Genomic DNA, 72,089 nt, shown 5'->3' on the forward strand with positions numbered 1-72,089 from the left:
GTAGTTGGATACACAACCTACGTTGAAATCTAAATCATTTTATCTTTTGGGGAGATGAAGATAAAGATGATTATCTAAAACTGCCTTGAATAAGACTCCTAGAGAAATTATTAATAGCAAAGTACTTGTTTATCATTCCTTGTATAAAGCATTACCTTCTGTAACTGAATTCTCTGTTTATTGTTGAAATACATTCAGCATATTTTAAAAAAATCTCTTTCTTTGTGTTTTAGGTTGGATTACTTTTTTCACAGTGTCTTCACTATCTTCAGTGACCTGTTATTTATTTTCATGATCCTACTTGATATATCCAAACAGTAATTCTTTGTTGCTTTTACAGATGCTTAAGTATGTCTGTGTGTGCAAGCTGGGAAACTTAGTCCCAGACACCTGAGGCTGTAATTATGTCTGACTGCCATAATACTGCTGAAAGGCCACAGATTTAGTAGTTATCATGCAATATATATTAATACACTATGATAAAAGACTTTTAACTATGTGTGCAATGATGACTGAATCGATGTTATATCATGACTCAAAATTGAAAACTTATCCAATAAGAACAATGTTGGTATTTAATTTCTGTATCTATTGTTCAATGCTTGTAATTACCATATCTTGTACTTTACTGACCAATAAACCATCAATAAAACTGAACTCTCCTTATGTATGGAGCAAAATTCTATTTCAAATACACAGAGGAAAAGGAACAATAACTAAAAGAACATCACAGTGCTGTCAATTAATGCACTGTATTCTAGGAATCATTTAAAGGATTACCCTAGGCTATTTAATTAGTCCATTAATAACTAGTGATTTATCTGTTATTAACTGGTTTCTCCCCTCCACACTTATCTGATCTTGCCATTGATCTGTCATTCTGCCCTTAAACGATTTCAAATTGTTTTCATTGCTTAGGAGTCCTAGTACAGAATTTCAAGACCCTTAACCTAACAAAAGTGTCCTAGGATTCACTGCACCTAAGTTTCTGAATGAAGGAATACTAGTAACAAGGAAAATACAAAGCAAATATGAGATCTGTATCATAATACATGAGCTCTCTTCCTTTGATGACCAATTTGAATTGTGTAACAAAACAGCAGGCTTTGTTAACTATGGATAATCTTAAGATTCTCTGTGCTGCTTTACCTGAGTTTCTGTACTTGCTCTACTTACAAGAACACAGCAGTAAGAACATTTTCGGTAGTAAATACTGTCTTATGTTCTGCAGTAGTCAGTGAGCAGACAAAACAATCCATCTCCATTGAATGCCATGACTTTTTTTTTTAAGTCTAATATGAACCATCAGGAAAACTGAGTAGGATTTCAGTTCTGTAATGTGCTAGACTAAACCCCAAACTGCTGGGAACTCTCAAAAGCCATGTATTCAAAGGCAATTGATGACATTGCTCATTTTATGTGGCTTAGTCTGACTGGGGTTTAAGAATAGATTAATTTTCAGATTAAATATATCTTCCTGCAATAGCTAAAGGGGTAAGAAATCTTCTTAAATTTTGAAAATTGAGTTTCATTTAAACTGGAAAAACAACTGTGGTAGTTTAGCACAGATGTGAGGCTGGGGATGGACTCTGGCTGACCAATAGGAATGTTATCCACACCTCTGGAGAACCCAGGCTTAAATCAGAAATCTCAAGTGACTCAGCCCTTTTTCTTACTTCTGGCCAGAGAAGGTAACACAGCTTTGAAGAGAGGCTCAGGCTGGCCAGGCCTCGCTGCTCCCCTCCCCGTGGCAGGGAGCCAGCTCTGGTTTGCCTGTCTTTTTCAGCTTTTTATCAGCTGCCAGAGGTGGGAGTGGAGGCTGCAGCTGAAATCCTTGACTGCTCCAAGTTGCTTTAATCAGTGTGAGTTTTTTCTCTCCCCTCTCTTCCCCCATCGGCCCAGCCAGCACAGCCTTGAAGTCAGCCACTGCCTGGAATAAAGAAGACTGGAGCAAATTTAACTCTTTCTTAGCACAGATAAAATTTCCAAAACCCTAGCTTTTTCCTTGGAAAGAAAAAGACAGCCAAATTAGAGACATGTAAAGAGACAATATAGAAATCTCAAAGTCAGTAAAAGAAAAGTGACCTTTTTAAGTAGAAAAAATGACAAGTTGTCTTGGTTCTAAGCTAAAAATCTCCTGAGTTATAGTAACAGACTATAATATGAATATGCTAGAATAATCCTTTCAATCATAAACAATATAAATTAGAAAGATAATTTGTAGATTTTTTGAGCAAAGGTATCAGTGATTTACTGAGTAAATATTAAATTAGAAGTTCTAATTTGAGTAGTCTTATGAAAGGTTTGAACAGAAAGAGATTAAAAATAACTCCCTGTGCCAGCAAAAGAAATAAAAAGACATCTCTCTTCTCTGAGTTGGAAAATCCTCTGCCTTTGAAGTTGCCTATCTTTAAAAAGTACCACCCCAATATATATGTGGGAGTCTACAACCAATATGCGCAGTCACAAGAAAGGCTACATGATACAGAAAGTTCTACAACTGCAGAAGTTTCCTGGGCAGGCTGCTTTTGTGTGAGTTAGAAGCCACAAAGAGACTCTTTCTCTTGTAAAAAGTTACCAAACAAGAGACTTCTCTCAAAAACTGAATAAAAGACTTCTATAAGTAGTACTGACCTAGACTTCTAAGTTTTGCCTCTTTACATTGTTTGTAGAAAACAAATAGTTTGTAGTGAGAAAGGAAGTTTAAAAATTCATTTGTCTTTTTTTCTTTTCCTTTGCTTCTCTTAGTGTGTATTAATAAAACCTGTTTATCTTAAGTTAGGGCCTGTTTTGCCTTTTTCTCCCAAAATCCTATTTCCCAGTTAGCAAACAAAATTTGGTGAGCATGAAACCAACACATAAATAGTGCCATAACTCAAATAAAAAACCAAACCCACTACAACAACCAAAACCGATTGAAGTGACACACTTGTTTTCACAAACTAATCAAATAAATGTTCCCAATGCTAATTGCTGTCAGACACTCATAAGACATCACTTCTACCTTTATTCAATAAGCTAAGTAGGATTATTTTGACAGATTTTAATATTTTACTAAGCTTCATCTTTCTCTATTATTTCCCCTACTGATTTCACAAAATAGTGCTTACCTTTCTCTTCACAATTATATAAGTACTCTAAACCTACCTATATCATCTACATTTTTAGGTATTAAACCAGTCAGTCACAGTCTTTTCAATATTACACACTCCTGCTTAGCAGAAAAATAGTTAAGGATATCTATGCCCAAACTGCAGAAAAGGGATTTTAACTTGCTGGATTTGCTACTGATCACAAATAAAGTTAATGAAAACCTGAGTGATTATAATAATTATACATGAACCTCGATTGATACATGACATTGGTTAATTTCCCAAGGTTTTGGTATGAAGTTCAGAAGCACACACTATGGGAAGCTACATCCCTCTTCTTAATTGTTTATACTCAACATTCATTTTTATGGGAGTCAACTCATACATTGGTAAACATTAATAGTTTGTGATATTTGATGTTTCTACACTTCTACAAATTTCTCCCAAATTTCATCACCTTCCTTTTTTTTCCTCTTTGACATCACTCTTTACTTAACTGCCCTGGTGCCACTTGTTACACAGAAAAGGTCCCCCAGTCAATGCTTCCTTTATCTATAGATGGCTTCAACAGGTAATTAGATAAATACAAGTAAAAATTGCTACCAATGCCTAGTACATAAAAGTGCAGCTTCAAACTTTGTCTCAGAAAAACCCTAAACCACAGAGAAAGACTGAGGAATAATTTATCCCTGAACATCTCTCTTGTTCATAAGTCCTTCCAAAATTATGTGCAGCGGCAGTCTGTCCTGAAATAAGAAAACTTTCTTGGAAAGGGTCATGAGAGCAGGACTGATAACATAACTATAGTGGATTAAGACCCCCAAATGGGGACTAGAACGGGACATGGGAGGAATGCCCTGAAAGTCTTCCCTGATTTCTGAAGACTCTATCAAACTTAACTAGATACAGTACATTGGAAAATGTGGCTGGTGTTACACTCATCAAATATTTTCTCTTCTCATACCAAAACTTCAGACTATGGATACAAAACCCTTTCTGAAATTCTGCAAATTAGAGGACATGTCTCTAAATCACTCTGATAGAATTAAAAGTAGCTGTTAGCAATTTAGTAAATAAGCTTGATTAATTTATCAACGAAAGGGACTATGGGTTAGACCCACACTCTGAGGGCCAGCCTGCAGAATAGGGCTATAATAATGAGTGAGACAGCTGATCAAGAGTGCCGTGAAAAATTAAAAGGGTTTTATTAAAGATGGAAAATAATACAAAAGCAAAACAACAAAGCTGAGCACAGCACAAACTCCTTGCTTGCTACAGCACATTGAAAAGCGTGGAGTTCTTTTGTTCTCTCTCTTTTGTACTTAATAGCTTAGGTGGGCTTTTTGGCTCTTGGCCCGATGAGTGCAGCAAGAGTCTTTGAGTAACATTCTTGGGGTCCAATCTACACTTCTGGGCTGGCTCCGAGCCAATTACAAAGAGAAATCCACAGAACTTTCCAGCTAACTTCTTAACATGTCAAAAGGTAAAGTGAAACTTTCCGTATTTGGAAGCACCTGCTAGAAGTGTAGAGATTGCATTACCACAAGGGACTACTGTAACATAGAAGAATAGCACAGCTTTCCATCAGTGCCATTATTTGCTGCATTTTTATCATATGAGTTGTTTCCCCTTGTAAGTAAAAAGGCAAAATGAGCAACAGACAGTATGTTTGCAGTGTATTGCAACATGCTGGAATCATTAAACAAGAAAAAAAAAAACAGATGGAAATGGCTTTAAAAGTATTAATATCACATTTAAAAGGACAACTACAACAATGTTCAAATATCAGTTTGCCAAAAACTGGGGTGGCAGAATGAAACTTAGTCAGCCCTATCTTCTTAGTGCACATTTTAGCCATGCTTAACAATCTGCCTTGAACTGCAAGGAATTAAACAATCTACAAAGATCAGCAGCAGAATGTTCTGTCTCCTAAGTCACTGCATCAAGAAATAATGCTTCAGTCAAAAGATTTCCTGAAGCTCTTCCAAAAGCTTTATCAATTCCCACAAGTAGCCTCTAAAAGTTGTCTTCTACTGCCCATACTGAAACCCATGACCTGAATTTCCAGGTCACCTTTACCAGAGGGCAACAGTGAAACCAATTTCACTGACAGTGTTGTTCAAGATCTATAGACCAAGACAATTACTCAGAATAAAACTTCTATTGAAAGTCCTCATATTAAAGCATTTTCAACATTTTCTTTCAGTTTTAACCAGTTATGATTCATTTTCAGTTACTTTTTCCCCTATGCAATTAAACTACCTTCAAGCAGAATAATGTGATCATGTAGGAATTTATGTTAAAATTGGGAGTTAAAATCATCTATCAATGCACAGTGACTCCACTCCAAAAAGTTACACTGGTATTTAAAATAACCTAATAAATTCGTATTTTGCAAATATAGTTCTAACTGCTCAGGATAGTTCAGAGCTCTTAATTTCTCTTTTTTTCCTCCACTTTATTTATACTCTTAAATATATGCTACATTACTTTCTATACACTATAGTGAGACTGTCAGAAATCATATCCCAGCATTAAATTATGTGGTATACATTCTTCTATAAGTTCTTCTTCTTAATAAGTTAGAAAAAATAGGCAACTGTGCTATAAGCTGAAGTACTTAATATCTGAAACAATCTGCATGTCTTGATTCAATGCCTGTTAGATGAAGCATTCACATTTTATAAGCAACTACACACGTGGGTTAAATTACAGCACTAATGTACACTTAGTGCTGTACATTTCTGAAGAGAGCTCTACAGGTGCAATTCAGGTGTACAAAGGAGGTGAAATGAGTGCTGGCGGAGACAACTGCTGGAGCAAAGAAGTAAATCCCCTCAGAAGTAGCAAGAGAACCTGAGAATCACAAGACAAAAGATTAGAGAAAGGGGATCTAAAGAGAACAGCATTACAGGGTCATCATATATGGTAGAAATTTGTAAGGAGAGAAAGAAAACATATGTAAGAGGAAGACCTGGCAATGGAAAATATGGCAATGAGGAAGGAGAAAAGAGATACTAGAAAATATTCAAGAAGTAGAGGGCTCAGGGAGAAAGGAGAAAGTAAGCAAGCAAGCATTCATGCAAACCAAAAGAAAGCAAAAATAAAGGACAAGAACAGTACAAAGAACTTAAGAAAGATGAGAGGGCATGCACTGGCACAAAAAGTAAAGAAAGACATTCTATCTAGTGACATCTAAGGTCATTAGGGACTGCAGTTACATAGCTTTAAACATATCCCTGCTTACTGTGAATATGGGTGAATGGCAATCCCAGAAGTTGTCTGCTGCAACAGAAGTGTTTCTGTCCTACAGCACAATCAATAACAATCAATTGCCTGATAATTGCTTTGCATCAAATTAAATTATGGAGGGCTACATAGCTCAGAAGGTTGGAAATGAGATGCAGAGCCTTTCACCTCTGGGTCACTGCTACAAACACAATGCAAGTCAATGACTAAGAGTTGTTATGTTTGTGTTAGTAAAACACCTGATTTAAAGCTCTACTAAACCATACCTTTGCTGCTTTATAACCTCAGAACTTTGTTTTGTCAATCCCTGAACAAAGATGGATAAAGCTCCCAATGCTTCTTATGTGACCTTTGTGCTGCCTGTGATTATAATCGATGTAATTCCTTATCCTTTCAATAGATTACAACCCAAATGCAAAGAGTCTGGTTACTTTCAAAACCAGTTTGAAAAACTGAAGAAGGTTACAAGTTTGATTTAAAATATTTATCAAGACCCCAAAATCACATATAGTATTTCTTCTTTCAGACAGGATCATAAATACTCAAAAAATACTTCTTGAGCATTTTGATTTTAACAAAAAAAAACACCCAAACCCAAAAAAAGAAACCAAACCTCCCTGAGCAAAACCTCCCACCTCACACCAAAAAAAAAAAACCCAAACAACAAGACATCCAAAACATTACTAAGTTTTGCATCCTTCTTGAGGCATTAAAGCAAAAGGAAGATAATACAACTTTTTGAAAACACTAGCTGATGTTACGTAGAAGATATCTGGTTTTATTGTGAAAGTAAAGTCTGGACAGTATCTGTGATACTGCTGACAGTTAAACCTGCAAACACAGGCATCCTTGAAGCCACTTATCTGGTAGAGGCACTCTGACTTTTACTAAAATGCATCCGTTTTCCAAAATCTATGTGTTTTCAATTATACACAGGAAATTATTACTATTATTATTTATTTTTGCATTTTAGACTCCAGATACAACTTCATTTCTAATTTAAGCTTCAGCAGTCAAATACTTTTAGTTGCTTCTTATCAGCTCTGTGATATGCATGACTATCTCTAGCATAATTAGCAGATTGATATGGACAGCCACATGCAGATGAATTTGCTGCAGGAATTAGAAGACTATGACTGAATTTGCATGTTCAGGAGTTCCACAGAGAACATGAATTCTTTTTCCCTACAATCTTATTTTTACAATTTTTTGTTCTAAGAAATGGACAGCAATTAAATACATTTACAAGGGCAATGGTAATTGGAGCAAGGGTGAGGGAGGAGGCTCCATTTGCCAAAAGAAAAAAAAATAGAAAAAAATTCTTTGTTTCTATTTCCCTTTTTCTTCCTATATCCTGGCATTAAAGAATGCACACCACCTCCTCTGTGGTCAGTCAAGCACTTCATTAAATAATAAACCAAAGAATCACACCAGTATTTATAATATCCTTCAGTTAGTATGTACTCAAGTATACCAAATATCTGTTTTCTAGACAGCAAAACAGCATGCTTAGTATTTTCAGTGAGGCAGACAACTTATAAATAAAGGACCTCATTATAACAGTCTATCTGTAGCTTCATGCTACAAACACTCCGATTTATATACCATATATATTTATGGAACTGCTACTCTCCCTACACTGCAGGAGAAGATTGTCTTTTGGTTAGGACATGAGGAACAGAGCTAATTAAAAGAAAAAAAATTGTCAACTTTTTCTCAAAACAACCATCAGAGTCTCAGTGCAGTTTATGTAGCACACTTATAAACCCTTTAAAACAGAGTGCAGACCATCACAGGGGTAAGAAGCAGCAATATCTCAAGCAGGTACCTTCCATCACAAATCACACCATAAGGAGCATTACCCTTTCTTCAAGAAGGTACAAGCCTCACAGCTCAGTTTAAAAAGGACTGTGCAAAACTGTGCTTGCTGCACACTGATATTTATTTTACTTCAGTTAGAGGAAACACAAGAGTGCCCCTTTTTTACAATGGTCTAGTCATCAGAGCAGTCACCTGACTGCTTATTTCCAGGCCATGGTCATCCTGAAGCCACAACTTCTTTCTAGGAAAAAGCTCTAAGCAGTAAAGAGGACCAGGAAGAAGGTTCTTCCACTCTCACCAGTGACTAAGTCTCAGTGTGCACAGAGGGATCAGAGCCTACAATTTATACTAGCCTTGGCACTTAAAAGAAGCACTATCTAACACCTCATTAATCTGGTACAGCCACAAAACATCCCAGCTTCAGCCATAGGACGACCAGCTTCCCTGTCCTAGCTTGGGTTACATTTATATAAACAGAGAAATGTACTTGCAAACAGTATCTGTGGCTCTCAGTTTGGGCTCTCTCACCACCCAGACCACCTGTGTGAAAGGTTCCTGTCACCCCTGTGCTTTGAATTTAAACTGATGCTAAGTGAAGCAGCTGTGTTCAGGCCCTAACCAAGAAGCTTAATTATTCTAGGAACTTAGAGATAAGATACCTTCAAAAGTGTATCTAACTTATGATCTACCTACTTCATGTAGAACTTCCTATGGATAGTAAGGGGCTGGAAAGTAAAATTACCAGTGAGTATTTTCTATTCTTAAGACTTTATTATTGCCACAAAAACCAATGCTATTATTCTATAATGCAGCTTCATCACAGATAACCTTCAAATTAATGCATGAAATAAACACTGCTTTATGAATCTTGATATGAAAACTTGAATAAAAGATGTTACGACCTATACTACTATAAAAAATATCAATCCAATTTCTCACTATACTTGAAAGCTTAATTGTTTACACTTGGTTTACTAGACAGGTTTTCCTCTAGGAGAGTAACTACTGAAATAATTTTTCAGCAATCTTTGAAACAATTTGTCATGATTTTTTAAACATACTTTTTATTGGCACAAACCAGTTTGATTTCTGGTTTGATAAAAAATGAATAATAAATAATATGATAAATAATAATGATAAATCTGGATTGATTTATAATGAGCATTTCATTGTGTGTTATTTTTTCTAGCACAGCCCTTAAAAAGCTGTTTCCATTCACAGGTACATTGAAAAGAACAAAAAACTTATACATAAAAAGTAATGTGCCACCATAATTTGAAAATATTCACCTCATTCACATTCACCTGGCTCCACTAAAAGATTTATAACACATCTAAACCAGAAATTGATTAATTCATCAGCATCTGGGACATTTTGATCACAATCAATCATATAATTTTACTGCTTACATGGGTTTTCAATTAAAGTACATTTTTTTTCCAAGTAATTTTATTTTTGTCATAAAAATAGTTTCTCTGCAGACTAACAGCATTAACTCATTTCATACCAGGTGCTGTGTTGTAAAGGACAATAACCTGCACAGCCAAACAGTGATAATACTATACTTAATGAAAGAAATATAAAATTTATTGCACTGTTTCACAAGTAAAATATTTCTTAGATAAATAAGCACAAGTGTAAATGTTAGGATAGGGTTAATAATTTTGGTTACCAGAGAAGCTGGGAATAGAGTCTCTGCTTCACTGCAACCAGGTGTTGCTTTCATTGTTTTAACCAAATCAAGTATAACTCTGCCTGGGTAATCGGGATGGGGGGAGAAGGAGAAGATTGGGACGACTTGTATTTGGAAACTAGGTCGGGTGAAACTGTACCTAATCATCATAAGATAGATGATCGAATTGTAATGATTTTTGGTAGCTGAACATGATTATTATTTCAAACTAGAATTGTAAAAGAAGATATTTACAAAATTCATGCTTGGATGTATACAATAGAACAATGTAGGTTTAATGATTAACATGGAGTTATGTAACGGAGGGGTATAATATTGGGGCCTTCTTGGACCCTCGTTGGAGTTGGATTTGGGTTTGTACCCCGGCTCCCAGAGCTCTTCAATAAAGCACCTCATAATCATTCCGATGGTTATGCGTTTTCCTCGCTAACATTTTGGCGACCCAGGTGGGAGCCTGTGAGTGCTGCTGAGGACCTCCCGTCCCGATCACGCTCCAGCCGGCACCGAGGGATTCTCGGGGAGCCCATCGAGGCGGGACCCCCCGCCGCTCACAACGTCCCCTGGAGAAGAGGTAAGGTGCTTTATTCTGGTCTGGTCTGGTGCCTGCCTGTCAGACGCGGCGAAAGCTGCGCGTGGTTGGGCTAAGGAATTCCTGGTAATGCCTAGGCGCCATCCGTTAGACAGGGCGAAAGCCCTGCAGGTTCGGCATTGGTGGTGTTATGTACTGTAACATATGGAGAAGCTGATGGGTTTAAAAGTAGGGGTTATGGGCGGCAATGCCCCCATACCTGCTTCTCCTTTGGGGTGCTTGGCAGCAAACGGGAAGGATGAAAATTTTGGTCAGGAATTACAGAAGGATAAATTGATTAATTATTGCAATACATGGTGGCCTGGTTATGTTTTGCCTGATAATCAGAGGTGGCTGGAGAATGGATCTTTGGAACCGAATCTAATATCACAGCTGATGGAGTATTGCGAATAACGGGGGAGATTGGATGAAGTTACGTATTTGTTTCATTTACAGGAAAAGCCAGAGTGGCTGGCTGAGTATGGGTTAAAAACAATGATCTTTAAAAACAATCAGTGCCTGGCTTGTGTCCAGGATAAGCGTTGTGTGGAACACTTGGTTTTGAGTGCAAGTTTGGGGAAAAGGGGGGAGAAAATGATTTAAAAGCTGATTTGTTAGTGGGAACCACAGTTCCCACCAGGGCCCCCCCCCCCCCGACATTGAGTTCCCCTTCGCTTGGTCTCACCCCACCTAATTCTCTTACCTCTCCCCAGCTTACGCCTATCTCTTTCCCCTGCTGACACCTGCTCCTGTCCCCCTGACCTTCGTCTGTCATTTTCACCTGCTCCTTCCTTCCCCGAGAAATAACCAAGATGTAGCTGTGATAAAGAGACATGGGGAGGGTGCAGAAGGAGTGGATAGTAGTGGGAGTGATGAAGATAAACCAGTAACCCCGGTATCTCATTAGACCTGGTTAAAATTGGCCCCTGCCTGGCCTAAGGCAGGAGGGGCAAGAGTTAAGAAATTTGGACAAATTACTTGAGGTGGCTTAAAGTTAATAACAATAGAGAAAAGTGGCTGCTAAGAAACAGGGACAGAGTCTTTTGGCAGTTTTACAAGGACAAGGGTGAGGATGTAGTAGAACTGGTCGGAGTGGTAATAGAAGTGGTTTTGGCAGAAGCCATGAAAAACTAATAATAAATCAATGCTTACTTATTTATGCTTACTTACTTATTAGAAAGTCATTAGAAAAAGAGTGCCCAAACCGGTTTACCCAGAATGGTCAGCCCCAAGCAGACAGCGTAGCTGGAGTCATGGTCTTATGTGAAAGAAAGCCAGGATTAAAGGAGCCCATGGTGACTTTGTGTTTAGAAGGAAAGAAGGTTACCCTTCTTACATACACATTCTATATTGAACTGTATAGAAGGGTAAATTGAGAATAAGTTGACTGTAATCATTGGAGCCACAGGGAAGGAAGAAACACGGTCATTCCTGCAACCCCTAGATTTGAGTTTTGGGAATAATGTTTTAACACATGAATTCTTGTATTTGCCTGAGTGCCCAATTCCGCTCTTAGGGCATGATTTATGGGTAGCACTTGAAGTGGTAATTACTTTTGAGAATGGTGAACTTGTAATGATACCTGAGTCAAAACAGGAAAGATTTTAATGATAAAAGAAAAGCCAATCCCTAATATTCCTAAGGAGGTAGAAGATGCAGTGATTCCTTCTGTATGTGAAATGGATGTACCTGGAAAATTTAAATTGGCACAACCAGTACATGTAGAATTGAAAGAAGGAGAAAATGCTGTACAGATTAAACATTACCCTATAAAACAAAAGCAAGGCAAGGAATAGCAAAGACTATTGATAAATTTTTAAAATATCAAATTCTAGAAGAATGTGAATCAGAATACAATACTCCAGTTTTTCCAGTGAAGAAGCCCAATGGTGAGTATAGACTTGTACAGGATTTGAGGGGCGTAAGTGAGATAACCAGAGATATTTATCCAGTGGTGGCCAGTCCTTATACATTGTTAGCATCTGTAAAGGAGATATATAAATGGTTTACTGTATTTGATCTAAAATATGCCTTTTTCTGCATACCCCTTGACCAAGACAGTAGGAACCTATTTGCCTTTGAGTGAGAACATCCTGGAAGTGGAAGAAAGTCCTAACTCACCTGGACTCAATTACCGATGGGTTTTAAAAACTCCCCGACCCTATTCAGGAGTCAGCTGGCAAAGGAGCTGGAAATCTGGACTAAAGAAGGACAGGTACCAAGAGACCATTACCTATTGCTCCAATATGTAGATGATATTCTGATTGCTACTGAAGAAGAGACAACCTGCATAAAGGTAACAACTGAGATTTTAAATTCCTTGGGAATGGGAGGATATAAGGTATCCAAAGAAAAGGCCCAAATCGCCCAACGGACTGTTATCTATTTGGGATGCGAGATCTCCCAAGAGTAAAGAAGGTTGGGTACTAATCGTATTCAAGCTATTTGTGATATTCCAGAGCCACGAAATCTTCATGAGCTGCGAATTTTCCTTGGTATGACCAGGTGGTGTCACCTGTAGATCGTGGACTATGGACTGATTGCAAAACCCTCATATGAGGCTCAGGAGACTCAGCTGTTCGTCTGGGGCAAACCACAAAGGAAGCCTTCCAGAAAATGAAGGAAGCATTGAGGACTGCTCCTGCATTAGGGTTACCTGATTTATCTAAAGACTTTCAGCTGTATGTACATGAGAGGCAGCACCTGGCACTGGGAGTCCTGACCCAACGATTGGGAAGTTGGAAAAGGCCGGTGGGTTACTTTTCCAAACAACTTGACAACGTAAGTGCTAAGTGGCCCTCATGTTTGCGGGCAGTGGCAGCTACTGTGCTACTGATACAAGAAGCCAGGAAGCTCACGATGGGAAGACATATTGATGTCTTCGTGCCACACATGGTAACCACAGTCCTGGAGCAGAAAGGGGGCCACTGGCTCTCTCCGAGTCGGATGATGAAATTCCAGGTAACCCTGACTGAGCAGGATGATGTGACACTAAAAACAACTAACCTTTTGAATCCAGCCTCGTTTCTAGGTACTACAGCTGAAGAAGGTTCACTGGAACATGACTGCGTACAGGTGATCAAATATACCTATTCAGCAAGAGCAGACCTGAAAGATACTCCTCTGGAGCAACCAGAATAGGAACTCTTCACGGATGCAAGCAGCTTCGTAGAAAATGGAATGAGATACGCTGGATGTGCGGTAACCACAATTAACACAGTAGTGGAAGCAAAAGCATTACCACCTAATACATCTGCCCAGAGAGCAGAGCTGATTGCATTAACCAGAGCATTAGAACTGAGTGAGGGGAAAGCAGTCAACATATGGACTGACTCAAAATATCCCTTTGGAGTAGTGCATGTACACAGAGCATTATGGAAGAAGAGAGGACTACTGTCCTCCCAAAGGACACATATTAAACATCAAGATGCAGTCCTACAACTAATAAATGCAGTACAAAAACCCAAACAAGTAGCAATCATGCACTGCAAGGCACATCAATTGGGCAGTTCTAAAATTTGTGAAGGGAATGGAAGAGCAGATTGGACAGCCCATCAGGTGGCACGGGAAGTGCAGAAAACAATGGCCTTGATTCCGTCAAAATTTAATGTCTCTCAATTCAATTTACCTCCCAAGCCAAAGTACACAATAGAAGATGACAGACTGGCACATCTGCTGAAGGCACAGGAGAACGCAAAAAGGTGGTATGTAACCACATAAGGGCAAATAGTGGTACCCCCCTTGGTAATGAGAGAAATCTTACAAATAAGACATAATGAGTGTCATTGGGGTGCAGAGGCATTGGTAAAATCACTGAAACGAGATATAATCTCGGTACAGATGCAAACAATGGCAAAACCAGTAATGTCAAAATGTGAGATTTGCTTAAAGAACAATCCAGTGGCCAGACAACAAACACAGCTAGGAATAATTCGGGTAGGGACAAAACCAAGAGATTATTGACAGGTAGATTTTGCAGAATTACCCAGAACTCAAGGATATAAGTATTTGATAGTAGGGGTTGACACATTTTCTGGATGGCCAGAAGCCCTTCCCTGTTGTACCAATCAAGCAAAAGAAACAGTTAAGTGGTTACTACAGGAGATTATTCCCAGGTTTGGGGGTGCCTATAGGGATATCATCAGACAGAGGCCCACATTTTATAACCAGGGTGGTACAGGAGGTGAGTAGATTATTGGGAATCTCCTGAGACCTCCATACCCCATGGAGACCCCAGTCAAGTGGACAGGTAGAAAGGATGAACCAGACATTGAAGAGGCAGCTTAGTAAGATATGCCAGGAAGCCAAATTGCAATGGCCACAAGCATTACCAATAGCATTGCTGGGGATTCGGATAAAACCTAGGAGTGGAATGTCAGTCAGTTCCTATGAGATATAGTATGGGAAGCCATATGAATCTCCAAACCCTAATCCAAATGTACACGTTACAGGGAAACAGGATGTGTATAATTATGTTCTGTCTCTTAAGAAAACTTTAGCACAGCTCCGGAGAGCTCTCCTGTAGAACAGAACACTGAGTCTTGAAAATCCAGTCCACGACATCAAACCAAGAGACGAGGTGTACCTCAAGACCTGGGATGAGGAGCCATTGAAAGACTTGGTCCTCATCAAATACTACTAACCACCTTTACAGCTGTCAGAGTGGCTGAAGTGGAACCCTGGATACGCTACACCCAAGTGAAGAAAGTCCCTCATGGAACTGTGTCGTAGCCTGCGCAAGCTGTAAAACCAACAAAGCTGAAGATAAGACGTCTGTAACGGTTTTCAATGGTGTCAGTAACCATGCTCGTTTGAGGATTAATGTTAACTTCATGTATTTTAATGTTACCATTAGGAATTACTTTGGGATATGGAATGCATGGAGGTCTACCAACTGCTCTTCATTCTAAAGTGAAGAGAAAGGTACAAACAGGAACACAGGTAATAGAAGCTCCTAATACAATTCAAGCTGAAATGTGATGATTGGATTAATCAAAGACTTTGCCAAAATGCAAAACACCACTAGAATAACAGCCTGCCGGCCAATACCAAAGGCGGCAAGAGACCCAATAAGTTGGGGAATCATAACATCAAAACTACCTAATATAAAAGAGAACAAAACAGTTAAATGTAAACAGGTAACAGAAAATGTGACAGGAAACCCATTAGTGTGGAAGTGTGAAGAAAATGAGTGGAAAGGATCAGAACCGTGGGAATAGTGCATGGTCTGTGGGTATATTTCAGAAATTTCAATATATGGCAAACACTCCTTGGTGCATTAAATGGAAAAGCCCTGAAAATGAAACAGATCCAGCAATGGTAAACACTGGCACTGCTAGCAGAAAAGAAACAGCAAAAGTAAATTGGTAGACATGTGGTAAGATTTATGACTGCACCTCTGACAACCTGGAGGTAAAACAATGGTCGCCCTTGGCTGTAGCCTTGCAAATTGGTTGTGCTTGCAGAGGAATCAAACACAAACAGGGCAAAATCGCACCCAGGATCATAGTAGGATGTAGTAAGAGTACAGTCCGAAGTCCGGGGCAATTTGTGTGAGCAACAAGTAATAGTGCTTGGACAACACACTTGCCAGTAGATGGGGAGGTGAAGGAAATCACTCTGGGTCTCCCCACCTTATACCCAATCTGGAAAAGGTCCCCATTTAATGGGAGCCGTGAGCTCCTGCAAATAAAAACAAAACAAGATATCTCGAATAATCAAAATCAAGATGACACCTGGCAAGAACCCTCTAGTGGAGTAAAATTCGGGTGGGCCCTGGAATCTCTGTTTGGTCCTGTTGCAAATTATCAGAATAGAGAAATGCTGTGTAAAATCACAGGTCAGGTAAAAAGATTAGCAAGAGTTGCACAAGAAGGATTTAGTAAATTCAATATGCAGTTACAAGCTACTACCAAAATGACTTTACAAAATCGATTGGCTTTAGATATGTTACTCCTGAAAGAACACGAAGTGTGTGGATATTTAAAAGGACAAATTGACCATTTCTGCATCCACATCCCAAATGTAACAACAAATGTAGAACATGATATTAGCCAGTTAGGACAGATAGAACATGAGGTACAAGAGGAACAAAAAGATTTAGCTACTACTTCGTTAGACAAAATTTTTAAAGGATTAGGATTGAATATTGATTCATGGGTGAAATCTATCCTTCAAAATGTAATAATTTTACTGATTATGTTTCTAGTGATTTGGTTAGTTTATAGGATCCTAAAAGAGGAAATACAAAGAACATCCTGGAACAGAACAATAATGAAGGCACTGACACGAGACAAGACTGCACCTTCAGCAGCTCCGATCTGCACTAATGAAGCCCACATCAACCACGAATTTAAAGCTGAACATCCAGTATAGAAAATGAATGGACTGTACTGAATGAAAGCATTTACACTTAGTAGATTTAAAGTGAAATACTTTCAAAGGGGGGAATGTTAGGATAGGGTTAATAATTTTGGTTACCAGAGAAGCTGGGAATAGAGTCTCTGCTTCACTGCAACCAGGTGTTGCTTTCATTGTTTTAACCAAATCAAGTATAACTCTGCCTGGGTAATCGGGATGGGGGAGAAGGAGAAGATTGGGACGACTTGTATTTGGAAACTAGGTCGGGTGAAACTGTACCTAATCATCATAAGATAGATGATCGAATTGTAATGATTTTTGGTAGCTGAACATGATTATTATTTCAAACTAGAATTGTAAAAGAAGATATTTACAAAATTCATGCTTGGATGTATACAATAGAACAATGTAGGTTTAATGATTAACATGGAGTTATGTAACGGAGGGGTATAATATTGGGGCCTTCTTGGACCCTCGTTGGAGTTGGATTTGGGTTTGTACCCCGGCTCCCAGAGCTCTTCAATAAAGCACCTCATAATCATTCCGATGGTTATGCGTTTTCCTCGCTAACATAAAGATCAAGCACTGTTACACAAGTTTAGAAGTTCATTATCCAACACTGAAGAATCTAAAGACAGCAAGAGAACATCAGTGTTAGGAATTCAGGCTGGCTTGGCTCCCACAAATTCACTTTTGAACTTTCTCTTAGCTCTCAAGAAAACCCAGAACAAGACAACCCAGTAGTGTCCACAGAAAGCTAGCAGTAAAATATTTCTTGGATGGAAGAGTCTGCCAGGAGCAGCAGAAATGGAGCAGACCCTCATCAGTCTCACATCAGATGATATTAAATGACACTGTCAGGACTTCCTTTAGGTTCTATTTCTCTTGAAGCTGGTGCTTACTAGGCTAGGGACTTGCTGTAGGGAGCTAAAGTAGGGAATGTTTTAAAGGAAAACTTATTTTTAATGCTATACAGCAAGACCTTTTAGATACAAGAAATAGAAACAAAACTTAATAGTGTGGAATAAGACAAATGAGCAAGTATATATGAAATCATGCTAAACCAGAGGGGTTTGTGGTCCACTGAACAAATACTCCTTCTGTAGAAAGTGAATTAAATCAAGTGGTGTGATCTGATTATTTCGAGGATTATTTCAAGGATAGCTGTAGTGGAGACAGAGGGTGTTAAGCAAATGGACACCTTGCCTGGACTATCAGAGGACCCATCAACAGTAGGTCTTCTGAAGAGGAAAGAACAATGAGTACCAATTGCCACCTCAACAGTGCACTGCCGACAGTGTACGACAACTCAAGATGCTGTGATTCCCATTCACAAGATGATCCATGAGCTGGAGAGCCAAGGGGTGGTCAGCAAAACCCACTCACCCTTCAACAGCCCCATCTGGCCTGTGCGCAAATCTGAAGAATGGAGATTGACTGTAGATTATTGTGGCTTGAATGAAGTGACTTCACCATTGAGCGGTGCTGTTCCAGACATGTTGGAGCTCCAGTACGAGTCCAAGACAGCCAAGTGGTATGCCACTTTTGACATTGCCAATGCATTTTTCTCCATTCCTTTGGCAGCAGAATGCAGGCCTCAGTTTACTTTCATCTTGAAGGGTGTGCATTATACCTGGAACCGACTGCCCTATGAACAAATCCATGAGTGATCTCCTGCTTAATCTGGGCAAAGGCTTGTTGTTGTTCAGGGCCCCACTGGAAATTGTTCTTCTTGCTGGTAACCAGGTAGAGAGGGTTCACAATCTGGCTGTACTCAGGAATATGCATTCTCTAAAAGCCTATGGCACCTAGGAAAGCTTCTGTTTCCTTCTTGTTGGTTGGAGGAGACATTGGTGTGATCTTGTTGATCACCTTGGTGGGAATCTGATGCCATCCATCTTGACACTTTACTCCCAGGAACTGGATCTCTTAAGCAGGTCCCTTGACTTTGCTCTTCTTGATAGCGAAATTGGCTTTCAGGAGAATCTGGATGATTTTCTCTCCTTTCTCAAACACTTCTGCAGCTGTGTTCCCCAGTGCAATGATTTCATCGATGTACTGCAGATGTTCTGGACCCTCACCCTTTTCTAGTGCAGTCTGGATCAGTCCATGGCAGATAGTAGGACTGTGCTTCCACCCCTGGGGCAATTGGGTTGCAGGTGGGAACGGTTGCCATATTGCCTTTGTCTGGGGAAGCCATACAGATGCAAACTATGGGGAACATCTGCCATCTTGTTTTTGTGCCTTTTTGTGGGTAAAACACCTGGGTTTTTTACATCTTTGTTATTAATATTGCAATTGCTATTGTGTGTGTCTTATTCCATTGCTTTGCGCTTTCAGTAAATTGTTTTCTCAACCCACAGTCTCTGCTTTTGTCCCTCCGTTACAGAAAGGGGCATGTGAAGGGGAGTGTATTATTTGGAGTTTAATATCCATCTGGTTTTAAAACCATCACAGTGGCTCATTAGCTGGTGTAAATAGCTCATCTTAATATTATCAAAAGAATCAGACTGTGGTAACTTTTCGTCCACATTACCAAGGACAGTCAGTTCTGGCCAGTTTTCCTGACATAGTTCTATAGCTCGGGCTTTTGACAACCCACCTATTCTATTAATAGATATCCAGTGTTGCAATAATTCATCTACTGGTGATAACTTTGCTATACTTTATCCTCCTCCCATTATTATAAAAAATCACCTTACCTAGTCACGACACCAGAGGTTTATGTCCAAAAGGAGACAGAGTAGTCCTTCTGTTGTGGTATGTTTTTATGTTAAATGTGTTGTTTTGCTGTCCCCTATGCTAATAATTTAGTCCTAAGTTGTACCCCCATTCCCTGTACTGTATGTGCTGCCTAGATTGCATTCGCCTATGTAGCTGTCAATTCTTCTCTAACCCTGCCTTTTCTTCCAGTGTGTTCCCTATCAATCTCCCAATTTCCAATGCCTTATTAGTTGTTTAGATTTTTCCCCTCCCTCTATGATTCATTGTTGGTTTCAGTATTGTAATCCCCGCCTTGTTCCCCTCTCCCTATTGGATCCTTACCCTGAACCTTGCCCCCAAAGCAGTCCCTTAAAACCCACTGTCCTGCCCTGAGAGACTTTTTAGATCTTTTGCTTTCACTTTCCTTTTAGAGATTTTTAGGTCCTAGCCTCTGCTCTGTCTTCGAGTTAGGTTGCTTTTTATGTTATGCTTTCATAATAAACAAATCTCAGAGCTGTAAACTAGGCCTATCTCGCATTCTGTACGCTCATCCGCCAGTGACTGCCTGGGACACACAGGGCCCCGGAGGAACGTGTCGCATCCCCATAAAAGAGCAGTAATATTGAAGAGTGCCATGACATCCTTCAACTTTATTTGAATAAAGGGAAAGAGTCCACCAGGGCACATGCTTGTGGGGTTTTCTCTCTCAAGCTTTCAGAGGGTGCAGCCTCCTTTTATCCTAACTCCTGGCTGCATGTTGCCCTCTTCCTTTCTCCATTGGCTGAGGTACTAGGAAGGTACAGCCTTCCTGAACTGCCTACCACATATCTCCCCTTGAACCTGTCATTTTACCCCAAAGTTCAGAAGTTCAGGCTTGTGCAGACCCACTTGTCTATTTCAGGAGCCAAGCTGTCTGGGCTCTGCAGCAAACCTGCTGCCCAAAGGTAGTAGAACTATTAAGACCCGTTTCAAAGATGTTAACACTCATACCTTCACCCATCAAATTGTTTGTAAAGACACACATCTTCCCTATCACCACCAAACAAGATCCACACTACACCTCTGCCCAAGTATCTTGAGGTGAACTCACCCATAGGCCAGCAGGGCAGATTGTTCGGATCCAGGCAGTAGTGAGATGTTGGATCAAATGAGTTAGCGAAGTCCCAATTAGGTTGCCAAACTCTCACAAAAATTTCATAACTGTCCTATGTCAACTGAGAAGAGAGGCTAGGACACAAAGTATAGAATTGTAAGAGTAATTCTTTATTCATGTGCATGAGGTGTCCCATTCAAATCAGTGTACCCGTGTTATAAATGCCTATTATAAAGTTGGCTTTTCGCAAGATGTGTACTATATGATTAATAACTTTGTGGTAAGGATATAAGTTTTTATTTCTGCTGTTAGTAAAGAAAATTAGGCATAGTGGTAGTAGTGATATAGTATGCTTAAACTGTCTGTTTGGCTGAAATAACATCCAATGAACATATAAAGAAGACTCTGCTATTGATACACCAACTATCAACATCTACCATCTGAAGAAAGCATGGACCAAGGCCCAATCTGGAGGTGATAATGAAGACACAGCAAAGAAACACGCATGCTCTAAAAAGGCGGACCCAAGGAGGGGCCATGCAAAACAGTCCCTAGAATATGGAAACTAGTTTATAGAAAAATATGAATATTCAACAGATTGATACAATAAAAAGGGTATTTAAAGAAAGTCTGAAATAGCAGGTTGTGGACTTGGCTGAATGCCAAGTCACCCGGCCGTACTTTGCTTTTTCCTTATCTCCTAATTGTCTTATCTTTTATTAAAACCTATTTCTTAAAATCTACCAAAAAAAGTGAATCTCATTTTTCACACAGTTACTTGTATATGATGCCAGATAATCTGAGGTTTTCACAGAGGTGTTTGGAGGGGCTAGGATGCTGGCATTATCTCAGTAGTCCAGGGATATCCTTTCTTTTCTGTGGATGGTTTTAAGATTTTTGAGAAACAAAAGGTTCTTATCTTGAATATGGGGGCTGTACTTGCAGTGAGCCGGGGCCCTTTAGTTATGTTGACTTAACAATGTTTATACAATGTAAAATATATCTCTTTAAAAGCTAATACAATTTCATACTATAAAGACTAATTGGTAGAATTTTTAGGGAATACAATTTTCCTAACAAAGCTGTCCTGTTGCTCTTGACATTCCTTGCAAGTCTCAACTCCAACTGAACTTTAATATTCCTAATACCATCCCTATATGCCTGAGCAATGTTTCTTAGTTACTTCTCTGTAGCCTGTCTCTGCTTTCATCTTCTGCATGCTGCTTTTATGTGTTGGAGGTTCATTATTAGTGCCCTATACTTTTGCAGAGCTTGCTGTCCTTCAACACAGTATAATTACATTTACCTGAAAGTTTCATCTATCTCTGGTATATGTTTTTGGGTCACAGGAGCCATCCCTCTGACAAACAAGGAAAGAGATCAGCTCTAGAAGACATATCATACAAAAAGTTTTTTTCTAATGATTTCAGTAGCACGCTTCCTGTAAAGCCACACCTTCTAATTCTAGTTGGACTTTTTTTCAGATTAAATGGTTTAAAGAGGCCCAGAAATATTTGCCCAAATATACTGTAGCCTCAGAAAATTGGTAGAATATGGTAGAAACTGCATTTAAGCAAAGCTGAATTATCTAGGCCATTTATCTAAAGCAGCTTTGAATTTTACAGATCTATTCCTAAGATAGATGTAATTATGTAAGCATAGTATGTTTGTCTTCCATTTCCTAGAAATATTACCTTACAAATATATTAATTACCTGTAAGTTATTATGACAAATTAATCACTTTCCTATACCTACTGACAATGGTTTGAAACTCTAAGCTACCCTGTGCTCCTCCAACAGTGAGGAAGAAGTCTGAAATAACAAGCTTTACTCTTTCTTTTGATTTCCTTTTCCTCTTTCCATGCTCTCCAGGCTTGCAAACCCTTCCAACTCACTCTCTCCACAGTGATGTAACCTTTCTATCACTCTTACCTGCCTAGGTCAATGTTACATCCTCTGAACACGTAATATTATCAACATCCAAAAAAACAAAAAGTCTGATCTAAAGTTTGAACATGCAAAAATATATAAATACTTAACTGTGAGGTTCAGTGACCCACAAATTTGTAAATCTGAATGCAGGTCAAGGTTTGGATTTCAAGTTTACCCTATGTTCATAGGTGATCACAACCAATAAAGTCTGTGAGAAAACAACAAACCTTCAGGTAGATCACAGAACAGAGAGATTTTATCCCATATATAACAAATCCCTTCCTGTCTTAATTGTCTGGAAAATATGATTTAATATGACACCTTTGTATACTATAGAGATTCCTTTGCTTATAGTAAATACTGTTTATAAACATTCAAAATTTTAGAATTTTAAATCAATAAAACTCACAAGAAATAAAAATTCTTTATATTATAATCTCACCCCCAAAAAAATCCACTATCAAGCACAGAATTATCCCATTTCTTCTAAAACTGAGTTATCATTGCAGATAATTTATTATCAGACAACCTATTAAAAATAAAAGTAGCCAACTAGTGCCTAATAGTTGTTTAGGTAAAAAAGTGTAAGTAGCCAATAGCCAATGAATCCAAAAGATAGATAAGACAGGAGTGCAAGGTTAAAAAACCTAATGGCTGCTTGTGATGGATACACCTGCTATGAGTGAGTTAACAGTACTTTGGTTCAGGCATCATCAACTAGGCCTGACTGAAATCTTCCTTGATGTGCAGACCTTGAAAACTGTGCTAGGCCATAACTTCTCAGGAACTAAGGAGTCTGTCAGGAGCTAACAACACTAGCCTGAGCTGGAACCAGACAAAACTAAAATTGATACGACTGCACTCCTGCACATACACCAAAGGGGGGTTTGACTACAAGTCAATCGCTTTATGTTATAAATATCTGTAGCCCCCTTAAATCCATTGAGTTCTCTTGTATGGCAGCATGCTACACAGCAGTGACCTCCCTGTTGAGCAGGGATGCCTCTTAAGATTACTCCTTGCAGGTGAGACCCCTTATTCAGCATCTGATATCTATAACAAGGTAATGAGACAATAATTTTGAAGAAATAAGGATTTTAGTTAAACTAGATATTGCTGAGGTAAGATAGATAAACTTCCCTTTGTTAACAGAAGCCAAATTTAAGAAACTGATAAATCAGGAGGCCTGTCAACTTATGTTTGTGCTTTCTAACTAATCAATAGACTCCAAGAATACAATGTGATCATAAATCAGATAGTCTTGAGAAAACAGGATCCAGGTGTCACGCAACACTAAAAGGTTAAAAAGTCAAAGTGAGGAAGACCCATCTTACTTCATCATTTTGAGACCCCAACCCATAAGAAGGATCACTGACTCATTTCAAAGAACAAAATACGCATGCTTAATTGCTTTTTGGCTAATTACCATACAGAGCAGAGAATGGGATGGACCAGAGTCATGAATATGCATTTGTGTTTTGGGTATTCAACACTTTTGTACATAAAAAGACCCTGTGACCATCTGTGAATTGTGCGTGTGTATTTGGGAGCTATCCCGCACGCTGCCCGGCGTCGTAATAAACATACACTTTCTAACTTCAAACTGTTAGAGAGTCTTTGTCCGTCATAGTTGGATATTGGTATTAGATCAATATCCATATTTTTAATAAATCAGTAAGCAACATTTCACATAAGGCGTAAAAGTATATTGTATGCTAGCAACATTTATATATCTAGCTAGAGCTTACTTATTAAAAGTGTAATAAGTAATGAAGTGTTTGATTGCTATCAAAATCACTGTCTAAATTGTTAAATCATTTAAATATTTGCCAAATCACTCTCAAATTACCATTCAATTATTGCTTAATCATAATTTGTCATTTACTTTTCAATCATCAATAACTATCATTTAATCATCGTTTAATGATTAATAGAACCCCTTTAGTTAACCCCGCAATGATGACTTCTTTTAATAACTCACTTGTGACACCACTGCACGTGCAAGTTTAAATGGAAATGTTAACTAGGGGCGGAGGCGTCTGTTATTAGGGCAAGTGAATGGGGAAAGGCTTTGTTTCCTCTGTACGCAGCTCCATCCTCTTTCTGTGGACAGGGTGAGGCCGCGCGAGCCAGTTGTCACTGGGCACTGCTCCTTCCGTTTCCCCACCCCCCCTGGAAAGCAGACGACATTCTCCGATAACGCGCGGAGTGTCTGCCCATTCCTGTATAGTCCCTAGTCTCGGGGAGAGGGAGGTTGGCGACTCCGCAGGCAAAGGCGACGGTATTGTGAGCCGACTCACGTGTGTTTCGTGCTCTCTTTCCCCTCGTGTAGGACCGCACTGGCGTGTAGGCCTCAGCAATAGCCAGAAGGAGGCGGAGCTGACGCGAGTGGACCAGCTGGTTCAGATCCCTCCTTCATCCACCCTTTTTCCTCAATTCTTTCTCTTTTTTGCGTCTTCTTTTCGTCTTTCCCTTTGTGCGTTGCGCGTCTCATTCCGTGCTGCTGCCGCAGAAGGGAAGTTGCGGTGGCACCGCCAGCTTCGAGCTCCCACACCATCTTGCCCTTCGCTCTCCCAGAAAGTCTGAAGCCATTTGCAGCGCCTCCGACATCGGCTGTGGGGTTTCTCGCTCCGCCCCCTTCCAGGAGTAGGTACGCGGGCGCTGAAGGGTGGCTGCAGGAGGATGTAGACTCGATTTCTAAGAGCTTTTAGCGCGGTGGCGTTGTGCGCAGAGGAGCGCCGCGGGGGGTGCTTGGGCCTCCTCGGGGCGTTTTTGCTGCCTTCGGTGAGGTGAGGGCTGGCAGCGCGTCTATAGTTTTCCCCGGCGGACTCTTTCACCCTGACGCGACGAGTACTGCGGCGGTAGGCCGAGGGCCAGGATGGCACACACACTACTACTTCCTCCTTAGTTGGGGCAGACAGAGCGCGAGACAATGAGGCTTCCTCAGTCCTCGCTGGGAGAGGAGCTGGTTTTTTGTTTGTTTTTTCTCCTTAGACCGGTAGCCTCCATGTCTTTTGTGTTTTGGTGTCGGGAGGGGGTAGGGCGAGGTGGGTGTGTGGAGGCGATGGCGACTAAAACATACCACGCTTTGAGCACTCGTTGGTGCCGCCCTTTTTGTCTGGATTATCGAGCTGCATTTAATTGTCGTTAGGAAATGCCTGGGTTTGATTCGTGTTATTCGCATATACTTCGTATTTTTGCTTCACTTAGATCACTGTTAGGTGTATACCTGAAATAGCCTTGCTGGGATTTTTTGAGTTGTTTGGGGGTTTTTTATGGTCTGTTTTCTAGCTGAGGATATTCAGGTAAATAAATATTTATTTAACCAGCCCGTTTAGGTTTTTATTATTGATTTAAAATTAGTTAGTACAAGGGCATATAGTGATAAGAAAAGGGGAAATGGCTTTTAACTTAAAGAGGGTAGGTTTAGATTAGATATTAGGAAGAAATTCTTTGCTATAAGGGTGGTGTGACACTGTAACAGGTTGCCCAGAGAAATTGTGGATTCCCAATTCCTGGAAGTGTTCAAGGCCGGGCTGGATAGGGCCCTGAGCAACCAGATCTAATGAAAGATTCCTTGCCTGTGGCAGGGGGTTGGAACTAGATGATTTTTAAGGTCATTTCCAACCCAAATATTCTAGGAGTCTGTGAAGTATTAGGGTAACTTGAAATGCTTTTATTATGTCTTTCACATAGTTCATAAGTTGTAGCTTCTTGGAAGTGCACTTGGTGTGTACAAAAGCTTAATTATATTTGCCACTCAGTCTAAATATCTGCTGTTATTAGAGTTGACTATGCCTCAGTTTAGTTGTAATTTGGAATTAAAAGATGTCTTAGTTATGAGACTGATAACTTTCATAATAACAAAGTATCTATGTTCCCCTTTTAGTTTGGCTGGGTAAATTTACCAGTAATAGTGAAGGTCAGTGGTGTAAATTACTGTTTGACTTAACACACTGAAAAACAAAAGCTCCTTTTTAATTGGGAGGTCAGGGTTAAACAGGAACATCTCTTAAGTGTTAAGACTTTTTGGAGGTAAGAGGGATAATTATATTTTTGTAAAGGTTTGGTTGAAACCAGTCAACCAAAAGATTGGGGAATGTAAGGTTGTGAGGTTGTAATATGTTATGTCTCTGATCATAGCCAGTTTTTTGTTCTTGCTGTGAAATAGAGATGGAAATGTCTGAGATGACTGCCTCATGATGCTGCATTTTCTCGACTGAAGTATGTGCACTCCCTTTTCCTCTGGAAAAGAAGCTGTAATCATGTTAATTGAATTTCACATTTTCCTCTTATAGTGGGTATATGCTTGGCTGCTTCATTTCTGTGGGTTGTAGGAGTTGGCAGCTTTTAGATATAAATAGAAGTTGATTTCAGAGGCCCCTGTTGACAAGGTTTTGTATCTGAGCCTTTAGATTAGTCTGTCACACTGCAGCCTTGTGACAATCAGAAGCTAATGTACTCAACCATGTGACCCAAGTGTTATGATCCAATTATTAAAAATTTTTAGAGAGGTGCCTCTGCCCAAAATAAGGTGCAAACAAGAGCATATGCTCAAGTCAATAGTATGGGTTTTATTTAATAGTAAATGTGTGAGAGAGATAGAAAGAAAAAGAGGTGGGGGGGAGAGAGAGTGACAGATTAAGTAGGAAACCTCACCATTCTGGATCCCGACAGTGTCCTGTTGATCCTCTTCTTGTCTTCTCAGTGGTGAGGTCCAGCAAAACAGAGTTCAATGGATTAATATACATTTGGGCCAGGTGTGAATGCCTAGGTGCCTCACCTGGGGAGGGCAAGTTTGACACTATCTCTATCTCTTGCAACAGACTCTGGATCTGTTGCGTCACTTTGCATCATGTGCGGTTGTCTGGTGTAAGGCCTCAGGAACCAGTCTGGGGAGTGCTTTGGGGGTCTTTGGTGGTTTATGACACCTTCTCAGCTGCTTCTCACATGAATGTCCCGTGTGTATGTTGTCTTCTCAGGGTGGGGGGTTTTAAAACTAAGCCAATTTGTGTAAAGGAGGATGGGTGTTAGCACCCTCTGACCAAGGATTACACCACACACCCAAAAACTCTCCTCCTTCTCCCTTGGTTGGGAGGGGAGTGTGTGCAAACCTGGCCTCAGCAGATGAGCCTGTGGGCTATGGCCTCACCCATCCCAAACACAGCCAGAGCTGATTTTTAGGACACCTGCTGGGTTTGGCTTTCTTGCGGATACATTCTTCACCCTCAGCCTTGTTTACTTCTCCCTAGGCCTGAGATAATTGGACAGTAGTGTCACCTTTTTCTTATCTCAGGTTCTATTAGGCAGCTTAATTCACAGGCCAAGGTTCCAGTCAGAAGGGATATTCGGGGAGGAGTGGGCTTTATACAGCTTCTTTATAGAGTTTTGCCATAATAGGCAAAAAGTCCTTCATAACAATGTTTACGCCATTAACCATAACATTTCAGTCTCTCACACCAAGTTTCTGAGAAAAGTTCAGGAAAGCAGATACATAATGGTATTTGCTTGTTTTTCCGGGTAACAGAACCGAATTTGTAAGGCCTTAACTACTTACTGTTCTTAGAAAAGTTAATTAGGAAGAATTTCAGAAGTCTGTTATCTGTCTTTTCAGAAAACGTTACTTTTGCTCTTGGTTCAAAATATTAAATAGCATATTTTAGTTTTCTAAATATTAAACTCTGGAAAGTGTATTATAACCTAGTCAGGTGATACCTAGACCTTAAAGAGTGAAAATCAAAATTTCTTAAGCATTGGATAACAATTTGATCTTTTTTTTAATAAGCAGCATGTATTTTAGGTAGTGAAGGACTGTGCTGAAAAAGAGCTATAAAGACTCATTTGTAGTATGTTAATATCATCATTAATAACTAAAGCTAAACTTAGTAAGTGCTGAAAGATTCTAATTTGAGTGGAGCAAGTCAAATGAGATTGATGATGATAGTGTGTGTTAGCACTTTTGATAGTGACTTTGAGTGTACCTGCATGTAATAAGGCCAGAAGTACAGTCTTTATTTATGTTATAATGACATAGACCTACAATAGAGATGAGAATATTTTTTAAGGTCTTAGATTTTCTTCTGTCCACTGATTTGGTGTATGACTGTAAAACTACAAACTCTTTAAGTGGTATATCAGAATAAGTACAAATTTGCTTTGTAGTACTGAAACAAAGGTATAAATTGTTGAAATCTAATGACCACCAGCAGGCAAGCAGATGGATTTTTCTCCTGCTGTTGATTTACTTTGATCCCAGAAGTTTAGATTAACTAGACAAAGGCTGATGTCAATTGCAGTTGTCATACTGTTGAGATATATGGTTACAGCTTGTAGTGTGCCTTTTTAAAGTTATAAAAAGTATTTCTTTATACACTAGAGTTAATTAATGTTTGATATGCTTGAGTTTTCATGAGCATCAGCAGACAAATATCCTGTTTTGTGGCTGCCCTTAAAGAGGAAGGCAGTAATCTGGAGTTTTCACTAAAATGTCTAAGTGCTATAAGCAGTACTTTTACTAAATCTAAATTTTTGGAGGACAAGTGTGTCCTCAATTTGTAGTAGATTGCTTGATTATTATATTCTTAGTTCCCAATGGCAATAAAACTAGGATTTGGTTGCCATATCAGTTTTTCTACTAGCCTTGTTTTGCAGAGGTCAATTGCCAGTGAAGGTGAAGTATTTTTATTCCTAATTTTTGCAGTTGATGGCAGAGATGAGGGTTAGAATTATCTACCTTTGAAAGATGCAGAAGTCTGCCTATATTTTAAAAACAAAAGATTTAACTGACTCTTTGGAAATGCATATAGTGTGCAAATGAATGCATTCAACAGTCTAAAATAGTGTTATTTTTCTTGGAAGAGCAAAAATTTGTTTAAGCATATTTCAGTAATGCTTTTGGATCATGTTTTGAGGGCCTACTGTATGCATGTTGTTGCTAGTTAATATTCAGTATTGGGCTTTGTATGCAATTTAAGCAAAGTTAAAGGTCTTGTTATAGAAATGTCCCCTAAAGATATAAAATACAGTTTTAAAATTACTGTTGCCCATCCTTCGGTGATTTTTGTTCTGTTTAACAAATGTGTTGTGAAAGTACAAACTGCTAACAATGTTATTAGCATCAGAATGATACAAGATCACCATTACTGAAAAAGTGGAGCAGTTCTTCTGGAGTCTGCAAAAATAAACTGTGCTAATTACCAAAACTGTTTAGTACACCCAAACTTGGTCTTGCTTGTTTTACCCATCTAGCTGTGGTTTTTTTGGTTTTTTTTTTTTTTTTTTAATACCCTGTAAGTGCTCAGAGGTTAATAAATTTTTTGTTGGCCAATTAATTAAATTTGGTCATAACCTGCACACATAGTTTGGTTTCTGATAAGTATATTGCTTCTCAGTATTACTGTATAATGGGTTTGTGTGGCAGGGTTTTGGTAGCAGAGGGCCATGGGGTGGCTTCTGTGAGAAGCTGCCAGAAGCTTCTGCTATGTCAGATAGAGTCAATGCCAGCTGGCTTTAAGATGGACCTGCTACTGGCTAGTCAGCAGTGGTGACAGCACCTCTGTGCTAACATATTTAAGAAGGAAGGGGGAAACTGCTGCACAACAGCAACTGGAAGAGAAGAGTGAGAATGTGTGAGAGAAACAACTCTGCAGACTCTAAGATCAGAGGAGGAGGTACTCCAGGTGATGGAGAGGAGGCTGTGTCCTTGAGGGAAGCCCATGCTGGAGCAGGTTTGCTGGTAGGACTTGTGACCCTGTGAAAAGACCCATGCTGGAGCAGTCTGTTCCTGAAAGAGTGCAACTCATGGAAAGAAAAAGTGGAAGGCACCCACACTGAAGCAGTTTGTGAAGAACTGCAGCATGTGGGAAGGACCCATATCAGAGACATTCATGGAAGACTGTTCCCTGTGGGAGGGACCCCACATTGGAGCAGGGGAAGAATGTGAGGAGGAAGGAACAGCAGAGACATATAATGGACTGACTGCTACCCCCATTCCTTGTGATGCTGGGGGATGGAGGGGTGGGGGAATAGAAAAATTTTGAGTAAAGTTTAGCCCAGGAAGAAGGGAGGGGTGGGGGAAAGTTGTTTTAAGATTTGATTTTGTTTTTTCTTTATCCCACTCAGATTTAATTGGTAATAAATTAATTTTTCCCAAGTTGAATCTGTTTTGTTTGTGATGATAATTGGTGAATGATCTCTTCTCCTTATATCAACTCATGAGCCTTTCATTGTCTTTTTCTCCACCTGTCCAGTTAAGGAGGGGGAGTGATAGCGCAGCTTGGTGCACACCTGGCATCCAGCCAAGGTCAATCCACTAAACTATGATAATGTTTTTTACCTCTCTTAGATGTTCCTGACAATGTTACTTATCAATACAATTGAAGTATTGAATTATATATTAACATCCATATAGCCATCTTTAAAAATGCTGATATCCCTTTTTGGGGGCAAGGTAAGCAGACCTACTTTAATTCTATAACCATGTAATCAATTTTGGTGAAATGCCAGTTCTTAATGCAGTTCTTGGTTTTATTTACAGCATTGAAATGGCTCAGGAGACAAACCAGACCCCAGGGCCCATGCTATGTAGTACAGGATGTGGATTTTATGGAAATCCTAGAACAAATGGCATGTGTTCTGTTTGCTACAAAGAACATCTTCAGCGACAGCAGAACAGTGGTAGAATCAGCCCAATGGGTAAAGGTTTGAGACGTGTTTTTTTGTGTGTGTCTTGAAAACAATGTGTAGGTGATGAGATGTATTCAGGTCTTCTGATAGTTGCATATTAAAACTATGAATATCAAAGGGGATAATACTTTAAATCACAAAAAAAAAAAAAAAAAAAAAAAAAAAAAAAGCTTTTTTGTGTAATGTATTCTGGCCCACTTGATTTTGAACCTTAAGTTGTATTTTTACTTTCTGCTACAGTTGTGTTCTTATACAGTCCTTGTGTTTTGGTCATTAACAATATAGTCTATATTAAGAAGATGCAGTAGAATGAGGAATGATTGGAAATGGTTCATAACTGTATTAAAACCTGCTTGACTAACTTGTATTCTATACTTTGCTTATAATTAACTTCTCAAATTTCTGTTATATAGGGACAGCTAGTGGTTCAAACAGTTCTACCTCAGACTCTCCATCTGTACAGAGAGCAGATGCTAGTTTAAGCAACTGTGAAGGTACTGCTAGTAGCACATCTGGAAAATCAAGGTAAGATTATAGAATCATTTAGATTGGAAAAGACCCTTAAGATCATAGAGTCCAACCATTAACCTAACACTGCCCAGTCCACCACTAAACCATGTCCTTAAGTGCCACATCCACATGGCTTTTAAATACCTCCAGGGATGAGGACTCAACCACTTCCCTGGGCAGCCTCTTCCAATGCTTGACCACCCTTTCAGTGAAGAAATTTTTTCTAATATCCAGTCTAAACCTCCCCTGGCACAACTTGAGACCATTTCCTCTTGTCCTGTCCCTTGTTACTTGAGACAAGAGATCAACTCCTACCTCACTACAGCCTCCTTTCAAGTAATTGTAGAGAGCAATAAGGTCTCTCCTGAGCTGCCTTTTCTCCAGGCCAAACACCCTCAGCCCCCTCAGCCTTGATTTCTATACCCTTTACCAAATGAAGGTATTATTTTGAGGTTTGAATGAACTGAGTATATAGCAAGTTACAGTAAGGTTGCCCTATTACAGAGAGTTTCTACAGAGGAAAAAGTGACAGTGCACTTTACAGTGCTTTATGAATCTTTATAAATTAGGACTAATTAGTGTTTGGTGTTGGACTACTACATTTACAAGGACATTTCTGGTTTATCTGGGGAAATATTTGCTACAGTTTGCCTAGTTTCTTCTAGGGAAGAGAGATAGAAGTACAGGTCAGGAATGTGTATCAATAATAACTGATCGGGTAGTCTGATGGATTTTGACAATTTAGGCTCTTATGTACTCTAAAATAATGTAATCACCCATTTCACTGTATGTAAACAGAAATGTGCCTGTTGCTGCTTTGCCTGTAATGCAGAAAATGACAGAAATGAGCATTTCAAGAGAGGAGAAAGTATCATCAAAAGCAGACATTGAGCCAGGTATGTTTGCTGAGTAACACTGGATACAACTGGCTTAACAGAAGCTGACAATTTATTTACTTTCTCTTAAGTAGGCATCTCTATGGTGATTGTCTTGAGGAACTGTTAATTATGAATGCTTCTTGAGTATTAATACTCTCAGAATCAAGAAGACTTACTAGTGCCAGAACATAGTTTTCAGATGTGTTCAATTTTAGTACATAACTTTTGACACTTGAGGAGCATTTTGGCTATCAAAACTTCATTTTTAAAAATTATACATTTAAATTGTATCTGAGTGCAAGATGTTCAATTCTGAAGTCAGTGTTGATTTCTTTATAGGGCCTAGTAGTACAGTTTCTGCTGACTTCTGGCAATCAAAATGGTTTGTTGCATTTGAAGAACAAGGTTCTTAATTCTGTTCTACAGAAAAATGAGAATGGGGCAGAAGGGAATACTTAATTTAAAATACTAACAAAGACTGCTAAAGGATATTGGACTAAGTGGATAAATAGTAGATATAACTGAAATGCTGTTGTGTGGATATAAAATACTTACGGCATTAATTGCTTAGTAAGAATGTTCAATTTAAAAAAGCTAGTGAATTAATGTTTATTATATATCAGTTTATTCAAATGGATATCTTAATGTACTTGTTTGATATGTATAGATATTGATACTTGTTAATTTTAATAGTTCTGAAAGTCTTAAAACATTGAAAGCTGATTTTTAATAGGAAAATGTGTTTGCTATAACTGAAGATAAAATTACTTCTTTTGTGTTGAAAATCCCAGAATGTACCACTCAGCATTGCACAGATGCATCTTTGTTTAGGATTGCTGTTACAGCTGTTAGTTAATGTCTTAGGTTTTGTACACAGGTTTTTACTATTTTAGTTGTCATGTTAAGTTAAAATTGTGACATGAAATAAATTATAGTTGCTTTACTATATTCTTTTTTGGTTATGTACAGACAGAGGAGATTTTTACATGTTTCAGCTTCTTGTAACTTGTGTTATCTGAAGAAACTTATTGTATGTAACTTAGAAATTTATACTTTGTTTCAATTTTTATAAACCCATATTGTCTTGTTATGTATTGATACCTGAAAAAGAGATAGGCAGGAGAGAAAAACATAAATTGGTATCAGTGATCAAGTAATATCTGAATTTTGTTTATTATAACTTCCAATAGGGATTTGTCATTTTGCTAACTATAAAGGCCAGTCTTCTATTTGTGTTGACTCAATATTCATTTTCTTATAACAAGGCAACTAAATTGTAGTGTCACACAGCACTCTATTGATTAGAATAGGAGGAAGAAAAAAAATCCCTAAAAGCAACTCAAGATAATAATCTTGCAGCTTGAAACTCGGAGTTGAAATTAGTGAAAGCTCTGTTAAAGATTGCATAGAGATCATTTGGAACATGACTATGGAATTTAAAAGTTTGGAAAACAAACTTCTATAAAAAAATTATCTTCCTTAGTACATATCTTTAAATTCTTGAAACAGTCTTCAGCTGATCTAAAAGTTAAAGTTCATCAAGTTGAGAGCAGATTTTAGACAGCACAGAATAGTGCATTTGTCCGCATTTTTTAGATTACAAAGGGTTTATCAGACATTTAAGATACAGCAAGTGTTTGCTGTATTTACTAGTACATTGATCCTGTGTCTTGCAGTCAAAAAAGCTGGCCTCACCTTTTTATAAATCCCTATTGTGTTTGGGTTAGTTTATTTTTTTTCCTTTCTCTTTTTCTGCAGCATCCAATATGTACTGGTCTCTCTTGAGGAGGAGCTGAAACAATAGTAGAGTAGATAATTAATGTCACCTCATAAAACAAAGCTAATACTTTCTATGAGATGTAATTCTCTAAGCTAATGCCTGTCATGATGTTGCTGATGAAAATACTTTAGTTTTATCTGTATTCTCACCTTGGCAATTGAATTTCATAACTGTCTATTAGATGGTAGGTCTGGAACAAGCAATGTAGCCTTCAAGCAAAGTAGGTTTGGGGTTTTTTTTTCTTAGGCATTATGAAGACTTATTCTCCTAGTCAAAATTCTAAATAGTTAGGTCTGCACAATTTTCTTTAAGTCTGTGAGCTAAAAGAATACTCTCTTGCTGTTTGGGTTTTAAGCATCTGATTCCAGAGGGTTTTGAAGTTGAAAAAAATAATCTTAACAGGCTTGTATTTTCTTTTGTTTTTCTCAGGTTGAGGTTGTAATCTGGATTCTCATTCAGAACAAATCAGGTCTGAAGGCAATGAATCATATCTTAGCATTTGAAGGAAGAAAGGCCTAACAGATATAACTGGCCTAGTTGGTTATAATTTAGATGTCTAACATGCTATATTTTAACTTGTAATTTCTTAGTTCAACTTTGTCACTTGTTGTAATTTTGTAATTGAATTGTGGCATGTGTTCAGTTGCTTATCTGATAAACTGTGTAGAAGTCAATGAAATATAAATACCTTTCTATCAAAACTCCAATTCATAATTGGGCATAAAGTATATCATGCATTTTATAGGCTTTTGATCTGCTTCTGCACTTCTTAACTAAGGATTTAATTTTCGTTCAGTCTTGACCATAGTCAGAATATACCCAAAATATTCTAGAAATATTGTTCATATTTGTGAGTTTTTTTCCATGCTGACTTACAGGAATTAAATGCCAAAACCCCCTTATATAACTAATTTACTTTCCTTGTATTGGTTATTGCATCAGAGCAATACCATTACTGAGTTGGTGAGGCATAGTAGAGACCTTGAAGAAACCTGTTTTGTTTAAGCAGCTTTTTAAGTGGCAATAAAAGATTGATACAAAAGAGCTGACTTGCATATTGAGCACTAAAACTCAACTGTTGTGAAAACAAGTGTGTTTAAATAATCGTATTGTATCCAGTCATAGCATATTTCTAGCATTTTGTGGGTCACTACCTTTCTGAATAAATCTCCTCTCAGGGCTGTTAGTGTTTCCAGACTTAATTAGTCTAGTGTGCATATCAAAAACCTTATTTTTCTGAACCCAGTAATAGCTTTGTTTTACAGAGCAGTGTGGTGAGTTATCACTCCGAAGCCACAGCTGTGCAATAGTGCTGCCTATAAAGAAGGTGAACTGGAACTTAAAATGCATATGGTCTCGTGTAAAATAAGTGTTAAAAATTCTTCCACAAACATTGTTAACTTACAGTCTTATTCCATCCATGTTGTAGGTTACTCTTCCCATTCCTGAATGTTGTAATATAATGAAATTAATGAGATGTTCGTTAGCTCATTTTTCTTTTGGCTCCATACCAAGCCAATATGACAAGTTATTTTAATGTTCAACACCACAGCTATCTTACATGCAAGACCCTGTTAAGGGATGCCCTCACTTATGTTACAGATAAAACCAGTAGCTATGAAATTTACAGTGTGTTACAGAGAGTATTCTGAGTAATATGCTGAATATCTTATGAGCTATTGAATGTTCAAGATAATAGATTGTATTGCTTGCTTCTTGTTTTAATATCTGATTCTGATTTGTTTTCAAACATGGCTATAGTATTTAAATGTGGGTGCTATCTGTAGACAGTTCCTTTGTGACTGTCAATAAAATCATCAGATATATCAACTTTGTCTTGTGTTCAAAATTACCTTCCCATTTCCCATGTCTACTGTAGCTCGAGTAGATGCCCTCAATTGAAACAATTCTGAAACGGAACTAATAATCTCATTGAAGTCTTGAAGCTGTCTATCTTGAAGAATAAGACTGGAGACCAAACTGCTGGTCCTGTGCTTGTTGCAAATAACATGCTATCATATCTTTTTGAGAGATGTGCAAAAGGCATCATTCTTGATGGCAGCTGATCTAAACCATATTTGTGTGATACTTAAACAGGGGTATCTGTTATATTGATGTAAGAGTAAAAATGTTCAGTGTGCCTGTTGAGCATGTGAGATTAGTTTCATGCTGCAGAATAATTTTTATCCCAGTTCCTTGGCATCAAATTGAATATACAGTTTATTCTTTAGCATTTTATCATGGACTGGTAGATCAGCATAGCAGTTGCAGTTTCTAAATAATAAAATATTTATTCTCAAGCTTGATAAAGCATAATAAATATTGTCCATCTTATTTTCTTTGATTCAAACTTTATATACAAGTCAGTTGTGTTAATGTGCAGTACAAGAATTATGTAATTCATAGTATAGTCTTCGGTTTTGGTGCTGTGGAAGTGCTGTATGTTTTTCTGATGACTTTTGGATGCTCTTTGTCTATTACCTTTATTCCTTCTTCAGTTTTATTTTTTCTGTCCCTTCTGTGGTAGGAGTTGGGGTTTACCTTCATGTAAAAGTAGTTAGAACACTTAAAACTTTTTTATTATTATTTTTTCTGCTCTCAGGCATTTCACTCTTCACTGGCCTGCTTACTGCTTCCTATTACTGTGTATTACTGTGGAAGTCAATGCATTTTTTAAACTGATAGGGTTCTATTTTGGCTAATTTGTTTGGGTATACAGGAAAGTTCTAAAACCTTGCTGTTACTTTAGTAGTCCTTTCTGGATTAATTTAATTTATTGCCAATTTAAATAATAGAGCATGATAGTAAGAAACAAAGAACTAAACATGCCTTCCCTTCACCCCTTTCTTCCTAGACCCATCTTTACTTCCAGACTCTTCTACCTCCTCTCCCTATATTCTAAGTAATGCAGGATGATGAAGGATTGCAGTCAGTTCATAACTGTTCTCTGCTGTTCTTTCTTTCTTGCACATTTTACCTGCTCCAGCATGAGTCCCTCACACAGGATGCAGTCCTTTATGAACTGTTCCAGCTGTATTGGTTTGTGTAAGGAAAACCACTGTCAGTTCTGACAGTCCAGTTATAGAACCACAGAATGGGTCAGGTTGGAAGGGACCAGTGGGTCATCTGGTCTGACCTCCCTGTTCAAGCAGGGTCATCCTGGAGCACATGGCACAGGATTGTGTCCAGGCAGTTACGGAATATCTCCAGTGAGGGAGACTCTACAACCTCTCTGGGTAATCTGTCCCTATGCTCAGTCACCTGCACAGTAAAGAAGTTCTTCCTCATGTTCAGGTGGATCTTTCTGTGTTCCAGTTTCTGCCCATTGCCTCTTGTCCTATTGGGTGGCACCACCAAGAAGAGCCTGGCTCCATCCTCTTGATACCCTCCCTTCAGATACTTATAGACATTGATGAGGTCCCCTCTCATTCATTCCTTCTCGAGGCCAAACAGGCCCAGCTCCCTCAGTCTTTCCTCATAAGAGAGGAGCTCCATGTCTCTTTTGTACTGAGGAGCCCAGAATTAGACACAGTACTCCAGATGTGGCCTCACCAGGGCTGAGTAGAGGGGCAGATCACCTCCCTTGACCTACTGGCAATGCTCTTCCTAATGCATCCCAGGATTCTGTTGGCCTTCTTGGCCACAAGGGCACTGCTAGCTCATGGATGCAATCCTCCTTGACGAAGGGAAAGTCTTCCTAACATACCTTTACCTTGGTCTCCTGGGTCAGAGATTTCTGAGTGCTGGCCTTGTCAGTGCAGACTGATGCAAAGAAGGCATTCAGTAACTCCCTTCTCTGTGTCCTCTATCACTAGGGTCCCCCTTCCATTTAGAAATGGTCCCACATTATCCTTAGTTTTCCTTTTATCATTGATGTATTTGAAGAAATCCTTCTTGTTGTCCTTGACATCCTTGGCCAGGTTTAATTCTTGATGGACCTTGATTTTCCTCATCTCATTTCTACTTACTCTGACAACCTCTCTATATTAATTCCAAGTGGCCTGACCCTGCTTCCACCTCCTGTGTGTTTCCTGCTTATGTTTGAGTAATGACAGGAGTTTTATATTCATCCATGCAAGTTTCTTGTCCTCTTTGCCTGATTCCTTGCTCAATGGGATGCATTGTTCTTGAGCCTGTTAGTACAGTAGTTATTGCTTTTTCAGAAGTCTCAGTTACTGGGGGTTTAATACATTGGGGTCAGAGTAGCATTAGTCTTCCTATTTGCAGGACCTTTCTTTGTCTAGGTTGAACAGCTGTCATGCTGTGGCTTGTGGTTTACTTCTAATCATAAGTAACCTTGCTGTTCTTCCTCTGTCTGCTTTGAAGATGCATCTTACTTAGCAACTGAATGAAGTAAATGTTCCCAAATATACAGTGCAACAGTTGTATTTGTGGGGATTTTGTTTGTCTTTTTATTTTTCGGGCACTTTTTGTACTAGGATTAGGTTGGTTCCTTATCCTAGGAGATTTATGGTAATAGAATTGTAGAATTGTTTGGCTTGAAAAGGGACCTTAAAGATCATCTAGTTCCAACCCCCCTGCAGGGAACCTTCCACTATCCCTGGTTGTTCAAAACCCCATTCAACCTTGCCTTTGACGCTTCCAGGGATGGGGCAGCCACAGCTTCTCTGGGCACCCTGTGCCAGGGCCTCCCCAGCCTCACAGTAAAGAATTTCTTCCTAATATCTAATCTAAGCCTACCCTCTTTCAGTTTGAAGCCATTCCCCCTTGTCTTATCACTACATGCCCTTTTGTAAAAAGTCCTGCTCCAGCCTACCTATAGGCCCTCTAGGTACTGGAAGGCTCTTCCCTGAGCCTTCTCTTCTCCAGGCTAAACAGCCCAAACTCTTTCAGCCTGTCTTCATGGGAGAAGTGCTCCAGCCCTCCCTCCTGAAGCCTTTCAGTGGCCCTTCTCTGGACTTGTATGAACAGGTCCATGCCAGTGTGCACTGGTCTCTGCTTGAACATTGAGCTGTTGATTGCAACTCTGAGTGCAACCATCCAGCCAATTTTCTATCTACCAAGTGGTCCATCTGTCAACTCTGGATCTCTCCACTTTAGGGACAAGGATGTTGTTTGGGTCAATACTAAATGCTTTGCATGTGCCCATGTAGTTTGGGTTTTTTTGGTCACTCTTCCCATATTTGCCAATCCTGTAACCCTTTCATAAAGACCTCCATGATTTGCCCTTAGTGAAGCCATGTTGATTTTCACCAATCCCCTCTTTATTTTCCATGTACCTTAGCATAGTCTCCAGGAGGACCTGCTCCATGATTTTGCCAGGTACTGAGGTGAAACTGACTGGCCTGTAGTTTTCTGGGTCTTCCTTATTTCTGTTTATAAAATTGGGATTATTTTTTCCCCTTTTCCAGTCAATGGGAACTTCACTGGACTGCCATGACTTCTGAATATGATGGATAGTGACTTAGCCACTTCATCCACTAGTTCTCTCAGGACCTGCAGATGCATCTCATCAGGTTCCATGGACTTGTGCACCTGCAGGTTCCTTAAAAGCTTTCAAACCTGATCTCCTACAGTGGGTGCTTGTTTGTTCTCCCAGTCCCTGCCTTTGCCATCCAGGTTTTCATCCACCAGTACCACTAAGTCCTCTTATACAGGGATGATCTCAATCCCTGCATCCCCCACCCTGTATTGATATTGGGGGTTGTCCTGACCCAAATGCAGGACTTTGCACTTTGCCTTGTTGAACCTCAGGAGATTCACATGGGCCTACTTCTTGAGCTTGTCCTGGTCCCTCTGAATGGCATCCTCTGTGCCTGATTGTTGTTCCTGATGGCACTGCCTGTGGTTAACTTATTGTTGTATTACTTAATAAAATTTAAAAGTCATGTCCATTTCTGGAAACTTCTTTTTGCTCCCAAGTTCTCCAATCCTGTAGCAGGAGATCTGGTCTCCTAAAATTGAAGTGAAACAAACCTCATCTGGTAACCTGAGCTGGTGGTTGGCAAGAGAAATAATCATGGTGGTGAAGAGGGCTACATGCCAACAGGACCTCTGTTAAGGCAATAAAACATGTTCTGGTGATAAAAGGCTTTGCTCCATATGAATAGGGTTATTGGTACTGAGGAGGCGGGTCTGCAGGTGACAGTAACTACCATTTTCCTACCATCATTTTAGCTTTTGTCTAGTGATTTATTCCATGGCAATCACTTTGAGTACTTTGCCTGATGATTAACACAGTATGATTTCTAGTGTAAAATTTGTTTAATGTATACTAGAGGGAGCTTTTTTGTCACAAGCAGTTGTCAGAATAGTATCTGATGGATGTGGGTACTAATGTCATGTCAGAAGAACTAAAACTTATATTTCATTTGAGATACAGTTTGATGAAAAAATGAGGGGTTGTTTTTATGTGTGAGCTTTAACTAAAGGGTGTTGTCCCTGTTCTAACTGTTACACAAAGCTACTTTGAGGACTTCATTATTAAAACCCATTATTAGATCTAACTGTTGGCATAAAAGTGGGTGGATGCCTACTTTTTGCAGGTGTTATCTGTGTCGAGTAATAAATTGAACAATTCTGATTTAGGGCAACCTATGAAATCTCCTTGTGTTCGGACCTTTTAGTTGCCTATTTCTGCATGTTACCTGCTTTTCATTTTTGGAATAAGTTTTAGTTATGGAGGAAGGATCCTGTTTGGCAGCTCTTTTCAGAAATAGGCCTTTGCACTTTGGATTATCATCATTGCTTCCTAGTTCCCAGGTTGCTGATTGTGGCAGTGAACACCTGCCAGTTTCACAGAGTTCACAGAATATTATGAGCTGGAAGGGACCCAGAAGGATTTAAAGTCCAGCTCTTAAGTGAATGGCTCACACAGAGATCAAACCTGTCACCTTGGTGTTACTAGCACCATGATCTAACCAACTAAGCTAATCTCAGGGTCAGTATATATATGTAGAGGAGGAAGTAAATATATTTAAAGTAGTTGGTAACATTTTCCCTTAGATGGATTTGATTTTAATCTTTGTTTTGGGACATAAAATTATCTAATACACTATCTCTTTGTCTTGATGGATCAGTGAGCTCAAATCTGGTCACTGCTACACTTGCACTGCTTCTTGTGAGGTTTGTCCTCCATTGGTTCAGGTGGTTCCTGCTATAAGTACATCCTATAGCATGTAACTCCAATACCATATTACAACAGTTTAAAGGCATATCCATTACAATCTCTACCATTGATCCCTTTTTACCAGGCCATAGGGTTTAACATTGCAATGAACTCCTCCCCTTGCCCCTGGTCTGACTTGGATTTAATCACAGACTGCAGTCCCCCAGGAGTGTGCCTGCTCCAAGTGGAGCTTTATCTACGAGCCACAGTCTCTTTAGGGTATACCTTTGTCTTGGGTTTTGTGACCAAAAAAAATGTTTATTCCATCCGTTGAAACCCGGTTGGGGAGATTTTTCTTTGTCTGTTGTGGCTCCAGAAGGGAGGGGGTAACTGCCTTTTCTGATAAGAAGCCAGCTGTTAAAAACTGGGTGGAGCAGTGTTTCTTATCTCTGCTCAGTGGAGCAGTGTTTATTATCTCTGTTCATTCTTCCACTACCCCCATGGGGATATCTTCTGTTAATTGGCCATTAAAGCTCACCAATGACATGACACATTACATTATACTATTGTAAGATGCTCTACCCAGGGAGGAGGAGCCAAACCATCTTCACCTAGATAAAAGGAGCCACAAGTGTCACCAGTCATCCAGTGTTCCCACGGGACTCCCAAAGGAAGACTGGACTCATCTCTGGACACTTTGGACACTTGGTTCCACAGGATCATCGCTTCTTCCAACAGGACCACATCTGCCACTCCAGGAGGGCTTACTTTCTGGACTGTTTCCAACATCCTGACCAACAGGGTGTCAGGTTGTATTTCTGACTCTTTCAGAGTTTTCTAGGATTTCTTGTTTGTTTGCTTGGTTGCTTATTCTGTACTACAACATTTGTATTTTTAATATCCCTAGTAAAGAACTGCTATACCTATTCCCAAAATCTTTGCCTGACAGCCTTTTAATTGCAAATTTATAATAATTTGGAAAAGAGGAGGAGGAGGGCTTACATTCCAAGGGAAACTCCAATCTTCCCTGGCAGATACCTGTCTATCTAAACCCAGATAACCTTCTGCTGCAGAGACTCATCCATAGCCACAGTTGCTTTGAGGTGCACCTGTTCCAGCATGGCCTTTTTCATGGGCCACAATCCTTTCAGAGATGTACCTGCTCCAGTGTGGCTTTACCCACAGCAACAGTCCCTTCAGGAGTGTACCTGCTATGTTACAAACTTATCCACAGCCACAGATGCTTCAAGGTATACCTTCTCCAGTGTGGACTTCTTGAGCCACAATCCCTTTAGAGGTGTACCTGCTCTGGTGCAGATGTAACCATGGCCACAGATGCTTCAGGGTGTCCTGTTCCCATGGGGACTCATCCACAGCTCATAGTCCCTTTGACTTGAGTTCACACAGAGTTCCAGCCTGTCCAGCACAGCAGCAATGGCCTGGCCATTTGCCAGCCCATGTGCATGCATGGTCATTGCTGTTATTAAAATGTTCTCAGGCAGAGCAGAGTAAGATGATAAGCAGCGAAAGCAAAAAGCAGCCACTAATGAGCACTAGAGTTTAATTTGCAGTCAGGCAAGCAAGTCTATGGCAAGCCCAGGAGCCTGCTGATTACTAGTTAAACAGCACTAACAGCTATTAATTTGACCTAGCACATTCCAGTCAAGTCTGTTGTTATCTCAAACCTTTCAAGGTGTCTGTTGGGTGCCAAAAAGGTCTCTTGTGGTTCAACCCTGGTAGGCAGCTAAGTACAGACAGCTGCTCACTCCACCAGAGAATTGGAAGGTTCCTTTTTTCCATCTGCCATAGCATATAACTAGCATTTCATTTTAAAAAGACTGGTAATATAACAAATCAAAAAGGAGCTTGACCATCCTGCTTGATTTGGAAGATGTTTAGTCAATTTCTTGATTCCTGTCAGCTAAGGTGTGTGGTATCCAACAGGCTTACACTGTGGTGTCAGTGTTTTTAACCTGATTTTTTTGGTCATAGGCTTTCAACTAGATTATCTGATACTGAACACTCCTTGGGGTTTAAAGACAAGTTCACAAGGTTAAATCTGTTCATTTTGAAAATATTAATTGTCAAGACAAAGGAATTGCTTAATTAAAAAAAAAAAAAAAAGCAGCTGTTGAAATTGCTCTGAAAAGTATTAATAGCAGTTATGATTGTAGTGTCATACCTTTGCTTTTTATTAATAGCATGCTTAAACATGAAAAAAAAACATTATATATCCAAGACTGGATAGTATTGTTGTCCTCAGAATTAGCAAAATAGTGTTGATGCTGAACTCTTCACACTTTCTAGAAGAATCTATAGAATATTCAAAAATAAAGTCAGTAAAGAGCTTGAGTTGTTCCCTAGGACTTACAGCTATAATATTGTATAAGAAAATACTGATTTTCTGTATAAGACTTTTTGAGTATGAGCACTGAAAATTCCTTGTTACCTCTAAAAGTTTGTTACTACTGAATCTTATTTAAAATCTGAAATATGAACTGACTGGAGGCTCTCTTTGTTCACTTCTACAGTGAATTGTGAAATGGGGCTTGGATCTTTGAGGCTTTGTGTTAGTAGTAATAGGCATATGAACATAATACAAATAAAATCTTATAAGAGCAGGTATTAATAGTAAGGATATTAAAATTTTAACTATAAGGGGTTCATGATGTTGAAAAAGATCCACTTTCAGAATGCAATGCTTACTGATCCAAAAGGATCTCAACTAAGAAATCATATTTGTGTGCATAAAGTTGGTTACAAATGAGTCCTTTAAACCTATATTCTCAATCATTAATTATGGAGTGTATTTTATAGTTTGCTCAATATTTTTAAAACAATAGATGTAATCATACAATTGGGTGTCCAGGAAAACTGAACAGGGACAGACTCTCTGGGTTGTATGCATTAAAGTTTGTATATAAACATATTTTCCTTGTGTTTCCTCTGCACTAATTTGAGTATTTAAAGGATTTTTAAAACAACTGATAAAAAATTTAATTTTTCAAAGAAAACTTACAGATCCACAGAAGTTCACAGAAGGACCCATTTTTATCCTGCATAGAACTTAGATAAAAAGTGAGAAATGTAACCAAAAGTGTTCATGACAAAGACAATTGAAAAATAGGCCATTTTGACTCAAACTGCTTGATCATTAAGGTTGAATATAGTACAAGGATACTGATATCCAATGTAAATATGTACTTTTTTCTTTAAATTACTGAAAAAAAGTGTCTGAAACAAGGGGTTTTTTTTAAGCTGTGTAGCTTGTAGTAGTATGTTTGGTGTGTCACAAAATCAGTGAAGCTCAAGAATGTTAGGTGTTGTACTGTTTGAGGTTTTAGATCACCTGAATTTGCAAGTATAGTGGCAGAGTAACTTGGTATTATGACCAAAAAGCATTACTGTAAATGTCATTAGTTTCTAAAATATGGTCCTATTGACTGTTATCCACAAGTATCCCCTCTGTTCAACAACTTTGACAGTGACGTTATTGTTTTCGATTAATTTAAACCGGATCATATTACTTTTAATATTCTGTGTACAGGACCTATATGGGTGTATACAGGTGATAACACTAGGTATGCTGTATTTTCTAGATGCTGGAACAGTGGGGAAAACTTGATAATTTTCTGTAGAGGTAAAAGGGAAGTGAATAGAATACCTATTCTACTTGCCACTTCAGACAACAAACTTCAGGGTCTTAGTAGAGGGGAATTTACTGTTAATAAATACAAACATGTTAGTGAAGTCAAGAAAAGGAAGAAAATAACCTTAATTTCTTTTGCTTGCTTTAACAGTTATTACTCAACCAAGCCCATCAGTTTCTCAACCTAGTACTTCACAGAGTGAAGAGAAAACTTCTGAACTGCCTAAACCAAAGAAGAACAGATGTTTCACATGCAGAAAGAAGGTTGGCCTTACGGGTATGATAGTATTTTGTCAATACTGAATAGATTTATATTGCCTCTTACTAGATTAAATTTGTTGAAATCTTTAGGCATTAAACTTTTGCTTGCCATTACAAAATCCGTAATATTAGATGCCTTAATACAGCTGATATTTGAAAATATTCATTCCACTTAGTCTGTTTGATACAGAAGATGCACATACCCCCTTTGAACTGGCTAAGCTCTTAATTTATAGCTTTCTTAAGTCTGAAGCTTCCTAGTGATGTTGCTTTTCTTTATACAGGGTTTGATTGCCGATGTGGAAACTTATTTTGTGGACTTCACCGTTATTCTGACAAGCATAACTGTCCATATGATTACAAAGCAGAAGCTGCAGCAAAAATCAGGAAAGAGAATCCAGTTGTGGTGGCTGAAAAAATTCAGAGAATATAAACTAGTCTATTTGTGAAAAGACTGGTTTTTAATTGTTTTATTTTAATATGCCTTATATGCATATTAATATGCATTAAAGAGCAGATGCATGGCCATTTTCCTTTGTTCTCCAAAGTTTTAATTTTAGCCTTGTCCGTCTTGGTTTTTTCACAATGTTTGGGTGTTTGTTACAGGCAGAATTGGATAGATACAGTCCTTGAAAATGTATATGCTCCCCTCAGAATATGGTTGGATGGCTAGAAGCTGCGCAGGAATACACATGCACAGAAGACAGGCTCTAGTTCACATGTGCTAAACAGATGTTTTCTTCATGTTTGCAGCAGATCTACCTTTTGACATGTTCAAGGTGTTTATGACTAGCCAAAGACTGCCTGTTTGGGAGGATATGTCAGAAAGGCTGATGGTCTACTTTTATCCATTTAAAATCTTCTACTTTTGGTTTCCACGCTCCATTGTATTCCAGCAGAATATAAGACATGTAGAGGGCTCTACCATCCAGTAAGATGAGTGTTGGTGCCATATTTAATAAAAAGTCATTTAGCAATTGCAATGAGAAAAATGGAAAAAATCAGATATGTATGAGAAGGAAACTATTTTAGAACAGATAGCATTAACTTGAGAATAATGAAAATTATAATAATTTCCCAAAGGAAATGTCCTATTAGAAACTTAAGAACTGTCCTGCAACAGTTGTCTGCTTTTCCTTGCATAGCTAATAATGTTGTGTAGCACAATATTGTGCTAAGATTGACTTAGAAAACAAAAGCTATGGGTGGGATTTTTAGACATACGACAGCGACTCTAACAAGTGACACATGCATCTGTGGAAGTTGCAGAAGTATTTGAGCAGTTTATTATTCATGTGCTTAAATTCAGCACGTTCTGGGTTCAAAAGACTATTAGGAGCTTTTTTCAGTTAAAAGAAAATAAGTTTTAAATGTAACAATTGTTGTGTATGGGAATCGTACCCAACATGACTTGTAGATTTAAGTGGGAGCTGGAACCACTCTTGGAAGGCTGCTTTATAATTTTTAATTGTATTTGGGTGTAGGACTGTAGTGTTGTTGGGTGTATTGCATGGGCTCCATTATCTACAGCTTTGTATAATAACTAGAAAGGACAGTATAGTTCACTAATGCTTGTCTGGTAATATAATTTCTGTGTTATAATGGAAGGGGGTTTTGTGATGTATGAAACTAGTGGTGTTTTTTTATATAATCGAGTATAGTGTAGACTAGTGTTGTAATGCCTCCTCATGTGTAGGTACACAAGATGCTACTTATTATTTTTATTGCAGTGTTCAAACTTAATTTTTTAGTTCACTATTAAAAAATCAATCTTTTGCTTTTAATTTGTTCTTTCAATTTAGTTATCAGATATGCAAGCATGTACAGATAGTTCATACTTAGTTATTGCACATAATCACACTATCCAGCATCTATGCTCTGCCGTATTATGTAAATAATAAAAATCATGTACAGAAGGAAATACTTTTCGTGGTAGTTCATTTGTTTTAGTTATTGCTTTAACTTAAAGTGGCCCTGTCACAGTTGGGATACAAAACTAATACTATAGATTTTTTTTTTCTTAAACCATTCTAACCTCCTTATTTCTTATTTTGACATACTGAATTCTTTAAAATTACTTGTTGAAGTCAGAAAACCATGAACAGCTGGAATACAGGTGGCCATGTAATACTTGATGACCAGATAAAGATGTCACCAAACAACAACGTGCTTAAAAGGGAATGAAGGAAATAGTAGTGAACTTTAAACGTTTCTGTTCTGCTGTGGGTTTTGTTTTTTTTTTTTTTTTTTTTTCTTCTCCTTTTGGCTACAGAAGTTATTTCCAGTGGATCTGTTCTAATACAGCCAGTGTACCAACTGTATTGTTTTGTTAAAATCTTCATCAGAAGGCCTGGGCAGAATTGGCAGGGTCTGTCGCCAAATATGAATGTCATGTATGCCATATGTATCTTTCCCAAGGAAAAACAAAAGTACAGAGCACACAGCACAGGTTGATTTAAAAGAAGCTATCTTTGCTGGTGAATAATACATAATAATTACTGCTACCACTATATATGCTTCTGATGGCATGTCCTGGGCCTTCATGTGCCAGGATATCGATGATTAAGAGAGAGACAGGAAGACTGATTTGTGATTAGAATTTGTTTTTTACTGTGTGCTACAAATCTTTATATATCATTCTAGGAAGGCTAGTAATTTTTTACTACAATGATTAGGTTAAACATCACACAAACAAACTTATACATTTTACAACATCTCTTGCTTGCAGAGATTGATTCAGTCTTCTTTTCCTGTTGCTACTCTTGATTCAATCTTCTTGTAGTTTTCAAAGCTCTGTTTGTTCTTGCCAAGGCATCTTGGTTATCAAACTGGCTATGCTAATTAAATCCACAGTACCCTCTCTCTTATGTCCACATCTCCCCCATATCTGTTAAGTTTATTAATTTTTTACACACTGTAAAATACAAGGAATAATTATAACAATACATAATATAATGCCTAATACATATAAACCTATTTTAACTAAATTTCTAATCCGCCCATTGAGTCCCCAATCTCTTAGAGTCGATTCAGCCAATCAAACCCATCATCTGCTTGCAGTTTGTTTACACCCTCTTTCAGGGCTGATGCTTCAGCTCTCATCACGATTCCTGCAACATAAGCTGAATCTGTTACTAGATTAAAAGGAACAGAAAATTTTTTTAAAAGCTCTGACAACAGCAGCAAGTTTAACAATTTGGGGGGATCCCTCAACTGTGGATGCATCTAATATTTAGGCACTAGAAAAGAAGTGTCTCCATACTGTTACTGATTTATGAGAGCGACCAGAACCATCTGTGAATACTGTTAAGGCTTGAAGTGTCACCTTGTTATAAACGGGCCAGGAGACCTGCTCCTTTGAAAAGCCTTTATTAGTCAGCTCTTTCAAGGGGGAACTCGAGGGGTCGCCTGCGCCGCCGCTGCTCCTGTCGCCGTTCTCGCTCCTGTCGCCGCTGAGGATCAGGTGTCAGGCGAATCTGCTGCTCTCGCCGCAGCAGAGTCGGGAGTTCCGGCCTCGTGCGAATCCCCAGGAACTCAACTGGGCTCATGTGGTCTAGGGGCGTCACTTCTTCCCAGTCTCTTTGTGGTTATGGCGAGGCGGCAGAAGCAGAATTCAGTCCTTAGGTAGCTGAGGGTCTTCTCGGTGTTGTAGTGTCTCCCTTTTATCTGGATTTTGTGCTGGGTCCCGGCTTTTGGGTCCGCTTGCCAGCAACTGCACTTCGGTTTGGAGCGATGCACCATGGAAGTCCTTGGATTTTCCTATTAGGCGGGGCCAGCAGTTCGAGGAGCTGGTGGGGAATGGGGACAGCCTAGCCCGACGGAAGGGGAAGGGAACCCGGGGTTTTAGAGGGGGTATACAACTTGGAATAAGGTTTTGAGGGTACAAATTTTGGTACAAACAGCATAACTTTCTTAACAGACAGGTTACAACTGGCATAACATTTTAAACAGCATAACTTTCTTAACAAATGACAGACTGTGTCAAAAAAGGGAATTTCTTACATTTCATTCATTTCAGTCCCCCCTCTATTTCTTTGATCGGGCCTTTGCCCGCATCAATTGGCAGTTTTTGATTCATGGGAATATCTTTTATTTAGTTTTTTTTTTAGTTTGAGGTTCTAACTAAAGTAAAACTATTCTCTTATAGGGCACTTTCCAGTTAGGCACTGCTTAAATGTTGCAGCATTTCATGCAATCTAATACTGCTTTATATCAAAACACGTGGGATTTACATGAGTGTGAACTCTTATAAGGGACTGCAGGTTCTCCCCATCATAGATGGGATGGTGTGTAGTTCTCCCAAGAGTCCAGTATGAACCATTGTCTCGATCTCACCTGGTCTTGCCTCTTGGGTTGGGGAAGTGGGACAATAGCTCTTAGAGCATGCTCTTTCGATGTGTTTGCTCAATAGGACTATGTTTTAGTCCTCCCAAGAGTCCAGTATGAACCATTGTCTCGATCTCACCTGGTCTTGCCTCTTGGGTTGGAGAAGGTATTTAGCTGGCCTTATGGAGTTCCTTTCAGTGTATTCCCACTTCTTTTTCAGTTTTTGATTAGCCCTTCTGTGGTGTGCCCTATGAGAGATCTGTAATGATATTATCACAACTTTTTTAAAACAGCTTAACACTTCATGGTATTTTAGAACAACTTACAGAGAACATTTTTAAATGACAGCTTTTGATAACAACTTGGAAAGATTTTGAACAACGGGTTTTTTGTTGGTTTTTTTTTGTTTGTTTGTTTCTAATTGGGCTTTGGTTGTCTTTTGAAGGTTATTTTAAGTGTGTCTGGGTCTCTAATGGTGGTCTATTTGGAGGGAGTCTTTGCTGGGGTATCAGAGTCACTGGGAAGTGGCAATGGTTTTTTTTATTCGGGATAGTTGTGTATGGTGAAGCCCCTATGTCTGACCTTGGTCGAACTCAGATTTTCAAGAGTGCTAGGGGCAAACATTTTAGCCAATTCATTCCAGTTTTTGTTATTAATTTAGTTAATACATTTTTGAAGGTTTTATTTATTCTCTCAATTCTTCTTGAGCTTTGAGGATGCCAGGGTGTATGTAACTGCCATTTCATTTCTAAGGCTTTAACAATATCATGCAGGACTTGTGCTACAAAGTGGGAGCCTCTGTCTGAAGCGATGTTATTTATCAGTCTATATCGGGGGATGATGTGTTCTAGTAGTATCTTTATTACTACTTGTGCTGTTTCCCTTTTTGTAGGGAAGGCTTCCACCCAATGCGTTAAGTGATCAACTATAACCAAAAGATGCTTATGTCCTTGTACTGGAGGCATTTCTGTGAAGTTTGTTTGTATATTTTGAAAGGGTCTTAATGCTATTTGTCTTCTCCCTGGTGTGGGCTTTCTTATTACTTTTTGATTTACTTTTTGACAAATTAGGCATCTTTCAGTAACTGCTCTAGTCAGGTTGTAGATTGCAACACATAGGTGTTCTCTCAGAAAATCATTACACAACTCTTGGGTGCCCCAGTGAGTTAAGTTGTGTATTTCTGCCAGCATTTTTCGAGCTATTGCTTTATTTAGGAATTTCTTTCTATCTGGGGTCAGCCATTCCCCTTGCTTCCTTTGGTGTAAACCTAACTTTTTTATTTTTTGTAATTTATTTTTATTATACATTGGTTTATTAATTTTGTCAGCTGGTATATCATTCAAGGTAAGAATTTTTATTGGTTCTCCCAGCTTTTGAGCTGCTAGTTTGGCTGCTTGATCAGCTACTTGGTTGCACTTTCCTTCAAATGTGTTTCCTTTTTCATATCCTTTGACATGTACAATTGCTATTTCTTGGGGCTTCGTAAGAGATTCTAATATTAATTTAATTAATTCTTTATGTATCAGATCTTTCCCTTTTGAATTTAGGTAGCTTCTTTTTTTCCAGATCTTTCCAAATGTGTGTACTATTTTAAATACATATCGCAAGTTTGTGTAGATTGCACCTCGGTCTTGTTCTAATAAATCTAATCTCCTTTTGAGAGCATAGATTTCACAACACTGGACAGACCAGTTTGGGGGTAGTTTTTCTTTTTTTGTAACTTTTAAATTGTCTCTTTTTCTACCTTTGACTATTGTATAGCCTGATATCCTTTTTTCTTCAGTTAGCCTAGATGATCTATCAATAGATAGCACCCTCCCATATGGTAGAGGTATATCTTCAAGATCCTCTTTTGCTTTTGTTTGTAAATCTATGATTTCTATGCAATTGTGCTCTAAGTTTGGTGTGGGTTCCCCTGAGAGGGACTGGGCAGGATTTAGACTTTTTGATGTAGTTAGCTCTAAATCACTGGTGCCAGTTAAAATCACTTCATATTTTAAAATTCTAGAGTCAGTCAGCCATTGTTGAGCTTTTTGGCTCAACACTGTCTTGAGATCATGGAGTGTGTGTGCAATGATTTTTCTTTGCAGTGTCAGCTTTTGTGCTTCCTCTACAAGAACAGCTGTGGCTGCTACAGCCTGGAGTCAAGCCAGCCACCTTCTTGCAACTGGATCCAGAAGTTTGGAAAGATATGCGACAGGCTTTTTGTGTCCTCCCCATTCTTGGGTTAATACTCCATAAGCTATTCCCCCTTCAGAGTTAATGAATAGGTCAAACTTTTTCTTAAGGTCTGGGAGACTCCGGACAGGGGCTGAAGACAATTTTGTTTTTAGGTCTTTCAACTGTTCTTCATCTCTATCTGTCCATTTCACAGGTTCAGGTTGGACTAATTTCTCATATAGAAATTTAATACTTTGGGAATATTTTTTTTTTCCACAGCTTGCAATAACCAAATAGTCTTAATAATTTTCTTGTATCTTTCTTTGTGGTTGGAGCTGGGACTGAGAGTATACCTGAGATTCTCTCAGGGCTTAATTTCTTACACCCTTCCCCAATGAGGTGTCTGAAGCAGGTGACCCACGATTCTATAAACTGCAGTCTGTTCTTTGACACTTTGAGGCCTTTTTCCCCCAGAAAATTCAGTAGATTAATACTGGTTCCCTTCACTTCATCCTGCTTTTTCCCCAACATTAGGAGGTCATCTACATACTGCAGGATTTGCACACCGTTTTTAGGGATAAACTGTCTCAGTAACTCTTCTAGGGCTTGCCCGAAGAGGTTTGGGCTTTCAGTGGACCCCCGAGGAAGACGAGTCCATCTCAGTTGCTGCCCTCTCTTACTTTCAGGGCACTCCCACTCAAAAGCAAACCAATCTCGGCCCCCCTCTGCCAAAGGACAGGTCCAAAAAGCATCCTTTAGATTTATTACAGTAAACCAGGACTGCTCTCCAGGAATCCTGCTCAGGAGCGGGTAGGGGTTTTGTACCACCGGGTGCCTGGTAATTGTCTTTTTGTTCACTTCTCTTAGGTTTTGCACTGCCTTTTTTACAGCCAGAATAGGAGTGTTGTGGGGTGACATACAAGGTTTTAATATTCCTTCTGTGAGTAGATGGGTTATAATTTGGGTTAGTCCTTTTTTCCCTTCTAGAGAAATAGGATATTGCCTGACCCTTATAGGAGGTGTCTTTTCTTGTATTTTTATTTCTATAGGTGGGATATCTAAATATCCATATTTTCTCTCCTCAGCCCAGACCTCTGGCCTGACTTCCCCTAAGTCTCTAACAGTCAGCCTCATGATTTGTAGCACCATTCTTCCTTTTCTAGGAAGAATCCTTACTCCTAACTGAACTTGCAGGTCCTTTCCCAGCAGGTTACTGTCTACTTTGAGTAGATATATTGAATTAGTGACACATCTTTTGGAATTTTCTTTAATTTCTACATTTTTTATAACTGAAGCCTTGAAAGGCTCCCCTTCTGCTCCTAGGACTTCACATGTCTTTCTTCTAATCGCAATTCCAACTGGAAGTCGGTTAATACATGATTTATCTGCACCAGTATTCACTAAAAACTCAAACTCTTCATATTGGGGACCTACTTCAAAATTTACTATGGGCCCTTCTTGATGTTTCATGGGGTCCCCTAACGCATAGAGCCCATGACACCCCCAATCCTCCTTGACCTCCTTCCTCAATAATTTTTCTAATGCCTCTTGTTCCCTCATGACAGTCTCATCAAATGACATTTTTTTGCAATGTTTCTTAAAGTGTCCTATTTCTCCACAATAATAACAGGCTCGGGTCTCTCTTGGTCTCTGAAGAGTACCCCAAGGTGGTGGGTTCCTTCCTCTTACCTTTCCTGGTAAGGATTTTGTGTTTTCTTCACCCTTAGTATCTTTTCTGAGATCCTTTACACTTTCCCTGGCCACGGCTACCATAATCCTGGTTTTTGCCTTTGTTTTTTCTTCTTCTCTCCTAAGGTATACTCTTAGGGCTTCCCTTAATAATTCATCTATTTCTCGGTCTTGCCAGTCTTTCATCTTTTCAAGTTTTCTTCTGATATCTGGCCAGGATTTTGTGACAAACTGTAATTTTAATAATATCTGTCCCTCTGGGCTATCTGGATCCAAATTAGAATATTGCTGGAAATTCCATCTGAGCCTGCTCAGCCAGGCTGCTGGGGTTTCATCTTTCTCTTGGGTCCTGTTAAAAGCTAATTTGGTGTTGCTACTCCGGGGAACTGATTCTTTAATACCTCTTATCATTAGGTTTCTATAATCTTCCATATTTCTCCTCCCTTCTCCTCTGGGTCCCACCCTGGGTCAGCTATTGGCAACTTCTGGTCACCGGGGGGGACCCATTCGGTTTTCTCTTTCCCAGATGTGCATTCCTGCTGCCCTAACCAGCCGAACCTCGTCTGGATTGAAGAGTATATTTAAGATGGAGTTTAGTTCTCCCCATGTATAAATATTTGGGCCCAAAAACTGGTCAATCTGGTTGGCAATTCTCACTGGGTTTTCAACTAGATTCCCCAGCTCTTTCTTAAAACTTCTGACTTCTGACGCTGTTAAAGGTGTATTGACAAATCCTATTCTTCCAACTGCCCCACCCAATGGGACCTCTCTTAGGGGAAAGAGTTTGGTTTTTGACTTGGTGTTACTGTAAGGGTAACTTTCTGGGTTTTTTATTGCCTGACAGGATGCATTGTTAGGTGCCAGACCTAGCTCCCAGCTGTGAGGGGGTGCAGGGATTGTGGATGGTGAAGGAGAGGAGGTTAGACCAGTGTTAGGGAATGGCAGAGGGTAAGAGGGGTTATAAATTGGAGGGGGGTAAGCTGGGGAAGGAACAGGGATTACAGTTTGGGAAGGTATAATTTTTAGGTGAGGTTGGAGGATTACTTCGGGATAAACTGTAGGAGGAGGCAAATGTTCTAAGGGGTCCCAATTATGGCTAGCTTCTTTTTGGTTCTTCTGCTTTTCATTCCTTTGTTTCCCTTGCTGTAACTTACATATTTTTGTTGTTTTATTTTTGACTACTTGTTTTTGCCAACAGATAGCATAGAGTATCTGTTCAATACTTGAATCTCCTCGAGATTTCAAGTATTGAGTTAATTGTGAACACATCCAGGGGTCTCTAGTTCCACACCATGGCCATTTTGCAGGTAAATTTAGGTTAGGCCAAGCTTCTATGCAATAATGGATCATCTTGATTCTGTCTAAGCTTTTAGTGGCCTCATCAACCTCCCATAGTTCTAACATTTGTCCTAGTGGACTGTCAGGTGGAATATTTCTTATCTTTTTCTCTCTTTTCTCCTCAACTGGCTCCACTCTACTTATGTATGCCCCCATTTTCACTGGGTTTCAAATAAAAACTACGGTGCTCTTACCCTGACAGAAACTTTACTTCAGGGCAATACAAAGCAAAATTATCTGACCTTGTTTTAACTAAACTTCTTTAAGGTGCCCCTACACACACATAAGTTTAAAGGCGGGCAACCCAAATTTTAACTCTCACTCACTCTGTGAACACTCGTAAGTAGCCCCAGGGACCCTCTCTTAGGGTTTGGGCACTAGCCCTGCCAGTGCTCGGAATGCTCCACAGGTAGCCTGGTGAACCGCCCTTAGGGCCTCAGCCACTACCCCTTAGCAAGCACTCCTTTACTCCCCTGCACCCGGACAGCGTACCTCTTCTCTGGGTACCCCCGACCAATGCAGACTCTTTTATCCCAGCACCCCGACAGCTACCCCAGCCAGTCTCCAAAGCACCCCGAAAGCAGCCTATCTTTGCTACCCCAGCCGGTACTCAGAGGCTCTAGGTCGTAGCCTCAGCCAGTGCTCTCTTTCTCTCCCCACACCCCAGTAGTTACCCCAGCCAGTGCCAACTCACAAGCCCTGAAAGTAGCCTGGGCAACCCGCCCTTAGGGTTCCAGCCGCTACCCCAGCCAGCGCTAGTCTCCTGTGACACCCCGGGCTATAATCTCAGCCAGTGTGGTGCGTGCTTCCTACTGCTCGAGCCCTTTCGCACGCTTGAAATTGGCCCAAGCCTTTTCTGCCACACACTTCTTTGACGTGCCACTCACTCTCTCCTCCGCACGTCCAGAGGGGGGCGCCTATTCCCCTGGAGACGCCTCAGTCTCTCTCAGTTCACTCGCTTCCTGCTTTGGGGGGTCCGAGCTGCCGGCCCCCCCCCCCCATTCACTCCACATTCGCTCGTCTCCACTCCCGCCACCGGTTGTTCTTACCGATGCTCCTCAGTGGCGTCCCACGAGGCTGGCGAGCGTCGTCCTCTGGTCCGGGATGTCCAGCTGTCCAGGAGGTCTGAGGTCAGGCTGCGCCTTCCCGTCCTGGTCCTCTTCTGGGCGTGGCTTAGATCCCGGTGAGCCCCCAAATTGTTATAAACGGGCCAGGAGACCTGCTCCTTTGAAAAGCCTTTATTAGTCAGCTCTTTCAAGGGGGAACTCGAGGGGTCGCCTGCGCCGCCGCTGCTCCTGTCGCCGTTCTCGCTTCTGTCGCCGCTGAGGATCAGGTGTCAGGCGAATCTGCTGCTCTCGCCGCAGCAGAGTCGGGAGTTCCGGCCTCGCGGGAATCCCCAGGAACTCAACTGGGCTCGTGTGGTCTAGGGGCGTCACTTCTTCCCAGTCTCTTTGTGGTTATGGCGAGGCGGCAGAAGCAGAATTCAGTCCTTAGGTAGCTGAGGGTCCTCTCGGTGTTGTAGTGTCTCCCTTTTATCTGTATTTTGTGCTGGGTCCCGGCTTTTGGGTCCGCTTGCCGGCAACTGCACTTCGGTTTGGAGCGATGCACCATGGAAGTCCTTGGATTTTCCTATTAGGCGGGGCCAGCAGTTCGAGGAGCTGGTGGGGAATGGGGACAGCCTAGCCCGACGGAAGGGGAAGGGAACCCGGGGTTTTAGAGGGGGTATACAACTTGGAATAAGGTTTTGAGGGTACAAATTTTGGTACAAACAGCATAACTTTCTTAACAGACAGGTTACAACTGGCATAACATTTTAAACAGCATAACTTTCTTAACAAATGACAGACTGTGTCAAAAAAGGGAATTTCTTACATTTCATTCAACCTCACTTCTCTTTGATTTTTCTATTAATTGAAATAAAGGTGTTAAAAGCTTATGTTTTGGAGGATGTATTGTAATTTGTCCACTGAATTCAGCAAAGGCCATTTGAAAGGCCTCAGATTCCTGAAATACCCAATTCAAATAAAAGCTGATAAGAGGCAGGAAAACAATGGAAAATTCTGCTCCTGTGAAAGAAGTGAGTCTGTCAGGCTTTTACAACCAGTTGGGCTGTCATTTCATGTTGGGCATTGATGGTTTTGGTTGCTTACTGTGGTAAAAAAATCGATTCAATAATAAACAAAGGGTCTGGTGCCTTGGAGCCCTATAGAAATATCAAAGCATGGGGCTGTTTTGCTGGACACAAAATTATTAAAAGGAAAGTCAGCTCAGGTGCCCAGCATGCAGCTTGCCAGTTTACCAAGCCCTGCAGCGCCTGCTGAACTTGTAAATGGAGTTGTCTAGGTGATAAAAGTTCTGAATTTCCCTTTAGCAGTTTGTCTTGGTTTGAAAGACAGGTATCTGCTAGGGAGGGGCAGGGCCTCCCTAGAAATAGAGAATTCAAATCCCCTCCTTCCTAATTATTATAATTTAGAAAATTAAAGGGGCTTTCAGGCAGAAGTATGGGGATAGGAATAACAGTTCTTTACCAGTATGTATAACAAGGCAAACAAACAACAAGAACTACAGCATTAGTAGTAAACAGAACCAGGGATCTCGAGGGGCTTTGTTTCAAAAAGCCTGGAGCAGTATGATCTCTTGGGACTCCAAGAGCACCAAGCTGGAAAGGTGGAAAAATCCTGTGGCTGGTGGATGAGATCAGAAGCTCCGCCGGTGATAGCTGGAATGGCAGGGATGTCCTGGCAGGGCAGGGGGTGCAGGGCTGCAGCGTAGCAAAAAGCCTCAAAGCAGTGCCGAAGAAATGGCAGCAGCGGGACAGGGTTGGCCTGGCAGGGCAGGGAAAGGTGAGCTCAGAGTTCCAGGACACACAAGCAGATGATGGTAGATTTCTCAGGACCAGACTTTGGTTGTGGCAGTGAACTCCTCCCGCAGCAAGCAACAGCCTGTCCATTCTCTCTCCGATGCTGAGAGCAAGAGAGAGAAGCTGCCCCCAGCCCTGTCCTTTTTCCTGCCCCAAAACTTGCGTTATCTCCCCTGCCGACTTTTGGCCACCTCTTTGTTTTGGTCAAGCACCCATAAGCACCCAGTACTTAGTTTCTTAGCAACTTATGGGAAAAAATTCTGTAAGTAAAAAAGGAAAAAAACCTAACCCCCAACACAGTTCAAACAAAGAACTTAGCTTTGCATTTGGGATTCCTAACAGGGAGTGCACCCAGTTAATTGCTCCCCAAAGTTTTTTGTGCATCATGTAAGGTGCAAATGTTTGTTGGAATTTGCAGATTTTAGGAAGAAATTGAGTGGACTCCAATGCACCACCCCAAATACCTCCAAGGAGGGTGTTGTTGTACCTTTTCAGAAGCTATGCAAAGCCCTGCCTAACTAAGAGCTTCGGTGACAAGGGCTAAGGCTTTCCGAAACATTTGTTTTTGGTTGATTAACAGGCTATGTCTGAGCACTAGAAACAATTCTCAGTAAATACCATGATATTCAGGAAATCATCATTTATCCTTATTCTCAGTAGCAGTAAGCCACTGCTCCAGAGTAATTTCCAAATGTTCAGGTAGACCAAACTTATACCCACACATTAATTGTTGAATTTGTGCATTATTTCTGCTGCATCCTGATTGATCATATTGACAGCAAGTACTTCATCTTTTATGAGATGCACAGTACCACAGTATCTCTCATTCAATACATTTGCATTCAACCCAGGCTTGATGGTGTTATAAATGCCTATTATAAAGTTGGCTTTTCGCAAGATGTGTACTATATTGTCGGGGGGGGGGGTTTCCTCACCCGAGCTTTAGGTGGTTTAAAGTCCTTGGCTCTCTAAAAAGCCCCGAGTCGCGTCCGTGTAAAAAAGCAGAGTCCTCAAGGTTTGTTTTCAGGTTTCGCGTGTTGTTTATTATTTGGTATCTCAAAATTTTCTCTGCTCCCAGCCGAGGTCTGGACAGCAGCTGGGACACGAGGCGACTGCCCCACAGATGGGATGTCCCCTAACATTTATACAGATAATTACGTACTAGTTATTTACTATTTTGTGCCAATGCCCAGTGCCCACACCAGAAATGACATTCTACTTCGGTCCAATCCACTCTAACTACTTTGTGCCATCACCGCCCCAAAAAATGGAGGACGAGGAAGAAGGAGAAGTACATAAGGTACCACCCAAATTCTACCATCTTGTCCCCATTTACTTCTATTCTAAAAATTCTAAAACTATTGAATTCTACATCATCTACTGTGCTAAACTACAATTTTCACATCCTGGAAGTTTGTAATTCCTTTTGCAATGTTGAAAGCTTTTCCCATGGATCAAAATCAAACCCGGTGTCTTCCTGGGCTCTATGCCAAGGTCTCCGAGCCCCCTCGACCGTCTCCACACCCCCGTCTAGGGCTCAAACTCCTTTCCTCAGGTCCCAGGCCATCCAAGGGGATGTCCTGGACTCCAACACTATATGACTAATAACTTTGTGGTAAGTGTCCGGGGGGTTTCCCTCACCCGAGATTTAGGTGGTATAAAGTCCTTGGCCCTCTAAAAGCCCTGAGTCGCGTCGGTGTAAAAAAGCAGAGTCCTCAAGGACTGTTTTCAGGTTTCTCATGTTGTTTATTATTCGATATCTCAGAATTTTCTCTGCTCCCAGCTGAGGTCTGGACAACAGCTGGGACACGAGGCGACTGCTCGCCTCAGGGGATGTCCCCTAACATTTATACAGATAACTACGTATTGGTTATTTACTATTTTGTGCCAATGCCCAGTGCTCACACCAGAAGTGACATTTCTACTTTGCTCCAATCCACTCTAACTACTTTGTGCCATTGATTTGCTAAAAAAATATGGATATTGATCTAATACCAATATCCAACTATGACGGACAAAGACTCTCTAACAGTTTGAAGTTAGAAAATGTATGTTTATTACGACGCCGGGCAGCGTGTGGGATAGCTCCCAAATACACACACGCAATTTACAGATGATCACAGGGTCTTTTTATGTACAAGAGTGTTGAATACCCAAAACACAAATGCATATTCATGACTCTGGTCCATCCCATTCCCCCGCTTCGTATGGTAATTAGCCAAAAAGCAATTAAGCATGCGTAGTTTGTTCTTTGAAATGGGTCGGTGGTCCTTTTTAGGGGGTGGGGGTCTCAAAATGATGAAGTAAGATGCGTCTTCCTCGCTTTGCCTTTTTAACCTTTTAGTGTTGCTGACACCTGGATCCTGTTTTCTCAAGACTATCTGGTGTATGATCACATTGTGTTCTTGGAATCTATTGATTAAGTTGACAGGTCTCCTGATTTATCGGTTCCTTAAATCCGGCTTATGTTAAAAAAAAGGGAAGTTTACCTCAACAATGTCTAGTTAGTAAAAGGGGAGTCTACGTGCTAAAGTCTTTTATTCTTCAAAATGTAAAGGGAAGTCTACGTCAGCAAGTCCACGTCTAATTCTTTAACTAAAGTCCTTAATTCTTTAAAATTAATATCTCATTCCCCACTTCTTCTTTAAAGTGAGTAAATTCCTTTACTCAATATAGAGAGTCTTCTTCATCTATCCAAGCCGCACAGCTGGTGTCTCTCAAGACTAAGCCACATGGTTTTGTTAGTGAGGTTAAGGCTGCTACTCGTCGTAGCATCCTCCAATTCCAAACAAGTCAACACAACTATGGGGTGGACTAAGGTGTTTAGTATACCAGTTGCTGTTGGAGACCACCCAAAAAGAACATCCCACCAATGATGAGACAAATGTTCTTCAAACCTTTTAAAAACTCCTTTGATGGTCTCTGTATCATGGTGAATTGTAATTAATGTCTTTTTGCCCCCTTCTCTAATTTCCTTTAAGATTTCTCTCAGTTCAGGGTGTTTCATCAATTGAGCAACTAGAGTCAAATTCATCCCTATGGGCACAGGCAGTATCTTCTGTACAGTATTGTTGTGATACTACAGGTGCTCGATAGGAAAAATCACATCCCTTAATTCTGACAAAATTGCAAACACACAAATTGAGTTTGGTCTCCTTTACAATTTGGCTGTCTATTCTTAAGATGGGGCACGCTGTCCTTAGACAGACACAACCTTGTCCTGTATATACCAGTGAAGTTTTCTGTTCGCCTGGATGCGTTTCAAAGTGACAAATATTTTGATCTGTATCTAAGCAAGTGTCTTTGACACCTTCCTCGCAGTGCAGGGCTCTAGATTAACAGTTTGCCATTTTCCTTCAATTTCTTGTGCCCACATCCTGTGCTCAGAAGGGTACAATACAGTTCCCTCATGGTTTAATCCTAAGGGGACTATTGGATGTATCAGGTGCACTGAGGCATCATGTGTGGTTATTGCACACCCCTCTATTTTGAGCCTAAACTGTGGACATTTACTCAAGCATTTGTCACAACAGTCAGGACTAATGCGGATGGATCTCATGGGTGCGTGGTAAGCCTTGTGGAACCCATCCTGTACAAATGCATATTTACATCCCCAAACATTTCTTCCTTCCCACATGCTTGCATTCGTGACTTTTAGCATCTTATTTAGAGCCTTACGAGAGTAAGCATCATAAGCTCTCCCTTGACACCTATTTATCTCAGTCACATTGTACCTGCGTGGTACTGCATTGACTCTTGTTATGGTTAAGGGAATTACTGCAATAATTATAACTTTCCACATAATGTCCATACTGTTAATACATCTATTCATGATTCCGAGTGAACTTCAGCTTCAGTTCATTATCGCCTGGTGTGATTTTCTAGATTCCTTCTGGGGCTTTCTTCACTTGGGAGTGATGGATCCAGGCCTTCTGTTCCTTGACCTTGATTGCAGTGAAGGTAGTAAGAAGCACCTGGAATGGTCCTTCCCACTGTGGTTCCAAGGTCTTTTCTGCAAAAGACTTAATATATACATAATCCCCAGGTTGTATATCATGTACTGGCCCATCTAATCCCCTGTTTTGAGCTCCACCCACATGTTTCTCAATTTCTCTGAGTTGTCTATTTAGTGCCCCTACTTGCATGGGTGTTGTTCCTTCTTGAACTGCATATGGCCTTCCATATAATATTTCAAAAGGACTCAGTTTCTCTTTTGCCCTTGGTTTTGTCCGAATTCGCAATAATGCCAATGGGAGAGCCTGGGGCCAGGGCAAATTTGCTTCTTGCCCCAGTCTCACTATTTGTTCAAGTGGTTCATTTTTCCACTTGGCCACTAGATTGAGGGTGATATGGGGTGAAATACAGTGTGGTCCTCTATCTGAGGATATGGTGGCTGGAACTCCAAAACGAGGTATTATTTCTTGCAACAGTGCTTTGGTTACCTCTCGGGCCTTAGCTGTTTTGGCAGGAAAGGCTTCTGGCCATCCTGAAAAAGTATCAGTTAACACCAATAGGTAACGATATCCTCCCTTCCTGGGCAGCTCTGTAAAGTCAATTTGCCATTGTTGCCCAGGTCCACAGCCTTTCCCAATTTGTCCCACTTTAGGCTTTGGGGTGTTTTTGGGATTAGTTCGGAGGCAAAGACTACACTGACGAGTTACTTGTCCCCAGTGTGTTTTCTTATGTTCCCTCTGTACTAATGACCACAACAAATAGGAGGGTACTACAAGTTTTCCTTCTTTTGTCACAGCCCATCCCTCCTGGTTATAACTTGCCTTTTCTGCCTAAATAAGTCTCTTATCCTTTTTGTTGTTTATTGGCTTACCTTCAATAGAAATCATCAGTTATCTTACTTTTTGCTGCTTCTTTTGCCTCTCTATCCGCCAGCATGTTCCCCTCTTCCAACTCCGAGCTCACTTTCTGGTGTGCCTTGATGTGCATGATGGCTACCTTTTCAGGCAGTTGCACTGCATCTAACAGTCTCAATATTTCTTGTGCGTGTTTAATGTTCTTCCCTTGTGAGTTTAACAGTCCTCTCTCTTTCCAAATGGCTCCATGTGCATGAACTACTCCAAATGCATACCTTGAGTCCGTATAGATGTTAATTCTTTTTCCTTTTGCCAGCTCCAGAGCTCGAATTAGGGCAACTATCTCAGCCTTCTGTGCAGAGGTATTTGTTGGTAATGGTTTGGACTCTATTACCTCTCTGCTTGTGGCAACTGCATACCCAGCATGTCTCTTTCCACTGATGACATAGCTGCTCCCATCAGTAAACCAGGTCTCGGCATTTTCAAGCGGGGTATCTTTCAGATCCAGGCGACTGGAGTAGGTGGCTTCAATGGCCTCCAGGCAATCATGGATCACTGGTTCTCCCATACTGCCACTGAGGAAGGAAGATGGGTTCACAATGTTAGTCACCACAATCTCAACATCATCTTGTTCCACCAGTATAGCTTGGTACTTCTTTGGGGAGAGCCAGTGCCCCCCTTTCGTTTCCTGGACTGTAGACACTGTGTGAGACACTAGCACTGTCATCTTCTGACCCAGGGTGAACTTGCGTGCCTCTTGGATGTTCACTGCCACTGCTGCGACGGCTCTGAGACACCCTGGCCACCCCTTAGCTGCTGTATCCAGCTGTTTAGAGACGTAGGCAACTACCTTTGATATGGGCCCAGATTTTGTGCTAGTATTGCTAAAGTGATCCCTTGCTTCTCATGAGAAAACAAAAAGAATGGCCTACTCACATCTGGAAGTTCCAAGGCTGCTGCTGACATGAGGGCCTTCTTTAGCTGGTCAAAAGTTTGAGCTGCTTCTTTTGTCCATTGAGGATCTCTGCTTCCTTCCGTGATCAAGGCATACAGAGGTTTAACAAGTAATCCATAATTATAAATCCACAGTCTGCACCATCCTGTCATACCTAAAAAGGTTCTCAGTTCCTTCACTGTCTGAGGCTTTGGGGTCTGGCATATTGCCTCTTTGCGATCTTGCCCTAGGGTTTTTTGTCCAGCACTCACTTCATTGGCCCAGGTAAATTACTGTTTGCTTCACTATTTGGGCTTTCTTTTGAGATACTCGATACCCCTGCAGGCCCAAAAAGTTTAGGAGGCTTACCGTCCAGTCCACGCATGTTTCCTGGGTCTGGGTGGCTATTAGGAGGTCATCCACATACTGGAGCAACTGTCCTTCTCCTGGTGGAGGTACCCAAGACTCTAAGTCCTTTGCAAGCTGCTCCCCAAATATAGTGGGTGAATTCTTGTACCCCTGGGGAAGCACACACCATGTGAGCTGGTTCTTCCGTCCCATTTTGGGGTTCTCCCACTCAAATGCAAAGATTTTCTGGCTGGCTTCATGGAGAGGGAGGCAAAAGAAAGCATCCTTCAAATCTAAAACAGTAAACCAGGTTAGTTCGGGAGTTAAACGTTTTAACAAGGTATAAGGATTAGCAACTACTGGATACAAGTCTTCAGTTATCTTGTTAACAGCCCTTAAGTCCTGTACTAGCCTGTATGTGCCATCGGGCTTCTTCACTGGCAGGAGAGGAGTGTTAAAATCAGACTGACACTCCCTCAGTAGTCCTATCTTCAGAAAGTTTTACTAATCCCTTCTCTATCTTCTTTCTTTAGGGGGTATTGTTTAACCCTTACTGGCTGTTCCCCTTCTTTGATTTGTACTGGTAGTGCATGCTTTGCCCTGCCTGGTATGTCAGAAGCCCACACTCCAGGAAACACTTGATACTTTTTTTTTTTTTTTAATCATTATTCTAAATATTGTTGATACTTGACCTCCAAAATAATTTCCCCATTCTTAAATTTTTTTTTCTTTTTTTTTTTTACCTCCACCTGCTCTAGCAGTTTTGTGCCCAAAAGTGCAGATGGAGCTTTAGGCTTATATAAAAATTGAAGAACTTTTCATTATTTCCCAATTTATACTCCAGTGGTTCGCAAAAGTAACCTCTTTCAGATTGGCCAGTCGCTCCTTTTACCCTAACATAGTCATTGGTTACAGGTATTAGGGCCTTATTTAGCACTGAAAATGTTGCCCTGCTGTCTATTAAGAATTAAACTCTTCAGGCCTCATCCAGTAAACCTTCTAGATTCCGGCTGTCTGGACCTCGGATGTTCTGGAGTTTCCACCTGATGTCTCTTGTAGACTGTCCTAAAAATAAATTTATTAATTGCTGTGCCCCTTCATTAGATCCAGGATCCAGGGTGGTGTGTCGGCACATCCCATCTTGCAGGTGATCTAGAAATTCACAAGGTGTTTGGGAGGGGCCTTGTTTGACAGCATATAGTGCTGACCAAATTATGGTTTTGAAGATTGCTCTTTTTAGCCCTTCTACTATCAATTTTTGGTATGTTTTTAATTGTCCCAACCCCTCATTATTATTAGGATCTTAGCCTGGGTCTTGAAGGGGAAACACTTCTTTAACATCTTCCTGTGTTGTTCTACAATCATCCTCAGCCAGGTCTTTAGCCACTTTCAAAACTAATTGCTTTTCAGTTTCTGTTAAGGCATCAAGCAGCAATTGGAGGTCTGCCCAATCAGGTAAATGCTGCTTAATTATAAACTTCATTTTCTTAGCAACCCCTATTGGATCACTTCGATAACCCTTAGCACTCTTTTCCCAGATCTCTAAATCAATTGAGGAAAAGGGAACTTTAATCAGTTTTGTTTCTCCATCAGAGGTCATTGCTTATCTGCTTGTATGTATGCTTGTATGACCCCTGTGGTTTGTTTTCGGGTCCTGGATGCTATAGGCCCTTATGGGGGAAGTTTGGGGGCTGACAGGGGAAGTTCAGGTTCATCCCACTCACTGTCACTTCTAGGCAGTGGTGGGTATGGTTCAGGAGTGGGTGGAGAAATCCCTGCCTTAGTTGCTGTCCTTCCAAGGGAGGATGAAGTCTGCATTTCCCCCCACCCTCCCCCTTTCCTGTCTTTTTGGAGCTGGTTTAAGTATGTCTTCTGTCTCCTGTTCCAAAGCCTCTACTTGATATACCTTGACAGGATGTGTGCACCTCTGATTTATAGAGCAGGTGCTGCAGCAACGTTTGGGCTTCCTTTTAGTAGCTTTATTGTCCTTTTCAAGGGCCAGTACTAAAGGATCAGATAGAGGCTTCATTCCACAATGCCTTTGCTACTCAGGGTGATCTCGAAGGCTGAAAAACATATCTGCATATGTCACTTCTGACCACCTTTGTTCCCGCCGGAGGAAAAGCATTAACTGTAATAGTGTCTCATAGTCCAATGTACCATTTGCTGGCCACTTCACTCCCTCATCAAGTTTATAGAGTGGCCACCACTGTGTGCATAACTTAACCAGCTCCCTCCTGTACCATCATAGCCCACCAGCTCTTTCCAGTGTGTTAAAATGCACCCCAAAGGGCTTCCTCTGGGAATCTCTTTGCTTTCATTTGCCCCCATATTCAGGATCCTATTTTTCCCAATGCCTTTTGACACACAAAAAAGAAAAAAAAGGAAAAAAATATAAATTTCCTCTTAAAAAAAAAACACTACACAATCAGCCAGGCACTTGACCCCAAATTGCTGGTTATTAATCACTTATTAAACCAGGTCTTCTGTTATGCCTTGCCTTGGGTATATTACTACTAAAATAATTAAAATTAACAAATGTGAACTTTGCAGAGTATCAACCGAGTTCTCGCAGGAATCCAACAATTCTACTAAAATCCCGGCCACCTTGGCTGGTGAAATGAATGAAATGTAAGAAATTCCCTTTTTTGACACAGTCTGTCATTTGTTAAGAAAGTTATGCTGTTTAAAATGTTATGCCAGTTGTAACCTGTCAAGAAAGTTATGCTGTTTGTACCAAAATTTGTACCCTCAAAACCTTATTCCAAGTTGTATACCCCCTCTAAAACCCCGGGTTCCCTTCCCCTTCCGTCGGGCTAGGCTGTCCCCATTCCCCACCAGCTCCTCGAACTGCTGGCCCCGCCTAATAGGAAAATCCAAGGACTCCCATGGTGCATCGCTCCAAACCGAAGTGCAGTTGCCGGCAAGCAGACCCAAAAGCCAGGACCCAGCACAAAATACAGATAAAAGGGAGACACTACAACACCGAGAGGACCCTCAGCTACCTAAGGACTGAATTCTGCTTCTGCCGCCTCGCCATAACCACAAAGAGACTGGGAAGAAGTGACGCCCCTAGACCACACGAGCCCAGTTGGGTTGCCGGGGATTCCCGCGAGACCGGAACCCCCGACTCTGCTGCGGCGAGAGCAGCAGATTCGCCTGACACCTGATCCTCAGCGGCGACAGGAGCGAGGGCGGCGACAGGAGGAGCGGCGGCGCAGGCGACCCCTCGAGTTCCCCCTTGAAAGAGCTGACTAATAAAGGCTTTTCAAAGGAGCAGGTCTCCTGGCCCGTTTATAACAATTTGGGGGCTCACCGGGATCTAGGCCACGCCCAGAAGAGGACCAAGACGGGAAGGCGCAGCCCGACCCCGGACCTCCTGGACAGCTGGACATCCCGGACCAGAGGACGACGCTCGCCAGCCTCATGGGACGCCACTGAGGAGCATCGGTAAGAACAACCGGTGGCGGGAGTGGAGACGAGCGAATGTGGAGTGAATGGGGGGGGGGGCCGGCAGCTCGGACCCCCAAAGCAGGAAGCGAGTGAACTGAGAGAGACTGAGGCGTCTCCAGGGGCATAGGCGCCCCCCTCTGGACGTGCGGAGGAATTTAGAGAGTAAGTGGCACGTCAAAGAAGTAAGTGACAGAAAAGACTGGGGCCAATTTCAAGCGTGAAAAAGGGCTCAAGCAGTGTAAAGCACGCACCGCACTGGCTGAGGTTATAGCCCGGGGTGTCACAGGAGACTAGCGCTGGCTGGGGTAGCGGCTGGAACCCTAAGGGCGGGTTGCCCAGGCTACTTTCAGGGCTTGTGAGTTGGCACTGGCTGGGGTAACTACTGGGGTGTGGGGAGAGAAAGAGAGCACTGGCTGAGGCTACGACCTAGAGCCTCTGAGTACCGGCTGGGGTAGCAAAGATAGGCTGCTTTCGGGGTGCTTTGGAGACTGGCTGGGGTAGCTGTCGGGGTGCTGGGATAAAAGAGTCTGCATTGGTCGGGGGTACCCAGAGAAGAGGTACGCTGTCCGGGTGCAGGGGAGTAAAGGAGTGCTTGCTAAGGGGTAGTGGCTGAGGCCCTAAGGGCGGTTCACCAGGCTACCTGTGGAGCATTCCGAGCACTGGCAGGGCTAGTGCCCAAACCCTAAGAGAGGGTCCCTGGGGCTACTTACGAGTGTTCACAGAGTGAGTGAGAGTTAAAATTTGGGTTGCCCGCCTTTAAACTTGTGTGTGTGTAGGGGCACCTTAAAGAAGTTTAGTTAAAACAAGGTCAGATAATTTTGCTTTGTATTGCCCTGAAGTAAAGTTTCTGTCAGGGTAAGAGCACCGTAGTTTTTATTTGAAACCCAGTGAAAATGGGGGCATACATAAGTAGAGTGGAGCCAGTTGAGGAGAAAAGAGAGAAAAAGATAAGAAATATTCCACCTGACAGTCCACTAGGACAAATGTTAGAACTATGGGAGGTTGATGAGGCCACTAAAAGCTTAGACAGAATCAAGATGATCCATTATTGCATAGAAGCTTGGCCTAACCTAAATTTACCTGCAAAATGGCCATGGTGTGGAACTAGAGACCCCTGGATGTGTTCACAATTAACTCAATACTTGAAATCTCGAGGAGATTCAAGTATTGAACAGATACTCTATGCTATCTGTTGGCAAAAACAAGTAGTCAAAAATAAAACAACAAAAATATGTAAGTTACAGCAAGGGAAACAAAGGAATGAAAAGCAGAAGAACCAAAAAGAAGCTAGCCATAATTGGGACCCCTTAGAACATTTGCCTCCTCCTACAGTTTATCCCGAAGTAATCCTCCAACCTCACCTAAAAATTATACCTTCCCAAACTGTAATCCCTGTTCCTTCCCCAGCTTACCCCCCTCCAATTTATAACCCCTCTTACCCTCTGCCATTCCCTAACACTGGTCTAACCTCCTCTCCTTCACCATCCACAATCCCTGCACTCCCTCACAGCTGGGAGTTAGGTCTGGCACCTAACAATGCATCCTGTCAGGCAATAAAAAACCCAGAAAGTTACCCTTACAGTAACACCAGGTCAAAAACCAAACTCTTTCCCCTAAGGGAGGTCCCATTGGGTGGGGCAGTTGGAGGAATAGGATTTGTCAATACACCTTTAACAGCGTCAGAAGTCAGAAGTTTTAAGAAAGAGCTGGGGAATCTAGTTGAAAACCCAGTGAGAATTGCCAACCAGATTGACCAGTTTTTGGGCCCAAATATTTATACATGGGGAGAACTAAACTCCATCTTAAATATACTCTTCAATCCAGATGAGGTTCGGCTGGTTAGGGCAGCAGGAATGCGCATCTGGGAAAGAGAAAACCGAATGGGTCCCCCCGGTGACCAGAAGTTGCCAATAGCTGACCCAGGGTGGGACCCAAACAGAGGAGAAGGGAGGAGAAATATGGAAGATTATAGAAACCTAATGATAAGAGGTATTAAAGAATCAGTTCCTCGGAGTAGCAACACCAAATTAGCTTTTAACAGGACCCAAGAGAAAGATGAAACCCCAGCAGCCTGGCTGAGCAGGCTCAGATGGAATTTCCAGCAATATTCTAATTTGGATCCAGATAGCCCAGAGGGACAGATATTATTAAAGTTACAGTTTGTCACAAAATCCTTGCCAGATATCAAAAGAAAACTTGAAAAGATGAAAGACTGGCAAGACCGAGAAATAAATGAATTATTAAGGGAAGCCCTAAGAGTATACCTTAGGAGAGAAGAAGAAAAAACAAAGGCAAAAACCAGGATTATGGTAGCTGTGGCCAGGGAAAGTGTAAAGGATCTCAGAAAGGATACTAAGAGTGAAAGAAACACAAAATCTTTACCAGGAAAGGTAAGAGAAAGGAACCCACCACCTTGGGATACTCTTCAGAGACCAGGAGAGACCCGAGCCTGTTTTTATTGTGGAGAAATAGGACACTTTAAGAAACATTGCAAAAAAATGTCATTTGATGAGACTGTCATGAGGGAACAAGAGGCATTAGAAAAATTATTGAAGAAGGAGGTCAAGGAGGATTGGGGGTGTCATGGGCTCTATGCGTTAGGGGACCCCACGAAACATCAGGAAGGGCCCATAGTAAATTTTGAAATTGAAATAGGTCCCCAACATGAAGAGTTTGAGTTTTTAGTGAATACTGGTGCAGATAAATCATGTATTAACCGACTTCCAGTTAAAATTGCTATTAGAAGAAAGACATGTGAAGTCCTAGGAGCAGAAGGGGAGCCTTTCAAGGCTTCAGTTATAAAAAATGTAGAAATTAAAGAAAATTCCAAAAGATGTGTCACTAATTCGATATATCTACTCAAAGTAGACAGTAACCTGCTGGGAAAGGACCTGCAAGTTCAGTTAGGAGTAAGGATTCTTCCTAGAAAAGGAAGAATGGTGCTACAAATCATGAGGCTGACTGTTAGAGACTTAGGGGAAGTCAGGCCAGAGGTCTGGGCTGAGGAGAGAAAATATGGATATTTAGATATCCCACCTATAGAAATAAAAATACAAGAAAAGACACCTCCTATAAGGGTCAGGCAATATCCTATTTCTCTAGAAGGGAAAAAAGGACTAACCCCAATTATAACCCATCTACTCACAGAAGGAATATTAAAACCTTGTATGTCACCCCACAACACTCCTATTCTGGCTGTAAAAAAGGCAGTGCAAAACCTAAGAGAAGTGAACAAAAAGACAATTACCAGGCACCCGGTGGTACAAAACCCCTCCCCGCTCCTGAGCAGGATTCCTGGAGAGCAGTCCTGGTTTACTGTAATAAATCTAAGGGATGCTTTTTGGACCTGTCCTTTGGCAGAGGGGGGCCGAGATTGGTTTGCTTTTGAGTGGGAGTGCCCTGAAAGTAAGAGAGGGCAGCAACTGAGATGGACTCGTCTTCCTCGGGGGTCCACTGAAGGCCCAAACCTCTTCGGGCAAGCCCTAGAAGAGTTACTGAGACAGTTTATCCCTAAAAACGGTGTGCAAATCCTGCAGTATGTAGATGACCTCCTAATGTTGGGGAAAAAGCAGGATGAAGTGAAGGGAACCAGTATTAATCTACTGAATTTTCTGGGGGAAAAAGGCATCAAAGTGTCAAAGAACAGACTACAGTTTATAGAATCGTGGGTCACCTGCTTCAGACACCTCATTGGGGAAGGGTGTAAGAAATTAAGCCCTGAGAGAATCTCAGGTATACTCTCAATCCCAGCTCCAACCACAAAAAGAGATATAAGAAAATTATTAGGACTATTTGGTTATTGCAAGCTATGGATAGAAAAATATTCCCCAAGTGTTAAATTTCTCTATGAGAAGTTAGTCCAACCTGAACCTGTAAAATGGACAGATAAGGATGAAGAACAATTGAAAGACCTAAAGACAAAATTGTCTTCAGCCCCTGTCCGGAGTCTCCCAGACCTTAAGAAAAAGTTTGACCTATTCATTAACTCTGAAGGGGGAATAGCTTATGGATTATTAACCCAAGAATGGGGAGGACACAAAAAGCCTGTCGCATATCTTTCCAAACATCTGGATCCAGTTGCAAGAAGGTGGCCGGCTTGACTCCAGGCTGTAGCAGCCACAGCTGTTCTTGTAGAGGAAGCACAAAAGCTGACACTGCAAAGAAAAATCATTGCACACACCCCCCATGATCTCAGGACAGTGTTGAGCCAAAAAGCTCAACAATGGCTGACTGACTCTAGAATTTTAAAATATGAAGTGATTTTAACTGGCACCAGTGATTTAGAGCTAACTACATCAAAAAGTCTAAATCCTGCCCAGTCCCTCTCAGGGGAACCCACACCAAACTTAGAGCACAATTGCATAGAAATCATAGATTTACAAACAAAAGCAAGAGAGGATCTTGAAGATATACCTCTACCATATGAGAGGGTGCTATTTATTGATAGATCATCTAGGCTGACTGAAGAAAAAAGGATATCAGGCTATACTATAGTCAAAGGTAGAAAAAGAGACAATTTAAAAGTTACAAAAAAAGAAAAACTACCCCCAAACTGGTCTGTCCAGTGTTGTGAAATCTATGCTCTCAAAAGGAGATTAGATTTATTAGAACAAGACAGAGGTGCAATCTACACAAACTTGCGATATGTATTTAAAATAGTACACACATTTGGAAAGATCTGGAAAAAAAGAAGCTACCTAAATTCAAAAGGGAAAGATCTGATACATAAAGAATTAATTAAATTAATATTAGAATCTCTTACGAAGCCCCGAGAAATAGCAATTGTACATGTCAAAGGATATGAAAAAGGAAACACATTTGAAGGAAGG

The 72,089-nt window shown here is 40.5% G+C and overlaps 1 protein-coding gene across 4 annotated transcripts; it reads left to right on the plus strand.

Annotated features, from left to right (window-relative positions):
• The first annotated feature begins 24,669 nt into the window (after positions 1–24,669).
• LOC136373459 (AN1-type zinc finger protein 5-like) lies at positions 24,670–47,265 on the plus strand. 4 transcript variants are annotated; one of them, XM_066338357.1, is made up of 7 exons: positions 24,672–25,162; positions 30,857–30,961; positions 31,049–31,212; positions 31,611–31,722; positions 32,506–32,603; positions 45,235–45,360; positions 45,629–47,265. In XM_066338357.1, the coding sequence occupies exons 3-7, from the start codon at positions 31,056–31,058 to the stop codon at positions 45,775–45,777; spliced, it is 642 nt and encodes a 213-aa protein (XP_066194454.1). In that variant the 5' UTR covers positions 24,672–25,162; positions 30,857–30,961; positions 31,049–31,055; the 3' UTR covers positions 45,778–47,265. The 4 variants fall into 4 exon arrangements, with proteins under 4 accessions (XP_066194457.1, XP_066194454.1, XP_066194456.1 ...); XM_066338359.1 differs by having other exon boundaries at positions 24,672–25,158; XM_066338360.1 differs by lacking the exon at positions 30,857–30,961 and having other exon boundaries at positions 24,670–25,162.
• The last annotated feature ends 24,824 nt before the right edge of the window (positions 47,266–72,089 follow it).

Source organism: Sylvia atricapilla, chromosome W (assembly GCF_009819655.1).
Source record: "Sylvia atricapilla isolate bSylAtr1 chromosome W, bSylAtr1.pri, whole genome shotgun sequence".
NCBI lineage: Eukaryota > Metazoa > Chordata > Aves > Passeriformes > Sylviidae > Sylvia > Sylvia atricapilla.

Coding starts and splice junctions, on each gene's coding strand:
- LOC136373459 (XM_066338356.1), top strand. CDS start 31,011: ATGCCAGTTCTTAATGCAGTTCTTGGTTTTATTTACAGCATTGAAATG. Junction 31,723..32,505: donor AGCACATCTGGAAAATCAAG/GTAAGATTATAG, acceptor GTATGTAAACAG/AAATGTGCCTGTTGCTGCTT. Junction 45,361..45,628: donor AAAGAAGGTTGGCCTTACGG/GTATGATAGTAT, acceptor TTCTTTATACAG/GGTTTGATTGCCGATGTGGA.